The sequence below is a fragment of the Nomascus leucogenys genome, chromosome 11 (assembly GCF_006542625.1).
Source record: "Nomascus leucogenys isolate Asia chromosome 11, Asia_NLE_v1, whole genome shotgun sequence".
NCBI classification, from domain to species: domain Eukaryota; kingdom Metazoa; phylum Chordata; class Mammalia; order Primates; family Hylobatidae; genus Nomascus; species Nomascus leucogenys.
This window is the reverse complement of record NC_044391.1, coordinates 72232106-72304194: the sequence shown is the minus strand read 5'-3', so window position 1 is coordinate 72304194 and position 72089 is coordinate 72232106.

The window sequence follows — 72089 nt, the reverse complement described above, 5'->3', positions numbered from 1 at the left end:
AGGAAGTCAGTGTGAATCAGCCTTAGGTTCCCTGCCTTCAGACCATATTCTCCTGTCTCACTGGGGCCCCAGCCTGGCATGCCTGCTTGCAGGGCAGTCTTGGGTGCCCTGGGGGCCTGCACGATAGATTCTGCACTGGCAGGATTATGCCTGACCTGCAGAGAGCTCCAGTGGGGCAGCCCCTGTGCCCATGCACCAGCCCTCATTCTCCCTCCCAACACTGCAGTTTCCCCCAGGCCCATGGCAAGTCCCCACATTACTTTGCTGGCAAGTGTCTATGCCAGTGGGTTTTGCTTGCCTTGCCCTGCCAGGTAAGGGAATGTAGCCCACCCCCCTCCCCGCTGTCGACTGCCATTGCAGATGAAGCCTTGGCAGGCACAGAGCCAGCCAGCCCCACCCTTGTGCTAACACTGTGCAGAGAACAGTGACTCCTCCCCAACCCTGAGTGACACGCCTGGTTGCTGGGCACAGAGAAAGCATCCAGACTTGCGCCCTCCAGTGCTCCATCCCCAAGACAACATCACCTCCAGCATGACCCTGCACTCAATCACCAGCAGGGGTGTCCCACCCCCCTCCCAGCTGCATTGCCTCCACCACTGTGGTGAATGCCAGCAGGGAGGCAGGCACCCTGGCACCCACTAGCATTCTACCACAGCTGCTGCTACCACTGCTGCTGACCTGTGTGAACAAGGACAAATCCCATAGTCACTGCACTATTAAATGCTTTGGCTGACACTACCCATCAGATTTTAGTGACCAGCAGTCTGGGAATACCTCAGTGCCACCCCCTGCACCTCACCTCCCACCAGTACAGTGGATTCCTAACCTCGAGGAGCCAGAGAACAAAGTTGGTGCCCAATACAAGTCCCCCAGAGTTAGAGCACACAGTCTAGGAGTTGGGAGCTGAGCACTGACACCCTAAAATCTTCCAGAAATGAAGCCAGCCAGTTGAACCTACCTTATACCACAATCAAACCCTCAAGGTCATCAAATACAAGAAAAGAAAAAAAAAATCCAAAGGTCAGCAACCTCAAAGATTGTAGGAAGATAAGCCCACAGAGATGAGAAAGAATCAGTGCAAGAACCCTGACAACTCAAAAAGCCAGAGTGCCTACTTTCCTCCAAATGACTGCATCACCTCTCCAGCAAGGGTTCTGAATTAGGCTGAGGTGGCTGAAATGACAGAAAATCTAATTCAGAATAGGTACAGAAATGAAGATCATTGAGCTACAGAAGTAAGTGGAAACCCAATCCAAGGAAGCTAAAAATCATGATAAAACTACGTAGGAAATGATGGACAAAATAGTCAGTATAGAAAAGAATGAAATTGACCTGAGAGAGCTAAAAAACACACTACAAGAATTTCATAATGCACTCACAAGTATTAATAGCAGAATAAAATGAGCAGAGGAAAGAATCTCAGAACTTGAAGGCTGGCTTTCTGAAATAAGATGGTCAGACAAGAATGGAGAAAAAATAAAAAGGAACAAACAGAACCTCTGAGAAATAAGGGATTATATAGAGACCAAATCTATGACACATTGGTGTCCCTGAAAGCAATAAGAAGAATGGAACCAACTTGGAAAATGTATTTCATGATATCATCCATCAGAACTTCCCCAACATAGCTAGAGAGGCCAGCATTCAAATTCAGGAAATGCAGAGAACCCCAGTAAGATATTTTACAAGAAGCTCACCCCCAAGACACATAATCATCAGATTCTATAAGGTCAAAATGAAAGAAAAAATGTTAAATGCAGCTAGAGAGAAAGATCAAGTCACCTACAAAGGGAAGTCCATCAGCCTAACAGCAGAACTTTCAGCAGAAACCCTACAAGCCAGAAGAGATTGGGGGGCCAATATTCAACATTCTTAAAGAAAAGAAATTCCAACCTAGAATTTCATATCTGGCCAAACTAAGCTTCATAAGTGAAGGAGAAATATATTTTTCAGACAAGCAAGTGCTGAGGAAATTCATTACCACCTACCTCACAAGAGCTCCTGAAGGAAGCACTAAATATGAGGGGAAAATCCTATTACCATTACCAGCCACTACAAAAACACACCAAAGTACACAGACCAGTGACACTAAAGCAACCACATAAACAAGTCTGCAAAATAACCAGCTAACATCATGATGACAGAATCAAATCCACACATATCAATACTAACCTTGAATGTAAATGGGCTAAATGCCCCAATTAAGAGGCACAGAGTGGCAAGCTGGATAAAGAACAAAGAACAAAGACACATTGGTATGCTGTCTTCAAGAGACCCATCTCACATGCAGTGACACACATAGGCTCAAAATAAAGGGACTGAGAAAAATCTACCAGGCAAATGGAAAACAGAAAAAAGAGGTGGGGTGGTTAATATTAAGTGTCAACTCGCTTGCATTGAAGGATGCCTACATGGCTGGTAAAGTACTATTTTGGGGTGTGTCTATGAGGGTGTTGCCAAAGGAGACTGACATTTGAGTTAGTGGGCTGGGACAGAAGACCCACCCTCAATGTGGATGGAGACCATCCAATCAGCTGCCAGTGCCACTAGAACAAAGCAGGTGGGAAAAGGTGGGATAACATTGCTTTCTGAGTCTTCTGTCTTCCTTCTTTTTCCTGTATTGGATGTTTCCTTTTGTTCCTCCTGCTCTTGGACATCAGACTCCAAGTTCTTTGGCTGTTGGACTCAGGAATTTGCACCAGTAGTTCGACAGGGGCTCTAGGGCCTTCAGCCACAGACTGAAGGCTGCACTGTTGGCTTCACTGAATTTGAGGCTTTCAGACTCAGACTGAGCCACTACTGGCTTTTCTCTTCCCCAGCTTGCAGATGGCCTGTCATAAGCCTGCATCTTGTGTGAGCCACTTCTCCCTACTAAACTGCCTTTCATATATACATATATCCTATTAGTTCTGTCCCTCTGGAGAACACCAACTAATAAAACAGGCGTTGCAATCCTAGTTTCAAACAGACTTTAAACCAACAAAGATCAAAAAAGACAAAGAATGGCATTACATAATGGTAAAGGGTTCAATTCAACAAGAAGATCTAACTATCCTAAATACATATGCAATCACCACAGGAGCTCCCAGATTCACAGAGCAAGTTCTTAGAGACCTTCAAAGAGACTTAGACTCCCACACAATAATAGTGAGAGACTTTAACACCCCACAGACAACATTAGACAGATAATTGAGACAGAAAATTAACAAAGATATTCAGGACCAGCACTGGATCAAATGGACCTGATAGACATCTACACAGCTCTCCACTCAAAAACAGAATATACATTTTTCTCTTTGCCACATGGCACATACTCTAAAATTGATCACATGATCGAAAGTAAGACACTCCTCAGCAAATACAAAAGAACTGAAATCAAAACAATCTCAGACCACAGCATAATCAAATTGCAAACCAAGACTAAGAAATTCACTCAAAACCATACAATTACAGGGAAATTTGAATAACCTGCTCCTGAGTGACCACTGGATAAACAATGAAATAAAGGCAGAAATCAAGAAGTTCTTTGAAACTGATGAGAACAAAGATACAACATACCAGAATCTCTGAGACACAGTTAAAACAGTGTTAAGAGGGACATTTATAGCACTAAATGCCCACAACAAAAAGTTAGAAAGATATCAAGTTAATAAACTAATATCACAACTAAATGAACTAGAGAACCAAGAGTAAACAATCCCCAAAGCTAGCAGAAGACAAGAAATAATCGAAATCAGAGCTTAACTGAAGGATTGAGACACACAAAAAAATCATTCAAAATATCCAGGAACTGGTTTTCTGAAAAAATTAATAAAGTAGGCTGCTAGCTAGACTAATAAAAAAGATTAGAGAGAAGATTCAAATAAACACAATCAGAAATGTCAAGAGGGATATTACCACTGACCCCACAGGAAAACAAATAACCATCAGAGAATATTATGTGCATAAACTAGAAAATCTAGAAGAAACTGACAAATCCGTAGACACATACACCCTCCCAAGACTGAACCAGGAAGAAATTGAATCCCTGAATAGACCAATAACAAGCTCTGAAATCGAGTCAATAATAAGTAGCCTACCAAAAAAAGGCCAGGGGCTGGATGCAATGGCTCAAGCCTATAATCCCAGCACTTCGAGAGGCTGAGGCAAGTGGATCATTTGAAATCAGAGGCAAGTGGATCATTTGAAATCAGGAGTTTGAGACCAGCCTGGCCAATATGGTGAAACCCCCCTCTAACAAAAATATAAAGATTAGCTGGGTGTGGTGGCTCATGCCTGTAATTCCAGCTACTTGCCAGGCTGAGGCATAAGAATCGCTTGAACCCAGGAGGCAGAGGTTGCAGTCAGCCGAGATCACACCACTGCACCCCAGCCTGGGCAACAGAGTGAGGCTCTGTCTCAAAAAAAAAAAAAAAAAAAAACAAAACAAAAAAAAACTGAAGACCAGACAGATTCACAGCTGAATTCTACTAGATATGCAAAGAAGAGCTGTTACTATTCCTGCTGAATCTATTCCAAAAAATTGAGGAGGAGGGACTCCTCCCTAACTAATTCTATGAGGCCAGCGTCATTCAGACACTAAAACCTGGCAAAGACACAACAAAAAAAGAAAACTTCGGGCCAATATCCTTGATGAACATTGATGCAAAAATCCTCAACAAATACTGGCCAACCAAATCCAGCAGCACAATCAAGTTTATCCCTGGGATGCAAGGTTGGTTCAACACATGCAAATCAATAATTGTGATTTATCACATAAAGAGAACTAAAGATAAAAACCATATGATTATCTCAATAGATGCAGAAAAGGCTTTTAATGAAATTTAACACTGCTTCATATTAAAAACTCAGTAAACTAGGTTTTAAAGGAACATACCACAAAATAATAAGAGCCATATATCACAAACACACAGCAAATATCATACTGAATAGGCAAAAGCTGGAAGCATTCCCCTTGAAACTTGGCGGAAGACAAGAATGCCCTCTCTCTCCACTCCTATTCAACATAGTGTTGGACATCCTGGCCAGGGCAATCAGGCAAGAGAAAGAAAAAGAGCACATTTAAATAGGAAGAGAGGAAGTCAAACTATCCCTGTTTCCAGGTGACATGATCCTAAATCTAGAAAACCCCATAGTTTCAGCCCAAAAGCTCTTTAAGCTGATAAACAACTTCAGCAAAGTCTCAGGATACAAAATCAATATTCAAAAATCACTAGCACTCTAGGCCGGGCACGGTGCTCATGCCTGTAATCCCAGCACTTTGGGAGGCCGAGGCAGGCAGATCACAAGGTCAAGAGATTGAGACCATCCTGGCCAACATGGTGAAACCCTGTCTCTACTAAAAATTCAAAAATTAGTTGGGCGTGGTGGCGTATGCCTGTAATCCCAGCTATTCAGGAGGCTGAAGTAGAAGAATCACTTGAAGCCGGGATGCAGAGGTTGCAGTGAGCCAAGATTGTGCCATTGCACTCCAGCCTGGGCAACAAGAGCCAAACTCTGTCTCAAAAAAGGAAAAAAAAAAAATCACTAACACTCCTATACACCAGCAACAGTCAAGCCAAGAGCCAAATCAGGAATGCAGTCCTATTCACAATTCACACACACACACACACACACACACACACAAGGAATGCAGCTAACCAGGGAGGTAAAAGATCTCTACAAGGAGAGCTACAGAAACCACTCAAAGAAATCTGAGATGACAAAAACAATGCAAAAACATTCCATGCTCATGGATAGGAAGAATCAATATTGTTAAAATGGCTATACTACCCAAAACAATTTATAGATTCAATGCTATTTTTATTAAACTACCATTGACATTCTTCATGGAACTAGAAAAAAGTATTTTAAAATTCACAGGGAACCAAAAAAGAGCCCAAATAGCCAAGGCAATCCTAAGCAAAAAGAACAAAGCTGGCAGCATCACACCACCTGACTTCAAAATATACTACCAGGCTACAGTAAACAAAACAGCATGGTACTGGTACAAAACAGCCCAGAAATAATGCCACACACCTACAACTATCTGATCTTTGAAAAACCTGACAAAAACAAGCAATAAGGAAAGGATTCCCTATTCAATAAATGGTGCTGGGATAACTGGCTAGCCATATGCAGAAGATTGAAAATGGATCCCTTCGTTATACCATATACAAAAATTAACTGAAGATGCATTAAAGACTTAAATGTAAAAATCCCAAATTATAAAAACTCTGGAAGATAACACAGACAATACCATTTTGGACATAGAAACAGGCAAAGATTTCATGGTGAAGACACCAAAAGCAATTGCTACTAAAGCAAGAATTGACAGATGGGATCTAATTAAACTAAAGAGCTTCTGCACAGCAAAAGAAACTATCAACAGAGTGAACAGACAACCTACAGAATGGGGGAAACTTTTTGCAAACTGTGCATCTGACAAAGGTCTAATATCCGGCATCTATAAGGAATTTATACAAATTTACAAGAATAAAACAACTCCATTAAAAAGTGGGCAAAGGACGTGAACATACACTTTTCTTTTTTCTTTTTCTTTTTTTTTTTTTTTTTTTTGAGACAGAGTCTCGCTCTGTTGCCCAGGCTGGAGTGCAGTGGCACAATGTCGGCTCTCTGCAAGCTCCGCCTCCTGGGTTCATGCCATTCTCCTGCCTCAGCCTGTCCGAGTAGCTGGGACTACAGGCGCCCGCCACCACGCCCGGCTAATTTTTTGTATTTTTAGTAGAGACGGGGTTTCACCGTGGTCTCAATCTCCTGACCTCGTGATCCGCCCACCTCGGCCTCCCAACGTGCTGGGATTACAAGCATGAGCCACCGCGCCCGGCCGAACATACACTTTTCAAAAGAAGACATACATGCAGTCAACAAGCATATGACAAAAAGCTCAACATCACTGATCACTGGAGAAATGCAAATCAAAACCACAATGAGACACCATCTTACACCAGTCAGAATGGCTATTATTAACAAGTCAAAAAACAGCAGATGCTGGAGAGGTTGCAGAGAAAAGGGAACACTTATACACTGTTGGTGGGAGTGTAAGTTAGTTCAACCGTTGTAAAAAGCAGTGTGGTGATTCCTCAAAGACCTAAAAACAGAAATACCATTCAACCCAGCAATCCCAGTACTGGGTATATATCTAAAGGAATATAAATCATTATTTTATAAAGACACATGCATATGTATGTGCATTGCAGCACTATTCACAATAGCATTCTAACTAATGCTCATCAATGAAATCAACCTAAATGCTCATCAGTGGTAGACTGGATAAAGAAAATGTGATACATGTACACCATAGAATAGTGCACAGCCATAAAAAAGGATGAGATTATGTCCTTTGCAGGAACATGGATGGAGCTGGAGGCCGTTATCCTTAGCAAACCAATGCGGGTACAGAAAACCAAATACCACATGTTCTCACTTATAAGTGGGAGCTAAATGATGAAAACACATGGACACATAGAGGGAAACAACACACACTGGGGCCTATCGAGGGTGGATGATGGGAGGAAGAGAGCATCAGGAAAAATAACTAATGGGTACTAGTCTTAATACCCAAGTGACAAAATAATCTGTACAACAAACCCCCATGACAGAAGTTTATCTATGTAGCAAACCTGCACATGTACCCTGAATGTAAAACAAAGTTAAATACAACAAAAAAAGGAAAATAATAAAAATTGAAAAACATTATACAAGGCTAGACTCTAATAACAGATGTATTATAGTTTATTTTGAAACATTATTTTTCTCTCTCCAATTCTCCAATTTTATTAAAATTTTATTAAAAATCATAGTAGGACCAATTTGTTTGTAGAATAAGTTTTAGTCCTAGGGCTGGGCACAGTGGTTCACACCTTTAATCCCAGCACTTTGGAAAGCTGAGGTGGCTGGATCACATGAGTGAGTTCCAGACAAAACCCCATCTCTATTAAAAAAGTAAAAGAAGAGGAAGAGGAAGAAGAAGAAACAATTTAAAAAAAAGTTTTAGTTTAATCCGATTATACTTGGCTCAATTATTGCACAAATGCAACAAGAATAATCATTTGCCATATATGCTCTTTAAAAAAAAATTGGCTTTGCTGGAAACTTTTTCATTAGGAATCCAAGATTAGACCTTCATAAAAGCTTCAAGCCCAGCTAAGGATTTATCTGTGCCTGCAGATACCTGTGCGAACTGGGTGAATTCCTCTTTTCAAGGTCCCAAGAAAACTTGGGGTTCCTAGGCCTGTCCATGATGTTCTTTACTTACCACAAGTCAGGATTCTATAAAGGACAAAGTATGGGGCCAGTTTTTCCCAGGGGATTTTATTGGCTCTATAAGTCAGCCTCATTTTCTTAAGACAATTTTGAAAATGATATATTATTCCAGTTAATGCCTTGGTAAAACAACCAGTGTTTCCAATGATGAGAATATGGCATATGTTTTTAAGCATAATATGTCTACACACATGAAAGACATAGTATCTAAGTACAGATAGTGTTTCCTAATGTTAGTTTAGGTCCATGCTCTGCCAATTGCTTTATCTTTCCTCCTTATGTTCATCTCTGCAGCAGTAAAGATTTCCTAATTATCAAATTTCAAAACTTATTAATCTATACATGCAAATACCTTGCCATAAATTTGAAGTTTTTAGAGATTAAATATTTTTAATGTGATCCAACAAGGCTGCCTATAAAATGATAGTAGAATTGTGTTAATAGGCAAATAATCACTGAAAATTAAGTTTAATATTAAGTTAGAACATGGTATACCTTGTGCGTGCAGTTCAGAACTACAGAAAGTGGCTTTTGTTTTAAATTTCACAAAATGGAATTTGACGCAAGATATCAGAGAGGCTCAGCCTTGTAAAAAGAAAAAAAAAAAAAAAAAAAGACCACTGTCCATACTGACTGAGGCAGTCTTTCTCCCAGTGCTCCTGCACCTGAACACTTCTGTCATCTGCTCATCCCACCTCGACCTGAGCCCCACAACACCCTGGGAGCCTTCATCCCTCCCTTTCAGCAACCAAGAACTGGCAAGCAGTCACTGAAACCTTAATATTAAGTAAAATCCCAGGATCCCTCTGCTACGAGAGAGGAGGTTAAGACTTAAACATAGAAAGTCTCATACTAGCATCAGGTACTTTACATGCTTCTTTAATGATTGATTTAAAACCCCACTTGAAAATAGCTTCAGTATATAATATTGTAATGGAAATTTACATAACCAAAGAAAGAATCCCAAATAAGGCACATGACAAATTTCCCAACTAACTCACCTCCATCACTATACTTTTTGGCTCATAATCAAAATAATATTAAATCAATTGCATTTAAATGTGCATTAGATTTGCAACATGTTTTTCCATGTATCAGCTACTGTAAGTTTTACAGTGATCCTCAAGGTGGATTTAGTAGCCTGTTTTCTAGTAAGGAAAGAGATTCAGAGAGGGTAAACAAGCTGCCTGAAGTCATATCTATGAAAGTACAAAGCTGGGACTCGAGCAGGGAGTTCTGGTTCCATCCAGGGCTCCTTCCATCCTTCCCTCTGCTGCCACCTGTATGTTACATTAGTGTGAGTTATACAGCTCACAGGCCTAAAGCAGCAGGGTGAGAGGAAGGGAGGGCTGGGAGAAGCCAGCCCACCTTTTCTAAGGGTCCTTAGATCATCAGGATGTTGCCAAAGTTCCCAAACCACTCAGTCTGAGTCTTGCGGGATGACAGGAGGGGTAACTTCAAAGGCAAACACCATTCTGCCACCTCTCTGACCCCAAACTGCACCTTTCAAGAGTCTGAGGCAGAATACCAGTTTCAGAGGCTTTCTGAAAGACTCCAGGGCTCTTTGGTTTCCTCAAGCAAAAACTGAATGCTGCAACAGCAGGCCACTGGCCCTTGCTTGTATCCCACTCATTCACTCATTTATTCATTCGTTTGTTCATTCATTGTCCCTCTTCACTAAGATATAAGCTCCTTGAGGGCAGGAATTTTGTCTGTTTTTTTCACTGATAAATCTCAGTGCTAAATACAGTGCCTAGCACTTTGTAAGCACTGAATAAAAAAAAGTTTAATAATACCTAGATCCTATAAGCTTCCTCAATTTTGACTAAATTACATTTCACCACCACATGTGTTTACATGGCCATGCCAAAATTCTCAGAAGAAAAGGAAATGTGATGGCACGGAGGTGCCCAGAAGGAGGTTCTCTCTGTGCTAGGGGCCTTACTGAGATATGGGGAACCAGTAGCTTGGTACCAACAATCATCTTTCAAAATAGCCACTGAAAAAGGCGGAGGGTTGATTATAGTATAACTTAGTATTTGTTTTTTTTTTAAGTCCCTAGTCTATTGAGACAAAACTGTCAATTTTGATATTAAAGCAAATATGTATCATATTTTATAACTGAAATCCCTAAAGGAAACAAACTACAGATACTGATTACAACAGCTGGTCTAAATGCTTAGTAAACAACACGAAGTTCTCCATTGAAATATTGCACAGCTTTAAACAAATAAAATCCAAGTCTTGGGGATCCGGGAATGGAGTCTGGTGCTGCCCGCACACAGGAGTTGGCTCCTCAGTATCTCAATTTTCCCAGTAGCTGCAAAGGAAAGAAGGGAGGCAGGGAAAGAAGGAAGGAAGGACAGAAGGACAGAAGGATCGAAGGAAGGACAGAAGGAAGGATGGAGGGAAGGACAGACGGGAGGGAGGGAGGAAGGAAGGGAGGAGGGACAGAAGGAAGGACGACAGAAGGAAGGACGACAGAAGGAAGGACGGGAGGAAGGGAGGGAGGGAGGGAGGAAGGAAGGAAGGAAGGAAGGAAGGAAGGAAGGAAGGAAGGACGGACGGACAGGAGGAAGGAAGAAAGGAAAGGCGGACAGAAAGAAGGAAGCAAGGAGGGGGAAAAGGAGGTAGGGAAGGAAGGGCAGAGATGATGGGGCTGGGAAGGAGGTGCTGTAAGTGATGGGCACAGTAGTTTTGGTTTTTGTTTACCTAATATTTAAACACAAAAGAATCAATTCAGCTTTCAAAGGTGTTTGATAAGTACAAAATCTTGATATCAGAAGCTTTATATCAGTAATGTTTAGAAAATATACCATTCAGTATGATCCAGTTTTTAAGTACATAGTGTGGTGTAGTTTATTTACTTACTTAGAAAATGCTTTCAGCATTTCCCTTGTAGGCAAAGACCTAAGGTCCCCTCAGAGCAGACCTCTGTCACATCTGGTCACTTGAGGCAGTGGTGTTCTGGAGCTGGTTCAACTCACAGCAAGGCCACAACATAAAATTACTCTAAGTTCTTGCCCTGGCACAGACAACACAAAGTCCTTGAGGATTTGCAAGGGGCTATAGATGCCCCTGCTGTGCCATGCATCAGTCATTTCATGTTTTGGGAATCTATGACTGTAAACTCGACGCCGAAGCATGAAGCACCTCTGTAATACTTCAGAGGGTACCAAAGTCATGCGTTCCACAGCAGGATGGTCTTCAAGAGCAACACTGAGACGCAACAACAAGCAATGGATAGTAAAGGAACAATCATAGTTCTAGTGCTGCTCCGGCTTGGCATTTAAAAGCAGGACCAAACCACCCTAATTCAAGTAAGCCCCTGGAGTTTTTCAACAAATACAGGAGGTGAGCGGCATCTTGTAGAACGTAGTTCAAGAGGGAAAGACTGGGGTTATTGCTAACAAGGGAGTTCGGTTGCTCGAGTAATTACATGATACACAGAGAATATTTTATATGTATATATAGAAAAAACTATATTCAACTATTAAGAATGATTATCACTAGATGGTGGTATTGTGGATGAGTTTCTTATTTATGATTATTTGCTACAGTTATTTTTAAAAAGTAAAGCCTAAGCATATATATAATATCAAAAACATTCAAGTTCCTCCCAATGGCAGGAAGGGGGTTGCTCCCAGATCCAGAGGTTTTCCCCGTTAGGGCGAGAGGACCCTGCCCTTGAATCCAGAACATTCTCTTGCCTGTGCTCCAGGGCCTGTTCCACTCAAGGCTCACTAGAGAATGGCAGGTCTGGGGTTCAGCTGTGCACAGACCCCCGGGCTCAGAAAGGTGACAGCCTGAACATCACCAGGCTCAGTAGAATGGGGAAGAGAAACACAATCACAGACAAGATCCCCAGACAGATGCAGACAGCACCATGAAGGTCACCGACCCCAGCTGCTTCCAGCAAGTCCCTGGAACTGCATCAGGTGAGTATGACTGTAGCTGATCTTTTATCTGTTTCTCAAATTTCTTTAACGTTGTGCTTTTACAATTTAAAACAATCAAAAGCAAAAACAAGATTGGTCAACAGGTATACAGAAGATTTCCCCTGACTATTATTCAAAGTAGGGATTCTTCAGTGAAGGTGACTTTTGTGCCGATTTTTCTTGTTTTCCTTCCGAAGGGGAATTTTTTTGTGGGAATGAGGTGGGGGAGGACGACATTTCTCCTAACATCAAGTTGACTGTAGGGAGCCACGTCTCCAGCTCCTGAAAGCCATGAGGAATGTCTGACACCTGTGGCTCTGCCTCTCTGTCCCACTCCCCCATGCCAATGACTAGCTCCTTTGTGACAGAGGCAAGAGCAGGAACCACTGAACCACAGACTTTAATAACTCTCTCTACATGCTAGCATAGGATCAGTGAAATCTAAATTGAAATGTGTGGTTGAATGGCTTTCTGAAAATGTCCTGTACCTCTAAGTCTCTGCAGAAGTTAAAACCTCCTTCAGAGAAAGGGGGGAAAATGTACTCTTGTGGATGGCTATTGTCCACCTCTCCTTTTTCACAGTGATAACTCAGAGGAGAATGGATTTCTGTTGCTGATGGATAGGAAATGGGATTTGAGGAAATAGGATATGATACAGAAAGTGGAATCTGAGAGGCAAAGGCTTATATATTTCTCCTTTAATAGGGAGAGCAACTCTGTGGAGAAGAAGTGAACAGGGGAGTGAAGTGAGGAAGGAGAGAGAGGCAGTGGCAGGGTACACCTGAAACTGTATCAACTACATGGGTGTCCCATAGAAATTCAGAAATATGCTTCAAGGGGTATGTCTCTCTGTCACCTAATACCCCAGCAGTCAGGGGGAGTGCACCTGATGGCTCCACCTTAGGATACTCCTCTAACAAGCCATTTACAATCTGCCTCAGGACAATTCATCCAGAAGAGAAAGAACTTCCCCATCAGCTCCTGTCTATAAGACCCACTCTGGGTGTTGCTTGCCCTGTACTTCTGGGCATGTATGTGGGCACTAAGTGGGGCTCCCCAGCTTCCTGTGTCTCAGCATCAACAGGGAAGCCCCAGGACGGAAGGCAAGAGGTCTGAGGCACAGGCAGGAAGCTAGGTGCTGTCTGATGGTGAGGTTGGTTCCAGCCCATGCATAGCCAGTCACCACTGCAGCCCCTGGAACCGGAGACAGGAGCTGAAACAGGCATAAAAGGTGTCTGCTAGAGGAGAAGTATGAAAAAGTCACAGATGTAAATGGCAAATAAGATTAGTAGAGAGGTGTAAGGATTGGTGGAGAGTGAATTCTTTGTCATTATGAAGAAATATGTCTGACCCATGGTTGGGACCCATTGTGTGAAGCAATGTCCAGGGAGTTGGTGGTTTAATTCTAAGCCGCATGAAGGCAGTCAGCACTTTAGGAAGGAGGGTACAAAAATAAGAAATTTGTGGCAAGTCAAATATCCACATCCTGTTTCCATATAGAAATACCAATTTAGGCTCAGATTTGCCTCAATGGTCACTTAATACATAATGACCATATTAAAAAATCATCCACATTGAAAGGGTTTAAGATGAGTCTAATCAAGATGTACTTGTCAGGATTCTGTGATCTTACTGGCTGGATTGATTTTTAAAATTCAGCTTAGAGTTCATGTTTCACCCTCAAAGCAAATCTAAACCACAGCAGGGTGAAATGATCCCACCTCTCAAAACTTTACCAGGCTGGCTCTTTTCCAATCAGATTTATCCATTGGGCATTATAAATGTTGGGCATCATAATGGCAAGAAGAGTCAGAAACCAAGGAAAGAGGAGCTATGGTTCTTGACCTCAGAAAATTTACAATATCCAGTTCCTGAGATCAGAAAGTGCACAGAAAACAGTATAGACACATGAAACAAAGTGAAATAACACCAATTATATCAGGAAAGCACACACACACAAAAACACAGCACATGTGATTCATCTGGAAAGATTTCTTTAGAAAGTCTTTTGAGCAACATTTATCAAAAAGGAAGAGTATGTGGTTTTATAGAGTGAAGATGGGAGAAAACACTCCAGATGATGTAATATTACACTTAAACTCACCAGACAGGTGTAAGGTACATAGATGTGCTTTAGTCAAGGAATAAGCTGAAGCGGACATCCAGGCCACAGTGACTGAGTGGGATTGGTGTGCAGGCACACACCTCCACTTGTTATATAACCTGTTTAAGTTCATACTTGGCTCTGAGCCACTATTGTCTGTAGAAGGTATAACTGCCCTGCTGAAGCTGCACACTGGTGCCCAGAGAAAGATGGAGAGAACCAGAGCTGTCCATCTTGCAGACAAACAGAGGGGAGCCAGTGTTCAGCATGGCACGCACGCTGGTGTCCAGAGAGAGAGTAACACTACTGACCACTAAGGGAGAGCCAGTCGCCTTGAAGGCAGGCAGGGGGAAGCCAGGAGCCGGCTTGTGCCCAGAGGGAATGAATTAAGCTGCTAACACTGTAAGGGAAAGTTGGCCTTGCAGGCCAACCGTGCAGCTGTGCATGGGAGCCGGCTGCTGAGAGGAGCTGCAGAGCTGGAGCAGACAGCAGAGATAAAGATGGACAGTGTGGCTAAGTGCTGATGAAAGAGCTGCTGAATAAAACTACATTTCACCTGCCTATGGCCCCCCAAGTGTTCTTTCAGCTATCTGCCCATCCACCCACTTCCCTCAGACCTCAGACCTAGACCCTATGCTGAGTGTGACATTTGGTGTAGTCATGGCCCTGGACCTGACAATTGGCATAGTTGGCAGGATGAGGTGAGTGGGTCTTCAGCCCGCGAGGGCTCCTGGGTCAGCTTTGTGGCTGCAGCATGGGCTGTGGCACCCAGCAGCAGTGGTGCTGGTTGGATGGGCCCCAGTGGAAACATAGGAGGAAGTGGACGGGTCTTCCATGAGTGTGGAGAAGGCACTGAAGCACCTGGAAGTGCACAGCACTGAGAAAAAGCATGCCTTTGCTGGCAGAGTCAGATGGGCATTTGTGACTGTGCTGTGGGAAGTGCATGTCCAGTCCTTGCGGGACACAGTGCAGGGAGGAGGAAGAACCTTTGCTGCAGGCTTACCCAGTTATCCACCAGAAAACAGAGCATGAACAGCTGTTGGGCCCCAAGGGTGAATGCAGGGACCCCCTATCATGGTGGAACACATTACCTATGGTGCCTCTGTCCCCTCTAAGTTGCAGAGTCACGCAAGTAATGTTGGCAGTCACATACAGACTTAGTGCAAGTCATTCGGGAGAAGGACATTACTGCTCAATCCAGTCCTGCTCAAGTGTTCCAGTTCACAGATTGCCAGCTGCAGTCAGAGAGAAGTGTAAAGCCTTTTCTGTTTGATAAGAGACTGCCCAGCTTCTGGGGTCACCGGACGACCAGAGCCACATGTGGACTTGGCAATCCACCAGTCCCTGCACCTGGATAAGTTTCCAGGCAAGGCTGCGTAGATCTCTATGAAAGCTGGTCAGTGAAACTAAAACCTGTGTCTCTGTATCTTGGCATCAGCCATTTGGCTCTCCACTTGTGCATTATGTATGCCTCTCCCATGCTTGAAAACATTCTGGGTGGGCGGGGGGGGGTGGCGGGGGTGGATGTTTTGCACAGCTTGGCAGCTGTATCATCTGTCACGGACTTGCCAGACCACTTGACAACGGAACTGGGACAATCCACCGAGAGCCAGGAACAGCTTGCCTTCGTGGAAGGGTGGCGATGGACTTTCACAGTATTGCTGCAGAGCTGTATGTATAGCCCCACCATATGTCGTGGTCTTGTTAATGATGTTCTGTTAACGTCTGATTCCCTTGCAGAAGCAGCAATACCCCCCTTGCCTGGGATTGGATGGTGAGGCTGAGACAGCCAAGCAGGCTATTCAGTAGGCACAAACCCTATGGGTAGTTAACCAGGGGTGCCCATTTAAAGTGGATGTGCATGTAACCACAGATAGTTTTGGCCAAAGCCTATAGCAGTTCATGGAGCACTTGGAAGCACCAGTAGGCTTTTAGTCTCAGCTGTGGAGGGGAGCTGAGCTCTGGTGTTCATTAATAAAGAAGCAGTAGTAACTACATATGCTGCCCTTCAGGCTCATAAGAGCGTGGCAGAACAGGTTACAGTCATGCAGACGACTTACCAAACAGCAGGATGAGCGTGTTCACGGGTAACAACCCCCAGACTAGGATGGCACAGACATCTATTTAAGCAAAGTGGGGTCACTACTTGGAACAGTGGAGTACGCTGAGTACAAGTCCCTTAGCAGCAGAGTTACAAGATGTCTTGGGACCTGTAGTCCTAATGCAGGATAAGGCCATGGGGCCTGAGGCAGCCCTAGATCCTGAGCCATCACCATTTAAGGAAGGGCACCCTCCCATTCCTGATGGGACATGGTACACAGATGAGTCTAGCCAGGGTGCTACTGCTGCCTGGACTGTTGTCACAGTCCAACCTAGTACTGACACCATTTGGTTTGAAACCAGGTGTAGGCAAAGTAGCTAATAAGCTGAACTCAGGGCAGTGTGAATGGTAATCCTCAAGGAGGTGACACCCATGGTAATCTGTGCTGATTGCTGGGCAGTTTATCAGGCTTATTTATGTAATGGGCCTGTGTGCGCAGAGCCTATGTATAAGGCTTGTGTGTCAGGCCTGTGTGTCCAGGCTTATGTGTCAAGCCTGTGTATGTGTATTGGGCCCACATGCCCAAAGCTTATGTGTCAGGCTTATGTGTCAAGCCTATGTGTATGTATCAGGCCTATGTGCCCAAAGCTTATGTGTTGAACCTGTGTCCAGGGCCTGTGTGCCAAAGCTGTGTATCGGGCCTGCATGCCCAAAGCTATGTATCAAACCTGTGTGTCCAAAACCTATGTCTCCCTTGGCCTAGGGGGGTGGAATGTAAGGTACATGGATGTGCTTTGGTCAAGGAATAGGCCAAGGCAGACATCCAGGCCATAGTGACTCAGCAGGACTGGTGTGCAGGCGCACACCTCCACTTGTTATATAACCTGTTTGTATAAGTTCATACTTGGCCCTGAGCCACTATTGTCTGTAGAAGGTATAACTGCTCTGCTGATGCTATACGGGTGTGCTGGCACCCAGAGACAGATAAAGAGAACCAGAGCTGTCTGTCTTGCAGACGGACAGAGGGGAGCCAGAGTTCGACATGGCTTGACACGGCCCATGCACTGGTGCCCAGAGAGAGAGTAACACTGCTGACCACTGTAAGGGAGAGCTGGTTATCTTGAAGGCAGGCAGGGGGAAGCCAGGAACTGGCTTGTGCCTAGAGGGAAAGAGTTAAGCTGCTAACACTGTAAGGGAGAGCTGGCCTTGCAGGCCAGCCATGCAGCTGTGCTTGGGAGCAGGCTGCTGAGAGGAGCCACAGAGCCAGAGCAGAGAGCCAAGATAAAGATGGACAGTGTGAGTAAGCTGATGAGAGAGCTGCTGAATAAAACTACATTTCACCTGCCTATGGCCCTCTGAATATTCTTTCAGCTATCTGCCCATCCACCCACTTCCCTTGGACCTCAGCATGGGCTGTACCTTAACCCTGAGTATGACATTTGGCAGAATCATGGCCCTGGACCTGACATCAGGTGTTTTTTGTTTTGTTTTATTTTGTTTTCTGAGACAGAGTCTTGCTCTGTCATCTAGGCTGGAGTGCAGTGGCATAATCTTGGCTCACTGCAGACCCACCTCCTGGGTTCAAGCAAGTCTCACGTCTCAGCCTCCTGAGCAGCCGGGATTACAGGTATGCGCCACCATGACCAGCTAATTTTTGTATTTTCAGTAGAGATGGGGCTTCACTATGTTGGAAATACTGTTCTCAAACTCGTAAGCTCAAGTGATCCTCCTGCCTCTTAGCCTCCCAAAGTGCTGGGATTACAGGTGTGAGCCACTGTGCCCAGTCTACCACCAAACTGTTTGAAGACTAAGAAGTGCATATGTGGAGTAAAGAAAGAAATATCAGGAACATTGGATTTCTTACAAAAAATAATATGTGAGAGTATTTAAGCATGTATTAATTTTTAAATTAGACAAACAATTCATTTTTTAGTCTAAGGAAAACTAGAAATAAAAATAAAATAAAAGGGAAGGGAGGGAGGGAAGGAAAGGAGAGAGGGAAAGAAGTGAAACTCCTACAATCCCAGGACCCAGAAAAACCAAGCTGATTACCAAAGCTCTATAAGCCTTTCTATACATGTATATTCTGGGTTTTTATTTGGTGTGATTTCATTTTTTAAACAAAAATTATACTCTTTTATAATCATTTTTTACTAGAAATAAATTACGAATGTGTAGTAATCTTCAGTTGGGTTTGGAGAGGCATATGGAATTCTATTTTTAAAATCACCTGAAACTGTATCCACTATATGGGTATCCCATAGAAATTCAGAAAGATGCCTCAGAGGGTATGTCTCTCTGTAATCTTGTACCCCAGCCTTGAAATGCATTTTAAAGGGGGTTTCCCCACCTTTCCTTCCTAATCTCAGAATATGGCCTTGAAATGTAGTTTAAAACTCTTTGTTTCCTTCCCTTTCCCATCAGGCATTCCCATGCACAGTGCTTGCTTCTCTAATTATGTGCTTGCTTAGAAATTCCAGGAGCTAATTTTGAAACAAACCAGATGCAGAGATTCAGCTGTGGAATCCTCCTGCTTAGAAGTTACAATTAGTCCACCACCTCACCAGGCCCAAACCAAGATGATGCCCACTGGACCTCCAGATGGGTGATTACTCAACCATTAGAAAAAGACACAGAGACCTGTACCCTCCTGCACCACTCCCGCACATTTTCCATACCAAGTTTTCCTTCTTAAACCACTTCACTCAGTCCAAAAGCTGAGATCGTTCCTTTGAGGCTCAAGCCCAGCCATTCTCCCATCTGCTAACATTTGAATAAAAGCTGCTTTCCTTTTACCACACCTCACTTCTCGTGCTTTGACTTCCAAGTGGTGAGCAACTGAACTTGAGTCAATTACAAATTTGGTGCCCCATGTGAGGAGCTGTGTGTTTCCGGTAGCCTAGACTGTCTGCCTGGTTTCTCCTGGAGGAGGCAACAGCTGCTCAAAAGTGCCAGCAATTCACAGCTAGCTGACTCCATGGGTGGGGACTTCAGGGACCTCCCAGCAGCTGCCAAGGACACTTTTGCCCCTAGGATTTCCCTCCTGTCCCCATCACAGCATCAACTGCCCACAATGCTTTGCTGGTGCAAGGAAAGTGGCATTTGGGAAGCCGAGGCATTTGGACTATGTAAGTCGACTGGAGTGTGAATGGGGCTCCTCTGTCTCTTCCTTTTGGGCCTTTGTGCCATCTGGAACTAGCACAGGTCAATTGTGGTGCCATATGGGCCTTTGTGCCATCTGGACCTAGTACAGGAGATCCTTTTGCGGTGCCGTCTGGGTTTCAGACAAGACTTCAGGATTTTCTCCAGTTTCCTCTTTCAGGGATCAGTTCAGAGTGCTCCATCTGCCTTGGATCCATCTGTTTGTGTCTCTGTTTAGTGTTATCCCTCCCTCTGAGGGTGCTCTGGGATGGTCTTCATAGCACCAGGTTCATCTGATTGTCAGAAGGAGCAAGGTAGGCTGCTTCTCTCCTCACTAAGGGAGAAACACTTTCCAACACCCTGGCCCTGATTTTGTCATCCTCTTTGGGATTCCAGAATACTCTCTGTATCTGGGTTAAGCTTTGTAGGGGGAAAACGCATGTGAACTCTTTTCTAGACTATATGGGACTCCAGCTGGTTACATATTATAGGCTGTTTTTGTGTACATTTTAAACTGATGGGCAAATTATAGCAAGAAAAGTTCAGAGCTCAAATTCACAGCTCATTTAACCTGCAACTATAAAGTTAAGCAGAATCTTCTGAAGCTCTTTCTTTTCTTTTCTGCCTGCTTTGAATCTGCTGTTACTAAACTGCTGGTGCTGAGATAAGACTCATTATTTACTGTCTAACTGAAATGTAAACGTTTGAAATTTCTTTAAAACTGAAAAGAAAAGGCCAGGGTGGGAGGATTGCTTGAGCCCAAGAGTTCAAGACCAGCCTGGACAACATAAGGAGACCCCATCACTACAAAATAAAAAAATTAGCAGAGAGTGGTGGTGCATGCCTTTGGTCCCAGCTACTTAGGGGGCTGAGGTGGGAGGATCTCTTGAGCCCAGGAGGTTGAGGCTACAGTGAGCCGTGAACACACCACTGCACTCCAGCCTATGAGACAGAGTGAGACCCCATCTAAAACAGAACAAAACAAACAAAAAATCACTAATGTTGCATGGATGGTGTCAAGCTACAAAAGAAAAAAACTATTAAAAATGAGTTAAAAAAATGCTTTTTAAAAAAAATACCGAACTGTCCTAAAGATACTCTACCCAAATTTCGATCTACAGCTTTCCTTACATTACCCAATAGGGCAAACAAAATTTAGCCATGTAAACAGATTTCATTTTTGACAGAAAAATAATTCTTATCCAGTGATCTTATATAAAATCTTAAGTTTATATTGCTATCTTACAGCTAGAATTCCAAGGTGAAACTATTCGATCTTTGTGGATATGTATTCATGTTTAGATATATTTATGTGATGTACATGTATTATGTTTTGTGTTGTGTCTTGCATGCTAGCAAATGGCTCATAATAAATACTCATAAATTAAGTCAAAATGCATTTCAAGTTCACATGAATTTATCAATCTTTAATAAATAAACTGGCTTTAAAGTCATTGGTAAAATAAAAATATCTTCAGAATCATCAGCATACATTTTTGTTTAGGTAGATAAGTTTTATATTTGCCTGTTGGATATTTTAAGGTGTCAGGGTTTGGCACAAAGGTTGTGAAACTATAAACCTAGACAAAAACAGAGTAATCTTTGTGTAACTTTTTTAAACAAAGACTAATTTAATATTGTTGGTTCAATAAAACCAGCTAAATATTCTAAGTTATCAGCAAAACACTCGTGTGTTTAACGTTCTTACTTAGATGAACACCTGATGTTCGCAGACTTTAAAAAATGGTTAATGAGGAAATAACTTTAAATTATGACTAGCTTTGTGTAATATCTCAGTTTTCAGAAGTAAACTATTAAAAATGAAAGGGTTGAATACATGTAAATAGGATAAATGCTTGTAGGTGAACTTTTTGTGCAATTAAAAATTTAATTGTTTAAAATTCAATAGTAAATGCACATTGGATGTCTGAGATATTTACAATTAAGAAAGAATTATGATATGGGGAAACATTTCTAAAAATTATGGCATGATTTTATCTATGAAATCCTGACATCTGAAAAATAGTACAAGATTTCTTGCTTCCTGCATTCCCTTTGAAAACTGGCACAAGACAGGGATGCCCTCTCTCACCAATCCTATTCAACACAGTGTTGGAAGTTCTGGCCAGGGCAATCAGGCAGGAGAAGGAAATAAAGGGTATTTAATTAGGAAAAGAGGAAGTCAAATTGTCCCTGTTTGCAGATGACATGATTGTATATCTAGGAAACCCCATCTTCTCAGCCCAAAATCTCCTTAAGCTGATAGGCAACTTCAGCAAAGTCTCAGGACACAAAATCAATGTGCAAAAATCACAAGTATTCTTACACACCAATAACAGACAGAGAGCCAAATCATGAGTGAACTCCCATTCACAATTGCTTCAAAGAGAATAAAATACCTAGGAATTCAACTTACAAGGGACGTGAAGGAACCCTTCAAGGAGAACTACAAACCACTGTTCAATGAAATAAAAGAGGATACAAACAAATGGAAGAACATTCCATGCTCATGGGTAGGAAGAATCAATATCATGAAAATCGCCATACTGCCCAAGGTAATTTATAGATTCAATGCCATCCCCATCAAACTACCAATGACTTTCTTCACAGAATTGGAAAAAACTACTTTAAAGTTCATATGGAACCAAAAAGGAGCCCTCATTGCCAGGTCAATCCTAAGCCAAAAGAACAAAGCTGGAGGCATTATGCTACCTGACTTCAAACTATACTACAAGGCTACAGTAACCAAAACAGCATGATACTGGTACCAAAACAGAGATATAGACCAATGGAACAGAACAGAGCCCTCAGAAATAATGCCACATATCTACAACTATCTCATCTTTGACAAACCTGACAAAAACAAGCAATGGGGAAAGGATTCCCTATTTAATAAATGGTGCTGGGAAAACTGGCTAGCCATATGTAGAAAGCTGAAACTGGATCCCTTCCTTACACCTTATACAAAAATTAATTCAAGATGGATTAAAGACTTACATGTTAGACCTAAAACCATAAAAACCCTAGAAGAAAACCTAGGCATTACCATTCAGGACATAGGCATGGACAAGGACTTCATGTCTAAAACACCAAAAGCAATGGCAACAAAAGTCAAAATTGACAAATGGGATCTAATTAAACTAAAGAGCTTCTGCACAGCAAAAGAAACTACCATCAGAGTGAACAGGCAACCTACAGAATGGGAAAAAATTTTTGCAATCTACTCATCTGACAAAGGGCTAATATCCAGAATCTACAATGAACTCAAACAAATTTACAAGAAAATAACAAACAACCCCATCAAAAAGTGGGCAAAGGATATGAACAGACACTTCTCAAAAGAAGACATTTATGCAGCCAAAAGACACATGAAAAAATGCTCATCATCACTGGCCATCAGAGAAACGCAAATCAAAACCACAATGAGATACCATCTCACACCAGTTAGAATGGCGATCCTTAAAAAGTCAGGAAACAACGGGTGCTGGAGAGGATGTGGAGAAATAGGAACACTTTTACACTGTTGGTGGGACTGTAAACTAGTTCAACCATTGTGGAAGTCAGTGTGGTGATTCCTCAGGGATCTAGAACTAGAAATACCATTTGACCCAGCCATCCCATTACTGGGTATATACCCAAAGGACTATAAATCATGCTGCTATAAAGACACATGCACACGTATGTTTATTGCGGCACTATTCACAATAGCAAAGACTTGGAACCAAGCCAAATGTCCAACAATGATACACTGGATTAAGAAAATGTGGCACATATATACCATGGAATACTATGCAGCCATAAAAAAGGATGAGTTCATGTCCTTTGTAGGGACATGGATGAAGCTGGAAACCATCATTCTCAGCAAACTATCACAAGTAAAAAAACCAAACACTGCATGTTCTCACTCATAGGTGGGAATTGAACAATGAGAACACATGGACACAGGAAGGGGAACATCACACACCGGGGCCTGTTGTGGGGTGGGGGGAGAGGGCAGGGATATCATTAGGAGATAAACCTAATGTTAAATGAAGAGTTACTGGGTGCAGCACACCAACATGGCACACGTATACATATGTAACAAACCTGCATGTTGTGCACATGTACCCTAAAACTTAAAGTATAATAAAAATAAAATAAAATTAAATTTAAAAAGATTTCTTCCTTCCTAAATGTTCACTAAAATTTAAGTTTACTAAGAATAAAAATTTTTGTTAATATGTAATTCTATAAATAATCTTATTTTAAAAATAGCTTTATATATTTGAAGGTTATTTAAAAATTATTTACAAAAAAGTTTTAAAAGCCAGTAAATAGAAATATTTAAAATTATAAATATAAAATTATATTTTAATTTAAAAATTTCCAAAAACAATTTTATGTGAAAAAATATTATAAGGTAAATTTTTGTCCTTAAATAAAATGACTGACTTTTAAAAGAGGGAAGTATAAGACAAATCAAAAAATCCAAGCATGTCATAGATGGTCTACATAAATAGTGATAAGATTCATAAAGAGAAATTTATAAAAGAAATTTTGTATATGATTAAGCTAACTATAATTAAAAGGGAATTATTTATAGTAATCTTTCTAAAGATTGGTACTCTATGTTTAAACAGGATTTTGTCAAGGTATGAATTTACTCTTAATGAAATTTTAAGAGGTTTTGCTTTTTAATTCTGTAAACTGTTTCTTTTGAAAACTTCTCAGATTCATATCTCAGAAGTTAAACTTTTGTTGTGTCTTGCTGCTTTCATCTTTTTCTCCCCTTGAAAAAGCCTGAGATAACTTCTTCAGCTTTTTTTAATCAGCTCTAACATTTTTCCTTCTGGTTCTAACTGCACATTAGCATTATGCCTGATGCTAAAATGTTTTATAGTAAAGATCTAAGAAAGCAATGTTTTCCTCCAGTATAACTTGATTCTGTACTCTTGGCTTTTCTTGATGTCTAAATGTTTCAGTGCATGTAATCAAGAAACTTCTCATGCAGTTATTAAGAGTCATGTATTTCCCTGCTATACTCATAACTTTGAATACACACTTCCTGTGTCTGATTAAATTCAAGCACTTTTTTCATCAGTTTGGCTTCCAGGTAATCTCAATGGGCTTCTCATAAGAAAAAGCAGTCACACTGCAAAAGGTTTTTCTTTGCCTTTTTGGTAACTAGCTTAAGAAACAACATTTTATATTTAATTAAGATAATTCCTATGATGTCTTTATTAGGTTTTTGATTGCTTAGAAAAACAGATTTAAAAGGGTTAAGGTTTTTACATCCACATAACCTTCTATATTTCCTTTAAAGTCTTTTGATAATCACTTTGGTTAAATGAGTAACTATTGTTTTACAATGACCTACGGTTCTGTTTTGATCAAATGTTTTGTATCCTTTAACATCTTTGACAAATGCTCTCAAAATCACATCTTAAATCTCTGACTTATTGCTGGGGTTTATCAAAGCTATAAAAATTAATCACCACTGGCCAGGCATGGTGGCTTACTCCTGTATTCCCAGCACTTTGGGAGGCCAAGGAAGGAGGATCACTTGAGCCCAGGATTTTGAGACCATCCTGGGCAACAAAGTGAGATCCTGTCTCTACAAAACAAAGTACAAAAATTAGCTGGGTGTGGTGGCCTGTGCCTATAGTCCTAGCTATTTGAGAGGCTGAGGCAGAAGGACGGCTTGAGTCCCAGAGGTCAAGGCTGTGGTGAACCACGATTGCATTACTGCACTCCAGCCTGGGTGACAGAGCAAGACCCTGCCTCAAAAAGAAAAAAAAAATTAATCAATGAAAGGTTGTAAAATCTTTTTAAAGCTTCTAGTCAGGTCATGGACTTCAGTATCCCCACCTACAGCCCCTTGAAAAGGTTGTTATCCGGTACTATTAACTAATCCTTGTGCTGATAAGTTACAGGGTTTTTGACTTCTGAGTACAAATATCTCATCTAAAGAAGGCACAATATTCTTGCCAGTATCTGACATCAAACTCAAGTTAACCAAAGCCTCATCTTTAGACTCAGGCAAAGGTGACAAAGTAAGCTGCCTTCGTGAGACACAGGGACAGACCTATATCCAAAAACATTAATATTTATTTAATAATTTTGCCTCTAAATTAATATAATTTATTCTATACCTTGATACTAAATAATTTGTTTAGCTACCTGTGAGCTTCCTTTCCTGTCATTCTCAGAACTTAGCAAGGGTTATGACCTTTTTGTTTGAAATGTTGCCAATTCTTTTTTTTTTTGAGATGGAATCTCACTCTGTCGCCCATGCTGGAGTGCAGTGGCGCGATCTCAGCTCACTGCAAGCTCCGCCTCCCGGGTTCACGCCATTCTCCTGCCTCAGCCTCCCGAGTAGCTGGGACTACAGGCGCCTGCCACCACGCCCAGCTAATTTTTTGTGTTTTTAGTACAGACGAGGTTTCACTGTGTTAGCCAGGATGGTCTTGATCTCCTGACCTTGTGATCCACCTGCCTCAGCCTCCTGAAGTGCTGGGATTATAGCCGTGAGCCACCGCACCCAGCCAAATGTTGCTAATTCTTTATATTTTGTTTTACCTCCAGAATTTGGAACTATTCAATCCCTCTAGGCCCAGGGACTATTAAAGACATGGGCATATGAGATTGTAAGGACTGGGTTTTGAGGAATGCAATTAATTCAGACCTTCCAAATCAAGCGTGGACATACAGATGCCTAAACAGCTAAACAAAATGCTTGTGTTTTATATAACTAATTGCTACAAGCAAAGATTATGGTAGCTCAGTGCATAAAATTTATAGATAAGCCAATTTTATAATCTTGTTTTTTATCTTTTGTCTTTGGCTCTTATGTTGCTTAAAAGAGGTCTTAAGGGTTAGTATGTGCCTGCCTGCGTCCATTCCCATTTGGTCCAAAATGTTTAATTGGCTATGTCTTTTGACTCTAAGTCCCTTGGCCGTAGGAGTCCCACCAAGGGACATGATGAACAGCAGGTAGCCATACCACCCTGGCATCAATATGGGACAAAATAAAAGAATGGCCATCTATACTGCCTCTGGCATATCTTGACCAAATAAAAGGGGAAATACAAACAAACAAGAAGTTCTAAGCCCTCCAACATACTAAATGGAATCCCTTCTTGGCCAAAGGAGATCCCCCCAAAAACCTGAAAAACTAATTTAGGTTTTTACAGAAAGCAGGGGGCTGGACACACCTCATTATACCCTCCCCACTTTGGAATTCAGATGCAACTGACCAACATTAACGTTAAAATATAGATCATAAAACTGACAAAACAGACTCTTTGTAACAATAAGATACCAAATTATAAACAGGACCCGGGACCATGCCACACAACAGTGAAGTCGCACACTCCTACACTTCAAAAGTTTGTTCTAGCTGCCACAAGGTGTTTCTTTTTCATGAGCAGCCAAATGAGTACTGGATTCAAGATAAGCTAACTGACCCCTACTCCCTGTTCACCAGGCATAACTCAGCTTTAATTAGACAAGAGACTGATTTCAGTACATTTCTCCTGATAAAAAGGTCACTAACCATGGACAAATGTTGGGGGCTGGTATACAGAAATTGCATACTCCATGTGTCTTTTTGTACATACAAGGTCTAATTATAGTACATTTATATTTTAAGTCTCCATCCCAAAATAAACATGGGTCATTTATTACATACATATTTGTTCAATACACATGTGTGAGGACCAACTTTATGAATATTCATAGCCCCTCCTATAACCTGTTAAATATGTATATTTCACCAACCTGTTGTCATATCCCCACAGGAACTCCAGGTACAACTGACAATGGGAACTTTGCACTATAATTAAGACTAAATGCGGTGTATACTTCCCGCACAACTCTGGAAATACACCCTCAGCCCTACAAGAGGTGCACAAGCAAACTAGTGCTATGTCTAATCCTGTCATATTCTTAAATCAAGGGTTCTCCTCATAATTTGGATCAGGCCCCTCCTAGTAAAAGAAGTTGCTCATAATTTCAGCCATGATTTTAAAAATAAGTTTATTCTTCTACTGTGGACTATATTGCTATTACACACTCACCACTCACACTCCAACAAATATCTTCTGTATTTTTCAGAAGTTTTCAAAAATTTTTCAAGGTCAGAGACTCAGAAAAGTTTTCAATTACAAGTAGACAGGTTTTCTTCTGTTGCCCCCTAGCTGTGCCCCTTTTTCAGCAGGAAGTAGTCAAATTGACATCTCCCACTTTCCATAAAAACGGAATATAATTTCACAGCGGGGAGGTGTAACCAAGTATCTAAGCCTCAAATTACATGTTAAGGTTTTTTTCCCTTTCCTTCCTAATCTCAAAATATAGCCTTGAAATGTACTTTAAAACTCTTCGCTTCCCTCCTTTCCCACCAGGCACTCCTGTGTACAGTGCTTGCTTATCTAATTATGTGCTTGCTTAGAAATTCTAGGGGCTAATTTTAAAGCAAATCAGACAGACTCAACTGCAGAATCCTCCCTCTTAGGGGAGTTATGAACAATGAATTCACCACCACCAGGCCAAAGTCAAGATGAGCCAACCAGACCTCCAGATGGGCAATTCCTCAAGATGACCATCAGGAAAAGGCACACAGACCTGTACCCTCCTGCATCACTCATCCGTGTTTCTCATACTAAGTTTTCCTTCATTCAGCCCAAACAGCAGACATGATTCCTTTGAGGCTTGTACCCAATCATTCTCCCATCTGCTAGCATTTGAATAAAAGCTGCCTTCTTTTTACCACACCTCGCTTCTTGTGCTTTGACTTCTGAGTGGTAAACAGCCAAACTTGAGTCAGCTACCTCTCTATAGCCCCAAATCCAGTTTTACCACCAAAACGAGCTACGTGACTGGTGGGAGTGTCATAACCCTGGAGTGTACCATGGAGTGGAAGGTTAAGAACAAACCTGCATGTGCGTTGTTTTTTGTGTTTGTTTGTTTTTGAGACAGAGCCTGGCTTTGTCACCCAGGCTGGAGTACAGTGGCACGATCTCAGCTCACTGCAACCTCCGCCTCCTGGGTTCAAACAATTCTCCTTCCTCAGCCTCCCGAGTAGCTGGGACTACAGGTGCGCAATACCACGTCCAGCTAATTTTTGTATTTTTAGTAGAGATGGGGTTTTGCCATGTTGGCCAGGCTGGTCTCGAACTCCTGACCTCAGGTGATCTTCCACCTCGGCCTCCCAAAGTGCTAGGATTACAGGTGTGAGCCACTGCACCCAGCCTGCATGTGTGATCTTTATTGAAAAACATACTGTAAAATAAAAACTGACCATGAAGATACGGAGCATATGTTTGCTACAACTGTTTATAAGATGACAGCTTTCTAACTGGGCTCAACTGGTTTTCCATCTTGAGATTGTACATACTGCTCCCCTCCCTCACCTCCACCCACTTATTTTGCACTGTCTGGAAAGAGAAGTTAAAATTCATAAGGCATTTTAACGCAGTGAACAGCACAGGGTTTTCCCTACCCATACTCTGTACCTGTCAGATACTGCAGGACAGAAGAATTCTAACCAAATTCCCTTTGTCATAATTTAAAAATACTTAGGAATATATTTAATGAAACTTTCTGACCTTTGATTTCTAGATGTAAATATGCTTATCCAGGAGTCTCTTGGGAGTGGAAAATTTTATGTTATGACCTATATAATTACGAAACTCTTTCTTTCCTTCGGCACATTGCATTTTTTCTGACAGTTGTAACAGGAGTCATTCAATAGACAAGAACTTGACAGGAAAAATCAATTGAGCTTAACATTATTTGAAAACAATTAGACTATTTTCAAAAAGCATTTTTTATTTTCCATTTTGATTTAAAATAAACTTATACACTAATAGATCATATGCACCTGTCGAAGAATCTTGAAATTAAAATCAAGAATTCCCCACAAAGCCTAAATAGATTTCCCTTGTATCACAGAATAGATGAGTATCAGAAAAGTTGCTATGAAACAACTCCTCCTTTCTCATATTCACTATAAAATAGGAGATGTGTCCATTGGAGAGAAAAAACTTAGGTTTTATGAAATCAAGATGGCATCCAAATCCAGCCATGCTGGGTAGTGCAGACTCCAGAGGGGTTAGACCTCATTGGAGTCATCCTGTCCATTTGCCCACTGAATACTGCAGAACCATCCTGACACCAGAGCTCTTCCCTCAGTCCTTTCATCTTTTTGTTGTCCTACTCCACAGGAATTTCTGCACAGTAGAAGAACCCCTGACTCTGAAATTCTGCTCCTTTCTTTCTTTACTTGAAGAAATTAAAATGCTCTGACATGCCTTTGCTCATCTTTGCCGACTTACTCCTACACATGCTTCGAAAATCAGGTCAGATGCCTTCTCTTCCAGAAACCCTTCTCTGACAAACCATTCTCCTATTGTTCCACCAAATTGATTCAATAATACATATGCTGACAGATTATTCCATCCAGTTTTTTTTTTTGTTTGTTTTTTTGTTTTTTTGAGATGGAGTCTCACTCTGCCACTCAGGCTGGAGTACAGTAGCGCAATCTCAGCTCACTGCAACCTCCGCCTCCCAGGATCAAGCGATTCTCCTGCCTCAGCCTCCCGAGTAGCTGGGATTATAGGCACGCACCACTATGCCTGGCTCATTTTTGTATTTTTAGTAGAGATGGGGTTTCACTGTGTTGGCCAGGCTGGATACTTCTTAATGTAAAGATTTTAGAGTCTGTAAAATAAATCGCTATTTAATAAACTAAATATTTAACACTCCATATGTTGATTTTACTAAACCCAGTACAAGTATGTCCAAAATAGACTCTATAGTGATTTTAAAATTCTCATTCACTGTGAAAGAATGAAAATCAGGCCCAAATATTCATTTCCCTTCTTCTATATTACTATAGTAGTATTAAAAGTTTTCATCTGGACACACAGCCTCCCAGAATACATTTCCCAGGCTCCTGTGCAGCAAGGTGTAGCTACATAACTCAGTCCTGGCCCAACTGTATGTGAGCAGAAGCCAGCAGTGCAAATACCAAGCTGTGTTCTTAACGGGAAAGGGTGAATGCTCAATGTTATCAAATGGTACCAAATATCCTCAATAAATGTTAACTTAAAAAAAAAAAAAGTAGGTATGACTAGAACCCAGACGGTAACCTGAAGAGTTATCAGAGAGTAAGTAGGCTGGAAGGGATAGTCTATGAGTAAATCAAAGATTTTGGGATTTCATCCTAAAGCCTAAGGGAAACTCCAAAAAAAAATTTAAGCAAGAGGCTGACATGGGTCAGATAGATTTCTCCCTCAGAGTGCTCAATCTGGCAGCAGAGTAGCACATGGATCAAAAGAGTCAGGCCCTCTCTCCAAATGGACTGCAGTAACTTTGCACAAAAACATTCCACACATTGCACCCCCTAGATAAATATGTTTTGTGAAATCTAGAGGTGAAAATGGGGTAGACCAAGTAGTGTAAACAGATTATCTACCTGATAATGACAATTCATAACTGTCTGATGGGGGCTCACTGCCTTGTCTCTCTGTAGGAAGGAAAGCATATTATTGCTTTTGTCATTATAAATCTATAATAACCTAAGTTGCTACAAAAAAAAGTCCTTGGTCATAAGACCAAGAATATCATTTTCCACATAGGATTAAGCTATTACAGAAGGGTGCCCCATGAACAGGTATAAATTCACTAAAGCTCTTCTCAAGATGAAATCTGACCTATCTTAGTCTGCTTTTTCCACGCGAGTGTATCAGGAAAATCCTCAGGACTTTGCCCATTTGTTGACATCCTTTGGAAGACCCAAGAGTATTGAACAGAACACTGGGAGTAGATGCTGCTGGGGGGATCCTCCAGAAAATCTCCACCTGGAGTTGGACTGACTAGCCCTTTCCATGACATGATCTTCATTCTTTCAGGAATGGGGGGAGCCAGTAAAATTGTGATCCTTTTGCTTAAGGAATACCAAGTAAAGCTTGGATACTCCCCTGTAAAATGTCTGCATATCTGTGCTGAGGGAAAATAAATAATGTATGCAAATCCTTGCTGGAAGGTTAGGGGAGGGCTTTCCTTCCCAAATAAAGTAAAATAAAAATCACTATGAACCAAGAGTTCATTTCTTCACAGGTAGTGAGTATAAGCAAATTCACCAAAAGTCTGAAAGCTCCCCTGGGGAAGACAAAAGGCACTAGAATACCACCTCCATTTTCTGAAAGGGTAGCCAGTCGGGTCGGCAGAGCCTTAGCTATAAAGGTATAAATGACTACTTGGTTGTCTGCCCAAATCACCAAGGGAGCAAAACCAGCCTTCAAGGCCTCACCCTCTTCAGACAATTAAGTCTCATCTTCAAGCAGGGAATGGAAATGGGGCTGGTAATATCTGAATATTCTTGAGATACTACATTTGATATGCAAAACCCTTTGGCCTGTCTTTGTCTCTTGATGTCCAACAATGTATGGGTTCCATTGTGATTAAATGGAAAATCTTAAGTAGCTCTAGTTCCTGGTGGGGGGTGGGGTATGAGGAAGTGTAGGGAGCAGCTGCTCTCCACATCCTAGGTCCAGGGACTAGGACAAGGCTAGATCTGGAAACTCTCTACTGGGGTCACCACTCCTAAGAGTGTTGTGGCCAAGGGAAAATAGTAAACAGCAGCAACCATCCTGAAGAACCTCAATCCAGAGGGCAAGACACAGCATCTGCACAGTGGAAGGTATATCTGAGGCCAGAAAAAAAAGTAACCAGAAAATGCCTAAAGCTAACTGAAGTCAACAGGGATGTGGAAGGATGAAATGGAGGAGAAGAGGTCTAGACAGAGACAGGGTTGTACTTGGATGTCAAGTAGGAATGGTCCAAGAATATACTCTAAAGATTATGAATTGTCATGAGATGCTGCATCTTGACAAAGATGAGAATGTAATTGGTTTGCTTCTGTGGGGTCACAAACAGGGCCTCACAGAAGCAGCCTTCCACCCATATCTACTGGCAGATGCTTGGGTACACAATAAGTGCCCTGAACCAAATCCCTGTCTCATGTAGAGAAGTCCCAGCACTAAGCAGGGCTCCTCTCCCACTCCATGGCAGCCTGGGCCTTGAGGAATCTTTGGGTCTGACATCACTGGCTGAAGCAGTGGGAGCAGAGGTCTCACTCACTCAGTGTAAAATCCCTATACAGGACTGTCTCAGTCTCTTCTCCTGTTATAACAAAATAACTTAGACTAGGTAATTTATACATAATAGAAACTTATTTCTCACAACTCTGGAGGCCAGAAAGTCCAAGATCAAAGTGACAGCAGATTCAGTGTCTGGTAAAGGTTCCCTTTCTGCTTTTAGCCTGTAATCCCAGCACTCTGGTAGGCCGAGGCTGGTGGATCACCTGAGGTCAGAAGTTTGAGACCAGCCTGGCTAACGTGGTGAAACCCTGTCTCTACTAAAAATACAAAAATTAGCCGGGCGTTGTGGCGGATGCCTGTAATCCCAGCTACTTGGTAGGCTGAGGCAGGAGAATCGCTTGAACCTAGGAGGCGGAGGTTGCAGTGAGCTGAGATCACACCATTGCACTCCAGCCTGGGCGACAAGAGCAAAACTCCATCTAAAAAAAATAAATAAATAAAAAATAAAAAAGCCACAATCTCCCCATGTCCTCACATAGAAGAAAGGCATTAGCTCTGTGTCCTCAAGTGGCAAAAAGACAAAAAATTGGATGAACTCATTCCCTCAAGCCTTTTGTAAGGGCATGAATCCCATTAATGAGGGCAGAGTCCTCGTGACCTAATCATTTCCCAAAGGCCCCATCTCTTAATATTATCCCCTTGGGGGTTAAGTTCCAAATATGAATTTTGGAGAGACACCAACCTTCAGACATAGCAAGGACCCTAAGAGGCCTCTTAAAAGAAAGAGGCCTTAATGCTCAGTCTAGTAGAATAACAGTGTTACCTATTTTTAAAATGTAGCCAAAACAACATGATACTGAATGGCAAGGAGCCTTCTTACTATTTGGGCATTCAATAAAAATCTGTGCATGTGCCCCAAATTCTCTTTGGATTATACATTTAAAAAATAACAATCAGGCACAGAAGAAAATTACATGAAACAAACCAGGAGACACACACAACCTTAGAATTCTGTCTCTGAAGAGGGTACATTCACCTATTGTAGGTCCACCTCCAATCTCCTAGTCCCCTCCTATCTGAAAGTCTAACTTTTCATATGGGAATTCACAGTTAAGACTCTGAATTACTGGAGACTGGGTCTTGTCTGCTTATTAGCAGGGGCAACCTCCTGTTGTGTCACAGGCATGGCTAACGTCCCATTACGGCTTCTCCATTACTTAGCTCTAATTATTCTAAATTAGTGTTTTCCCATGGCACATCAAAATGGAGGAGCAAAGCCTCTTCTCTCTCTTTGAACATTTCATCTATTCCTCAACCTTGAAACATTCCGGAGACAGGTAGCCCAGCTACCCAGGATGCTAATTGCTTCTGACAAAACAGACCGTTAGAAGAGTAGCCTTTCAGAGGTGAGGAACAATGAAAATGAGACAAATTCTGTTGATTCCAACACCCTTTTGTCATGAGCTTACCAAACCTTTCAATGATTTCTGCATTTGAAAAGCAGAAATTGTTTATTTGCAGACTGGAGGAAGCTTCAAGATTATTGTTCAGTGTCAACAACTAGAACAGAAAAAATGCCCAAAATATGCAGATGTAAATTCATCCCATCTCAGAGTTATCTCTGAGGAATTCATGATTTATTATACAATACTGCCTCTGTATTAAAGTTAATTACGTATACGCATTATCTCTTCTACTAGATTGGGAAAGTCTGAGAGGGCAGAGAAAATACTCCTTGTTTCTTTACTTCTAGGAACAAGCTGAAGAATATAACCATGCATACACACACTTACACGTATATCCAAAGCCTAGCACAGAACCTTTCCTATTATTGTAATAACTTTAGTTGAGTAGCACTCTTAACTATCAAAAACAAAAACAAATAATGTTTTCAAAGATTTAACAAAAGCAAGATGTACAATTGTCAATACAGATTGTATTGCCAATTCTCAAATATAGCTATATAGATATTGATGCATACAAAGGAGATAGGTATATAACACCAGAATGCTAATTATACTCATTCTGAGGGGTAGAATCGGTTTTTTTAATTCACAAAAATTTGAAGTCTTTAAAAAATGAACATGTCTCATTTTTACGGTCAGGAAAATATTTTTAAAAATATTTCTGTAATAAGGTTGTATATCTAAATTGTTAAATGGACTCAGGCATAATTTCCAAGTTGCTGAAAGCATCTAAGTTTGCAGTGAGTGCTTAAGAGTTTACAAAGGAGAAAAGGGAGAATAAGATGGAGATTATTACATTCTGTGTTTCCCGAGTCTCCAAGATTTGCTGCCCTCTGAACGTGACCGAATAGACTGTATGGGAAAGACTTTCCATTTCCACAATCATCACAAAGCCCCTGGGGCCCACAGCTACAGATGATTCTGGGTTCCTGTCAGCAGATCCCCCAAAGCCCTGCTACTGGGAAGGTGATGAACTGGGAGAAGAACTGTAGGCATGTACAACCTGGGACTAGCACATATGGAGCCTCTATGCAAATTACAGAAAATTATGCAAATTACAGATGAGATTCACAAGGCCCCTTCCTTGCCAGGCTGTGACTTTCTCCTCCGTCCTGCACTCTGGCATCTTTGGACATGGCACAAACTGCCATCCTCTGCTTCAGAGCAGATAATAGGTAAATATATAAGTAATATCACTAGATCTTTGTCAAATCTCCTCCATAGGGGTTCTACCATTTTGCCTTCCCACCAGCAATGTAAGAGAGTTTCATTTTCCCCAGTCCTGTCAACAGTGATCTAACTTTTGAATTTTTGCTAGTTTTACATCTCAGCAGAGTAGTTTTTATTATTTTTTTCTTGTCTTGAGTTTTGTTTTTAGCCATCTTAGGGGGTGGCTGTTTTGTCTCCCTCATCACTAACGCTTGGAGGAGGTGTCCTTTTCATTCATCGTTGCCACTTTGAGGCCAATGTGCCCCTCTCTCCTGAATCCCCAGCTCCAAATCTCATGTATAATCAGTCTCCATTATCTACTAACCCATAGCAAACCCCAAGTCTTTCCCTCTCACCTCTGTGAGTACAGCTTCTCTCAGTGTAATTTTGCCTTGCATTTCTCATATTTTGAATTAAACTAAGCATTTTATTTATTAGTGTAAGCTATTTGCAATTCTTTTTCTGTGAATTCTTCATTCGTATCTCTTGTCCATTTTTAAAATCAACCTGTTTATTTTCAAAGGGTGAATTACCCAGAGGAGAATTTTGCAATAGCAAAGCAGAGAACATCAATTAGAAATTCTGAAAGCTAAAAAATAATTTTTTCCCTATATTTAAACATCAGCAAATATTTTCTGCCATTCTCAATACTCATCCCTAGAATTTGTCATTAGCTGGAAAGAAAAGCAAACTTGAGCAACCAAAGTAGAAGTTAGCGATGCTAATTCTTTTAAACATAAGAATATTTTCCGGATCAATCAGATTTTTAAGACATGCTGAAATTAACTTATGCATAATGTCTTCTCAGATTTAATAGTTAATAATTTTGTTAAAACAGATCTTATTATGAAAGATTTTAATTAAAGTAAAATCATTTACTTCATCTTAAAATGTTTGATATTTTCTTTTATTAATAAAAAATAAAATTATATGCTAGCTATTGTAGCAATTAGTTTTTAGTGATATTTACCTTTCTCTTTTATTAGATTGAAAAGGTTTGATTATAACGTCCAAAGAAATAAATGAATAATTTATTATAACGTTCAAATGAAATAAATAAATAATTATTTCAAATGATTATGCTAAATTCAAATATAATTACTCTTCAAGACAGAATACCAGGGTTTCTATGTGCTCCCACATTTAATTACAGGAGTACCAGGCCTTTATCAAATAAGTAGCTTCTACAGTAAAATAGCTTACAATATTAGCTACAAATTGTACTGTATTATTATAAATTTTTAAAATAGCATATTAAATTTGTTTTTATAATTTACTGTATTTGTTAGGGTTCTATCCAAGAAACAGAACCACTAAGATGCGATTTGTTACAGGAATTGGACCTCCTGCAATTATGGAAGCTGGCTAACAGTTTCTGCGGGCTCTTCTCTTCCAGTCTGATGCTGGAGAGGCAATCAAGAGGGAAAGGCAGGTGGAAAGTGAGGGACAGCAAGAACAAGCTGGAACCCACAAGCACATCCGGAGCTCACAAAGCCAGCTAAAACCTGTATCAGTTCCTGCTGCCTCTGACCTTAATGGTATGGGTGTCCTGGAGAAGCCAGGTTCTTTTGTCGTGTAGCTAAACACACATACATGCCCAGGAGTCAGAAAAACTAAAGAAGGATCCAGGGAAAAGTGCTGCAATTGTACATCCAGCTGCTGCCTCTCACTAGCAGGTGAGCTGGCAGGTAAATGACAACCCACATGAACTACAAACTGGCTGCTGCTTCACTTTCAGCCTCCAAATCCCCCAAGACTCTCTCTTGTGGTGCACATGAACAGAAACATAGGAAAGGGAAGTCTAGGCACTGTATTTCAGTCTAGCCGATTTGACATATATCGAAGCCACAGCAGTCTACCTCTTGTCAAATTGGCACCCATATGTATGGTAGATGCATATATTAGTTCATTTTCACACTGCTAAAAAGAACTACTTGAAACTGGGTAATTTACAAAGAAAAGAGATTTAATTGACTCACAGTTCCACATGGCTGGGGAGGCCTCAGGAAACTTACAATCACGGTGGAAGGCAAAGGAGAAGCAAGCCCTTTCTTCACAAGGCAGGAGGGGGTGGGCGGGAAGTGCCACACTTTTAAACCATCAGATCTCATGAGACCTCTATCGTGAGAACAGCAAGGGGGAAGGCCGCTCCCATAATCCAATCACTTCCCATAAGTAGCCTCCTTCAACATATGGGGATTACAATTCGACATGAGATTTGGGTGAGGACACAGAGCCAAACCTTATCAGTGCACTTGACGGCATAGACCCTGAGAATGACCCTGTATGATAGGTGCATCTGAATATCTGTTTGGAATTCTGAGCTAAGGAATTCAGGAATGGCCAATCAGGAGATTCATTCTTATCTATAAGGAACACCTGAGCCCCTGGATGGTCCTGTGGAACACCTGCTGTACGGGAGAATCAAGGCCTCTTCTTCTGGGTTAACAGTATGGTTGTCAGGTGGAGATTGTTAGGGGGAATGCTAAGTGAAAATGCTATATAAGCTACATGCTTTCTACAAGCGGCTGCAGTTCTCTTGCCTATCCTGTCGCCACTGGTCTGCTCTATATGTACGTTTCCCCACTAATAAAGCCCTATGTCTCATTTGCTGGCTCTGGGTCTCTTCATGAGCCTCTTGAACCTGGTGTCATCTCTATTGAAGGTAATAGGGGTCCAGCATGGCACCATACACATGTCCTTAAGCCATACATCTCCAAAGAAAGACAAAAGCAAAGCCATACTTTGCTTACATACCTGACACACAACCAAAACACACAAATCCAGGAGTGGAGGCAAAGTCCTTTTGTTTTTCTTGGGTAATGTTCCTTTTTCTCATGGCAGATTCACACTCCCCCTTTGCTATCCTGTAACTTAAGTACTAAGAAATTTAAATACTTTGAACACATTTTATGTTAGATGACAAAAGGATAATAAGGGAGAAAAAACTCAAACGTATTCTGTTAATATTTTGCAACTGGGCATGTGCTTATAGTTCTCACCTTTCATAGCTGAGTTGCCCTCAGCACATGCCTCAGCTAATCCTGGCTCCTTACCAGGTGGAGTAGATAAACCAATTCTATCAGGTCCAGGTAATTTAAATAATAACATTGCTGCTTTTGTAATCTGGCTTGCAGTTTATTTCCCAGTGTTTTTTATAATATCCCTTGAAATGTGTAGAGTTCAAAGAGTTGAGTACCATCACGTTGGCAAAACTCCTTCCACTTCCATCTACTTCTATATGTGAGTAAATATGCTTGTTTCTTATATCAACAAAAATAAAAATGAGAAAGTAATTTTTCAGCCTTGTCTCATTCTATAAATAATATTCACCCAGATAACTAAATGAGCTGAAAAAATTATATAACTAAAAATTTATTTCCAGTACAAGGTTAATGTTTTAGTATGTGTTTATCAAGATTTGTAGTATATTTGTTATTTTGATCAATTGTACACAAAACCTATCTAAATTATGATTTTAACAGAGCCTTATGGTCACAGGAAATAAAACTAAAACTTTTATTTACACACATACATTTGTTGCAGAAAATACAATAAGACAATCAAAAGACTTCCAAGCCTAAAAATGTATTAAGTTAGAATAAAATTCTGTGGGGGTAGTGGAATGAAAATATGAGTTCAAGGAGAAAAAGAAAATAAATGTCCTAGTTTGAATATTATAGAAGAGCATTTATATTAAAGAAAAACTTCTTCATGTGCTTTTAAAATAAGGATAGCCAGCATAAAATCATTGTGGTATTTACATTCTATTGGATATATTTAAAAGATCAATATATCAGGTGTTTTTTGTTTGTTTGTTTTTATTTTTTATAGAGATGGGGTTTCACCATGTTGCCCACAAGGTCTTGAACTCCTGGACTCACGCAGTCCACCCACCTCAGCATCCCAAAGTGTTGGGATTACAGGCATGAGCCACTGCACTGGTCCCAATATAGCAGTTTTAATTTACAATGTTAATAACTACTACATGCCAGAAATTACATCCTTTACTATTATACTATATAAATCTGCAACAAAAATTTTAGATGTCAACTGAAAGGTGTTCAATAGGTACACAGTTTTCCAAAAATGTTTGCTTAGGTGTAGCCAAGCAAAAAGTAACAATGTCAATTGACACTTTCTGAGCTCTTACTGCTCACCATTGTATTAAGCTTTTCTCATAATTTAATACTTTGGTGACAACTGTGAGGTAGATCCAGCCAGGCTATGGAAGTGGGGCTTGACACAGGGAGAAGTGGTGTTCTGCTCTCTCTCCTATTCCTGACTTGGGAGTAGGGTTTCCTGACTTGGGAGATCTGGCACCTGGCGACCTAGTCCAGCCCCCAGCTCCTATCCTTAGCAGTCCTGCCCAGAGCCTCTTGCTTCTGGGGTCCCCCTCACCTAGTGGGCAGCTCTCTGAACCTTCTAGGAACTCTCACATCCGTATCTCACCAATCAGTGGTGTCTGCTCCACCGCCATCCCCTCTCAGTTCCATCATCTCTCTCCAGTTCTCCCTGCCCTGCTCATGTAGGTGGAGGGCAGTTCAACAAGTCAATTGCTTAAGTCCATGTCCAATCAGGGAAATACAACTGCAATGGGCTGAACAATGGCCCCTCAAGATGCCCAGGTCCTAATCTCTGAAACCTGTGAATATGTTACCTTACATGGTAAAAAAAGGTTTTACAGATGTGTTAAATTAAGGATTTTGAGATTGGGAGATTATCTGGGTAGGCCCAGTGTAACCACACGGGTCATTAGAGAGGGAAGAAAGAGGGTCAAAGTTAGGAGAAGGCCATGTGACCTTCCCTTAACTTTGGAGTTGGGTAGGAAGAGCTACAGCACTCTCACCCCCATCAGCTGATGGCTCTCAACTCCAACACTGCTTTCTCTGCTGACCCCCCATGACTGCCCCCATCCTCATCCCTTCTGCAAGCTGCCTTTGGCCCATACAGATGGGGAAGAGTATGGGGGTGGCGGCTGGGATTGGCTAAGCCAATCCACATTTTACTGGGCCCAGAGGAAGGTGACTGGTCTCAATTTTTAGAGGCTCCTCGGCATCTTTCTCTGTAGAACGTGAGGAATATAAGACTCCTTTGTCTTCAGCTTTGGGACCTGGATACCAATTCCTAGGCCAAGGAAAAGCCCCACTCAATATTCTGTTACTCCGATCCGGAAGCACGAGGGGGCAATACGTTTTTCCTGAGAAATGTGTTATTCTACAGGGTTAGATCTGACTCCTCTCACTCCATATCTGGGTACCTTTTATAGTAATTTAAGACTCTTCTTTATGAGAAAATATTACTCATTTCTTTGTAATCCAATTCTAATGAATCAACAATAAAGTCTACCCCCTTTTTTTCATGCATCCAGTACCTTGCCTTCATCTTACTTCCAATCCACAACAATTAAATCCGACAATTAGAACCAAGATCACTGAAAGCTATTCAATGCATATGCTTGGTGAAATTCAGTGTATTACTAAAGGGGCCTTCCAGGGCTCCCCACTCACCCTCTGCCCTTTGCTGAGTGGTGTTATCACTTAGGATGCATTCACCTGCAAGTAATAAGGAAAAAAACCCTGCCAAACAGTAGCATCCACCAATAGGGAAGTGATTAAATAAATAGAGGTGGCTGGGCACGGTGGCTCACACCTATAATCCCAGCACTGTGGGAGGCTGAGGCGGGTGGACCACCTGAGGTCAGGCATTCAAGACCAGCCTGGCCAACATGGTGAAACCCCATCTCTACTAAAAATACAAAAATTAGCGAGGCATGGTGGCGCATGCCTGTAATCCCAGCTACTTGGGAGGCTGAGGCAGGCGAATCACTTGAACCCAGGAGGTGGAGGTTGCAGTGAGTTGAGATCGTGCCACTGCACTCCAGCCCGGGCGACAGAGCAGGACTCCATCTCAAAAATAAATAAATAAATTAAATAAAATAGAAGTACATCCACATAATGGAAAATTACTTAGCTGATAAAAGGCATGGGGATGTTACATACTGATGTGGAAACATCTCTAAGACATAATGTTAGGTGAGAAAAATAAGTTGTAGAACAGTATACATAATGTTGCTATTTCTGTAAGAAAGGGAAAAGGTGCTTATTTGCTAATATTTACCCATAAAACACTGAAAGACCACAAAAGCAACTCTTATAGTTGCCAGTAAAAAAGGAGGAAGACAGTGAAGACAGGATGAATGAGGACGGGTATAGGAATAAAAGCTCTCAACAAATACCCTACATTGTTTTCATTTGTAGCCCGGCGAATGCATTACCTATCAATGTTTTTCATCTTTTGAAAAATTTGGTTATGTAAGATGTCACTACTTGGAATATTTGTGTAAAGGGTCTATGAAAATTCTCCGTACTGTTTTTTGGAACGTTTTTATAAGTAAAATTATTTCCAAATAAAAAGTTTGAAAAGATTTTTTAAAATAAAACTTAGAGATAGTATTAGAAGGGGAACAAATAAAAGACATAAAAATAATCTAAATATCAAATATTTACTTAATGAGAGAGGAAATAGTAAAGGGGATGTGGGGACAGGACAATAGAAAGGGAAGTGGCTAAGAGAATCAGAAAAGGACTAATTAAAAAATAATAATAAAGAAAAGAAAAGCTGGCATCCTAGACCCATTTTCAAGGGTCCCGTGGACTTCTCCCCAGATTTTTATTAATATAAAGACTCCACTACTACAGACAAATCAGTGGTTCTTGACACCATCCTGGGACAGGATGCCTTCCAAGCACTGCTTCCTGCTGGATGCTTTTCCTCCCTCCCCCATGCTCCCCACACTGCAGGGGCACAGGCACAGAAGGTAAATCCAGAGCGTTTGCACAGGATTTGATTTGTGCCCTTTCAGTTGAAAGCACTAACCACAAGCTGCAGCGACTGGCAGTATTCACACACTTCCCTCCACGGGAGAAAGCATGCAAATTAAATCCTCACACTGCAGGTCAACAAAAATAAAAGACTTTACTGTGGGTAATGTGTTTACCAACCCCAATTCCTGGAAACCAGAGCCTCAGAGTCTAGTTACCACAGTGCGGGAGAAATTGCTGGTAGGTTTGTTGAGGGAAGCCTGAGGTGCAACTCGCCCAAAGCAAGCAATCTCCTGCTTGCTTTCAGGCTGCCGCCTCAACATTCTCAAAAAGTTCTCCATGTTCACAGAGATTGTGCAACCTGAGGTCCTAATCTAAAAGAGTCTAACGGAGTCCCCAGGAGGGTTGCTGTGAAAATAATGTCAGCATCCAGGTGGTAGGAACAACAGTTTTTAAAAGTTTACCACTCTGACACCTTGTATGCTGGTCTATTTCTTTAGCCTTAACACTCCAAGCAATCATGCAGTTTTAATTTGGGGTCAGGTTTTCCAAAGCAAATTTGTTAAGGTTCTATTTTCTTCTTCAAGAATAGGGTGAGAAAGGTGGATTGTGTGAGCAGGACCTGTAGAGACTGCACAAATTCTACACTAATAATAACTTTCATTTGTGCAACAATGCAATGGCATACTAGTATTTATTGAGCATTTATTAAGTGCTTTGCATACTTGATATTTTTAAATCTTCATCGCAATTGTATAAAGTATTTTTATCCCTAACTCAATTAGGAAAAAGCTGAGATTTAAAGATTTTAGGTCATTTGCCTAAGACCACTCAGCTACAGTATTTCATCAAATCTAAGATGCCACCATTATTTCATATACCATTAAAAAAGAAAAACATGCTGCTGATTAAACTGTGATGTACTATCAAGTGCAACACAACTCCCAAGTCAGAGACATTAAATGTGAAAAAGTATGGGTCTTAGGTTCTGATGTGCAGTTGTGAGTGGTAGAACTACTCTGCTGTTTACAGTGCATTTCCACAGTAATTGTCCAATTTCTTCCTCAGAAAAACCTTGTAAGTTATAAAGCAGGCGTAATTATCCCATTTTTAGGTGAGGAAATAGGTTCAGAGTAGTAAGCAATTTGCCCAAAGTCACAGAGCTTACATGCACTCATGACTCAAACACGGAAATTCTGGCACCTAAGACAGCAATTCCTATAGCATGCAGCCTCCCCTAACCTTAAGAAATGTCTTAGGTGGCTGGGGCATGGTGGCTCACACTTGTAATCTTAACACTTTGGGAGGCCGGGATGAGGAGGGAGGGATGCTTGAGGCCAGTTCAAGACCAGCCTGGTCAACATCATCTCTTATTAAATAAAGAAATGTCTGGGCACTATGGCTCATGCCTGTAATCCCAGCAGTTTGGGAGGCTGAGGCCAGTGGATCATTTGAGGTCAGAAGTTCGAGACCAGCCTGACCAACACGGTGAAACCCTGTTTCTACTACAAATACAAAAATCAGCAGGGCGTGGTGGCCCATGCCTATAGTCCCAGCTACTCCGAAGGCTGAGGCAGAAGAATCGCTTGAACCTGGGAGCCGGAGGTTGCAGTGAGCCGAGATTGTGCTACTCCACTCCACTCCAGCCTGTGTGACAGTGCGAGAAGAAGAAGGAGGCAGAGGAAGAGGAAGAAGAGGAGGAGGAGGAGGAGGAGGAGGAGAAGGAGAAGGAGAAGAAAAAAGAGAAGAGAAAAGAGAAGAAAAGAAGAAGAAGAAGGAGAAGGAGAAGAAAAGAAGGAGAGGAAGAAGGAGAAGGAGAAGGAGAAAGAAGAAGAAGAAGAGGAAGAGGAAGAGGAAGAGGAAGAAGAAGAAGAAGAAGAAGAAGAAGAAGAAGAAGAAGAAGAAGAAGAAGAGAAAAGAATATTTAAAAATGCCTTGCTGGCCAGGCATGGGGGTGCATGCCTGTAATCCCAGCACTTTGGGAGGCCGAGGCAGGTGGATCACTTGAGGTCAGGAGTTCGAGATCAGCCTGGGCAACATGACAAACCCCGTCTCTATCAAAATACAGAAATTAGCTGGGCATGGTTGCACACCCCTCTAATCCCAGCTACTTGGGTGGCTGAGGCACAAGAATCGCTTGAACCTGGGAGGTAGAGGTTGGAGTGTCCCGAGATGGCGCCACTGCACTCCAGCCTGGGTGACAGAGCAAGACTTCATATCAAAATAAATAAATAAATAAATAAAAATAAAAATGCCTTACTATTCTTATTTATCAATGGGATTGTTTGAACAAGTATAGAGGACAAGCAGCAGGAGATCTCTTATTGTTGCAACCGTGACAATATTATCCTGCTGAGCTCTTTGGTTGTGAGTGAAATGCTGCCTCTTATTCAGTTTAATTCATGAAACGCTTACTGAATGTATGCTATGAGCTAACAGACGCTGTGTCAGGCAGGAGACTGGGGCTACTTTAGTTCACAAATTTTACTATGAAAACCTTCAAGCATACAGAAAAATTGAAAGAATAATACAGGGAAACCTCAGATACCTCCATCTGTGTTGCAGTTACTAACCTTTTGCCATGTTTGCTCTCACCATATGTACGTTGGTAAACTCAGTGAGCATAAATTGCAGACGTTATAACACTTTACCTTCAATATTTATCTTCTAAGAACAAAAATAATTTTTACATAGGCATAATACCACTACACTTGTGAATGTCAGTTTTGTGTGTCAGCTTGGCTACACTACAGTCCTGTTATTCAAACACTAATTTAGGTGGACTTTAATCACGTCTAATCTGTAGGGGTAATTTAAGTCCATAGTCACTTGATTTTAAGGGAGATTATTCTAGATAATCTGAGTGGGCCCGATTCACTCAGTTGAAAGGCGTAAGAATAGAGCTAAGACTTCCTGAAAGAACAAGAAATTCCACCTGTGGACAGCAGCTTCACCCTGTGCCCAAGAGTTCCAGCCTACCCTTCATGACAGCCGGCCCTATGGATTTCACACTTGCCTAGCCAACCCCCATAATCACATATACCAATTCCTTGTAATATATTTCCTTATTCTCCTACTTGTTCTGTTTCTCTGATTAAAACCTGATTGATACAATACCTATGAAAATTAACATTATGCCAATAGTATCTTCCTTTATTGATTATTTTTAATCTGAGGTCATGGGATGGGCTTCAAGGATTGGAAAAAGCCTGAAACTGTATACAGCATTTGAAATGTTTGTCCATTTTGTCAATTTTCCTGGAGGAAAATCTAGCTTTCATCAAATCCTCAGAATGTGCATTACCTCCTAAATGATCAAGAGCCACTGCATTAAATACATCTTCCTAGTTCCATGAACTTGACAACAGTGATAACAGAAAAAGGCCAACTGACTTTAAGGGAGGACTGGGTGAATCCCTGGGACAGGAATCTGATGGTGGTGGGGGAAACAGCCAGCCACCCTGTAGTGGTTCCAGAATTTCATTCTTGTTAGTTCATAGTGACACAGGTATTTACAATATATTGCCAATCTCTTAAAGACAAGGACAGACGAAATAAGTCTGTGCGAGTTTCATTGTTAGTGGCTCCAAGCACAAAGCCACTTAAATTTAGCCATCCTTATGGAGGTAAAGAAGTACAGTAAGGTTTTGCATTTAATCCTGATGACCTCATATTTTAAATAAATATTTGGCATCAAAGGCTGAAGAAGAATCCTTTGGCCAATGTCCTTCTTGCCAAGATTAAAATGTAAAAGGCTGTGAAATGCCTGTTATCCAGAGTGGGAAGAAGGAGAGTAGCTGTTGGCTGACCAAGTTAGAAGGTGCCAATTAATATTAGTCAAGACTTCAGAGAGAAGAGAAACCTTTTTAAAGTCTTTTTTTTTTTTAACAAAAATAGTACATTCTCAAGGAATGATATTTTTTCCTATTTTGAGTTTTATTAAATCTCTGTAAGAGATCAGCTTTATAAATGTACGCATTCCTCCTATTTACAAAAATCTTACTTGTAAGCAGCCATATTGTATTCCCTTCTTGTCACACATCAGGTACTCACTGCCCATGACAAGGCAGAAAAGGGCAAAGCAGAATCCTGCTGGAAGTGTTCCTCTCTCTTAGTGGGGATCGGGGGGCAAGTGTCCTTCTCTGTGTTGGCTAAACTCAGCCCAGCCCCTGAGCTAATCCTTGTCTGAGCAGGAATAGCCAGCAGCTCCAGGAACATTGTCATATGGGGCCTGGAGTTGGTCACAGGGGCATAAAGCTAATGTCCAGTATCACCAGGATTTGCCCTGTGCCCAGGGGTAACCTCCTAGCTGTTTTCTTCTTCCAGTGAGCTGGCCAGTTCCACAGCTCAGCTTCTGCCTTTTGTTTCCTTACTTATGACTTGATTTCCTACCTGTGACTACAACCTTCTTCCAAATACCTAAGTTAATTCCACAAAAAGTGGTAGTAGAGTGTTTGAACTAAGAAGGAAACCCCATTCCAGAATTTGACATGCATTTATTTACACCAGTCTTCATGTTCAGCATTAGGGAAGAGTTAGTGAGTTTCCTGAATTCTCAGATCGAAGGTTTAATGTTATAGAGGTTCATTTGTACCGCTCTAATGTACGGCCCTGGTCTCTGCCACAAGATGGTGTCTTGCTGCATCCTTCAGAGTCGACAAATGCTGTGTCCTCACATGGTAGAAGGGCAGAGGGCAAAAAAGGGGCCTAGCATTCTCTCCAGCTTGTTTACAAGGTCACGAATCCCATGAGGGCAGAGGCCTGATGACTTAATCATCTCCTAAAGGCCCCACGTATTTTTTTTTTATGGGTATACAGTAAGTACATACATTTATGTGGGGTATGTGTGATGTTTTGATACAGACATATAATATGTAATAATCACATAAGGGTAATTTGGGTATCCATCACCCCAAGCATTTATCATTTCTTTGTGTTAGGAACATTTCAATTACACTCTCTTAGTTATTTTAAATATACAATACATTATTATCAAGTGTACTCATCCTGTTGTGCTCTCAAACATAAGGCCCTACCTCTTACCACTGTCACATTGGAGATCAAGTTTCAACATGAATTTTAAAGAGAACACACACATTCAAACTACAGCAGGGGCTGATGGAAAAAATGTTAAGACTGCTAAGAGGAATTAAAAGATCCTTCAGGATCAAGATGCCTCAGTGCCATCTCTTCCTGCTTTGCCACTAAATAAGCCGAGAGTTGTAACTCAACAATAAAAAGAGAAATAAATAAGAGAAATTTAAAAGATGGTTAAAAGTTATAAAAAGACAAAAAACTATAATAAATTGGACCAGGGAAACAAAAATAAAAGCTACGAGAGAGAACGAGATGAAATAAATATAAGCAAGCTAATGCTAGGAACTGAATGTGTTTCTCTCAAATTCATGTGTTGAAAACCCAATTACCACTGTGATAATACTAGGAAGTGGGGCCTTTGGGAGTTGAATTGATCATGAGGGCAGAGCATTCATGAGTGGGATCAGTATCATAAAAAAGGCCCAGAGAGCTGGCTTTGCACTTCTACCATCTATGAAGCAGAAAGCAGGCTCTCATCAACACTGAATCTGCTGGCACCTTGATCTTGGACTTCCAGCCTCCAGAACGGCGAGAAATACATTTCTGTTATTTATAAGCCAGCTAGTCTAGGGTACTTTGTGACAGAAGCCCAAAGGGACTAAGACAACTAAGAAAAATGTGGACATGAGCTAAAAGTGAGTAGCACAAAATTTTAAAAACAAGTCATGATTATGAAGACACAAACAGGGTAAGAGGGCTGATATATTTAAAAGATAATACCATAAAAGAACCTACATAAATAGCTTAAGTAAAATTGGGCCTCAATGCTCCCACCTTAGAGTCACAGTGTGGAATTTTATCCAGAAGAAACCCAAGTTTGCTTCTAGATAAAATAAGAAAAAAAAACAAAAGTCTTTGCAATGGGTCTTGTGAGAAGGCAAGATCAGGGGAATTATAGTGCATGCACAGCAGAACCATTCTCTAAAAGCCCTCCTTGGATGTATGTCCTCACCGGAGTCCTGCTTCTGAGCAGCTGTCAGAGATTTCATCACCTTCTTCTCCATGTGGTTCCCTGCCCACCATGCTGCTCTCCCAGTCCTCCCTCTCCGAGGTGTACTGCTCATGCCCTGACTCCTTCCAAAAGCCATACAGCCTTACAAGTGACTGTCTTCCCCCTGGGACCTGTCTTATATCTCCTATTCTGGTGACTTTTCTCCAAGGATGCAATACTCCCTCAATCTGGAATTCTAGTGAGTTAAATTCCCTTTATAAAATGTAAATGACATCATAAAAAATATAGTATTTAAGAGGCGAAGAGTAAGGAAATTACCCCTAAAGAATATTTTAAAGTGAAATGGCAGAGTAGTGGAGGTTAAAGCTTTAACACTAGCCATCTAGGTCCTGGCACCTCTGGCTGGCTATCTACAGGCTGTGCCAAGCTCAGACTTAGGGAAATATGGAGACAGACAGAAGGAGAGGCCTGAGAGTTGTAATTGGTCATTATCTCAATACGAACTGACCAGGCAAAGCAACTACTAAAAAACGAAAAATTTAAAAAGATGATGTGTAGTTACACTCATATGGCAAATAGGGATCATCACCTGTACCAGCACCAATTGACCAGTCGTGGCTACTTGGAGTGCAGTGTGGAGCATCATGAGGTCACATGTGAACTCAGCAAAAGGAGCGCCAGGATCAATTAGCAATGCCAGCTGTGGGTGTAGGAGTGCGGAGAGGCACAGGGCTTGCAGTGCCTCCTGGCCCTGGGCCTGGAAGCTGGCTCTCAGGAGGAAAGCAGTGTCTTACTGGATATAGTCAGGTTCAGAAAGTCATAAGCGGAAAGGCTTGCAGGAGCCAAGCATGTACCATGAAATAACAAAGCAGCCCCAGGGGAAGCGGTTGCCTCTGTGTGTAGAGGGCACGTGGCTAGTAGAATATCTTTGGCAGAAAGTGATAGAAAAACCCAAGTCAACTGGTTTGAATAATATAGAACTGCATTATTTTACCTAATAAATCTTTGAGAGGCAGGATGAGCCAGATGTGCTTGGTGAAGGTTCCAGCTCTATTTCCTACTCTTCTTTCAATTTTCCCCTCCTCCATGTGAACAGCCCATCACTACCGTCTGACAGTAACTGATTTAGGAACATAGGCTTAAACCATCAGTAGCTGGTATTCCCAGGGCTGGTCTAGGGATGGGCATATGATCCAATTTGGCCTAATCAGACTTCAGGGAATGCCTTATTTCATGGGTGGAGGAGAGGTTTTCTTTTCCTTCCTGTGGATGTAAACAAGAAAGCTTACCGCCCCAGTCACTGCTGACCATCATCTTGCAACCACAGGGGTAAGTCAGCTTGAGGACGCTCCACGTGGAGGACAGGAAAGCTGAAAGAGGAGTGGGAAACAGAGCTAGACCCCTCACTGAAGCACATCTGGCTCCCCCTGTCTCTCCAAGTGCAACATGTGCTATGATCAAGATGTGTTCCATCTGGATGCTCTAGGAAAAGATTTGTTTTATTTCCTTTCCCAGCTTCTAAAGGCCCTCTGCATTCCTTAGCTTGTGGCCTCTTCCTCCATCTTCAGAGCCAGCAATGTTGCAACTCTGAACATACTTTCACAATCACATCTCCTTCTGACTACAACTGGGAAAGGATTTCTTCTCTTAAAGATCCATGTGATTAGATTGGACTGACACCAATAATGAATACTGTCCCTATCTCAAAGCCCTTAACCAAATCACATCTGCAAAGTTCCTTTGCCAGTAAGATAATGTATTCACAAATTTCAGAGACTTAGGACTTGGACAGCTTTGGGCGGGTGTTATTCTGCCTACCATACCACCTCATAGTTCCTTCAGGCCCAGATCCACATTTTGTGGTTGTATATTTCCAAACTCTAGATAGAGGTCAGGAAAGTCAGGAAAAAAGCATTTCCACAAGAATAAAAAGAAAAAACTAAGTGGATTCAGCAATGTGTTCCATTTGATGGGTAACAATCTCTCCCTGGATTAAATAATAACTACTGAAAAGGTCCTACAGGCTAATGTTAGCTAAAAGAGGGCTGAACAAAGCCCAAATTAAACTGCGTAAATTCCCTGAGGTCTCTGGAGAGTTTGCTGTATAAAAGGAAGGTCACAGGTGATATTGTATTTCTTATAACCCCAAGGACACAATAACTTTTATGTCAAACTGGAAATGAAATAAAATGCTGGCTTCTGAAAATTTGTCAGATCAAGGAGAACATCTTGACTGGACAATGAGAAAATATATAACTCTTCAGTCACCTCCTCGGTCCTTTTAACTCTGGGGATTGCCATTGAATAGCTAACTCAGTCATGGAGATTAACTTATCCAGTCAAAAGGAAATTGTCTGCCTAAGGATGAACACAGAGGATCTGGCTACACCTAAAAACTCTTGCTCTCTTAGCTTGGCTACTCAATTGAAAAGGAAAGGGAAGTGTGAAAACATCAAATAGAAGAAACAGTAATGAGTTTTGCCAGCTACCTTTTTTTTCAATAGTGAGCAGTGCCGGGAATGAACATAAGGAATTAGGGCTCAGCAGACCTGGATTGTAGCCCCGCTGGGACATTAACTAGTTGTTAAGACTTTGGTCAAAGGCCTTAACCTTCTGGGGACCATGTTTCCTTGTCCTTTTTTTAAAAATTTTAAAAATATTGACATGCATTTTTTAAGATGCATTAAAGAAAAAATTCATAATACTTCCACCACATAACACACACATACGCACACACACACACACACACATCCCTACCTCCTCTTATTCCACCCTCCAAGGGTGGAGCGTCTAGTGAGTATCCCCTCAATACCCTTCTCCATGCACGCATGCAAGCAGATATTCCTACATAAAGAGTTTGAATTTTTTGTTCTTACAAAAACTGAATCATACTATGTTCAAGACTCCACAATTGCTTTTTTTTTCATTCAGCGTACTATGGTGATCCTCTAGAACAATTCATATAGATCTAATTCATTCCTACACACTAATTTAAATTGGAACTATGAATATACCAAATTACATTTATACCTAAATATACCCTATTGAAGTACAGTTCAGTGGTATCTCAATTTTGTTTTGTTTTGCTACTAAAAAATGTGCAACAAGCATCTCGATTATGTATTTCTATGTTCTACAGCTTTCATATCTGAAAAATATACTCCTCAAAATGAGATTTGGGGCAAAAATATTTTTAAAAATTTTAATAAATATTACTATACTATCTCCCCAAGAGCAGTAATAATTTTCAGTCCAACCTTCAGTATATGAGGAGGCCTGTTTTCCCTCTCCCCATTAGCACTGTATGTCATTAATCTTTTTCGTTTTTGCCACTTGATAAGGAAAAAATGGTATTTTGTGTTGTTTAATTTGCAATTTTGAATGCTAGTAAGGTTGTTCACCTCATTTCTTAGTAGACTTTAGTTGGTAATTTAGGTTTTTACTCTAGACAGACACTATTCTTTTTTTTTTTTGAGACGGAGTCTTCGCTCTTTCGCCCAGGCTGGAGTGCAGTGGCGCAATCTCGGCTCACTGCAAGCTCTGCCTCCTGGGTTCACACCATTCTCCTGCCTCAGCCTCCCATGTAGCTGGGACTACAGGTGCCCGCCACCACGCCTGGCTAATTTTTGTATTTTTAGTAGAGACGGGGTTTCACCTTGTTAGCCAGGATGGTCTCGATCTCTTGACCTCGTGATCCGCCCGCCTCGGCCTCCCAAAGTGCTGGGATTACAGGCATGAGCCACCGCGCCCGGTAACAGACACTATTCTTATGAGAAAAATGGAGGCATATTTTGGACTAAATCTCTAGCAGAATCACTGTAACTGTTATCTGGGATACCAGTTTAGTCAGAAACCAATCAGTGCCTGAAAGCAGTCTGTAGCTTGGCTGTTGTATAATAACACCTCAACCCCATTTTAAGGAAGATCTTCAAAAAACTTCTGAAGAAGTCTAAATTGCAAATGATGACCACCACCACAGAGGCAGGAGTAATGGATGCCAAGTTCAACATAAACTTGTCTTTGACACCAAGGCATTGCCAAACCAGGAATGATGGCAAAGCTAATAGTGACTTCCTGAAGCACTTGGTTGAGAAGCATTCTGAGGCTGATCAGGGCTCAGCAGAAAAAGAGATGGAGTAGCAATGTGCGTTGGGGGTGTACAAAGATAAAGGAGCAATATCTCAGATGAGAGCCCTGATACTGTCCCCAGTTGGAATTAATACTGGGCTCAAAGGTGCCTGGAGCTCTTTGATCTGGGTAGGAGGGAAGATTCATTCCCCATCCCTGCCATCACCTCCTCCTGAGACCACACAGGACCAGGGGCGTCCTCCTCTCTCTTCCCCAGCCCTCCCATTCTTTGACTCTGTTTCATTTTATCCAGAATTCATCTGAATAAAAACGTTATTGAAAGTGGAGAGAATACAGAAATTTTCCACACCCTAAATCCACTAGGAATGGCCAGACAGGGCTGGTAAGGGAGAAAATAAATGACATTTGAAAATCTACAGACAAGAGAAATTGTAGGCAAAATGACAGATATAAAATCTCTGGCTCTCTTCAGAGAATTAGCATTCAAATCACAAAAGACAAAACAAAACAAACAAAACACTCTCAGTGCCAAAGCTTAGAATGTCTGCATTTCAGCTCTATCCAGGAATGGTGCACATTTTCTCTCCCAAAATGTGAGTTGGCCAGGCACTTCTCCGCCCCCGCGTGCCTCCCCGTGACTGCGCTTCCTTTATCAGGACGTCGCCTGACCCCTAGTGGTGGCACCGCCTGCAGCTGCACCAGATGAGCTTGTCAAAATTCTAATTTGCTGACAGGTAGCAGCATTTCCTTAGAAAAACTGTTTGTACATTAGCACAGTAGAAAATGGGTCTCTGACTTTAAGAAGATCTTCAAAAAGGTAAACTGCAGAGAAATTAACAGAGATGCCTAAACACCAAAGAACACAGCAATCTTTGTCACATGACAGCAATACATGACATTTTTCCTGGATCAGTAACAGCCTCGACCTCCCAGGCTCGAATGATCCTCCTGCCTCTGCCTCCTGAGTAGCTGAGACTACAGGTGTGCGCCTCCACCACAAATAGCTAATTTTTAAATTTTTTATCTTTTTTGTACAGACAGAGGTCTCCCTATATTGCCCAGGCTGGTCTTGAACTCCTGGGCTCAAGCAATCCTCCTGCCTCAGCCTCCCAAAGTGCTGGGATTACAGATATGAACCACTGCACCCAGCCAGGCCTATCTTTAAAAATGAGTAAAGATCCTCCGGTCCTGCTCAAATTTTTCTTTCTTTATTATTATTTTTTTATTTAAAAAAAAAAAAAGGAGTAAAGAATTGCATCCAAGATAAGGAAGTCTCCACGTGTCCACACATTCATCCAAACCCACCTTTCTCAAGACTTCATGAAGCAGAAAAGCCTAGAAACCAGACATTCACAGTCTTATAAAGTTCATGTGCCTTAAACTGATGCCACGAAAATTAGTTCTAAATGATGGCCAAAGGCAATGGGGAAAAAATGCATTTGTGAAATATTTTAGTCTATTTCATGAAGCATTAAGCAATGTATGAAAAGAAGCTGAAACTGAGACAAATGATCTCAAATGAGCCACAACCTTGGTCTATCCAGAATTTGCCTGCAAACCCCACCCTGCCCTTGTCAGAATGACTCAGACTTGGGTGGACTGAGCTTCCAAGGGGCAAGTCTCAGAAGCCACAGTTGAAGGAACCTAGGGTTGGCAAGGTTTCCCAGTCCCCCTCCCACATCCCCCCAAACTGGTCTCAGGTCCAGATTGCTCTCAAAAGTAGAGTGACTCCCACTTTTTTTTTTTTTTTTTTTTTTGAGATGGAGTCTCTCTCTGTTGCCAGGCTGGAATGCAATGGCACAATCTTGGCTCACTGCAACCTCCCCCTCCCGGGTTTAAGCAATTCTCCTGCCTCAGCTTCCTGAGTAGCTGGGACTACAGGCGCGCCACCACGCCCAGCTAATTTTTGTATTTTTAGTAGAGATGGCGTTTCACCATGTTGGCCAGGATGGTCTCAATCTCTTGACCTCGTGATCTGCCTGCCTCGGCCTGCCAGGCATGCGCCACGGCTCCCGGCCGACCCCTACTTTTAAAAGGGGCAAAAGATCTGAACAGACACCTCACCAAAGTATACAGATGAGAAATAAATACAGTGGTCCCACCTCAACTACGGAACATATGTTCCAAGACCCCCAGCGGATATCTGAAGCCATGGATAGTATGGAACCCTATATATACTACGTTTTTTCTATCTAATAATCAACACAGCTCCAAAGTGACTAATGGGCGGGTGGTATATACAATGTGAAGACACTGGACAAAGGGATGATTCACATCTTGGGTGGGACAGAGCAGGACAGAATGAGATTTTGTCACGCTACTCAGGACAACACGCAATTTAAAACTTATGAATTGTTTATTTCTGGAAATTTCACTTCATATTTTCAGACTTTGGCCAACTATGGGTAACTGAGGCTGCAGAAAGTGAAACTGTGGATAAGGGGGAGACTAATGCTTATGAAAAGATGTTCCACATCATTTGCCATTAGGGAATTGCAATGTAATAAATAAAAGTTGTATTGGTCAACTTTATTGGACAATCAATATTCATGAGCCTATACTGATATAAATAAATGATTGAATAAATAAATAAATTTGGAAGAATAGACAAATCTCCCATTCAGAATAAATTCCAAATAATTTATTATGTAGATACTTCTCATTAGAGAAGTAGAGCACAGCTTCCCACTCCTTAAGTGTGGGCCGTAACATAGTGACTTCCTTTCAAAGCGTATAGTGTAAAAAAGGCAGGGGACAGTGAAGGGGAGAGTAACATTAGGCGGGGCACGGTGGCTCACGCCTGTAATCCCAACACTTTGGGAGGCCGAGGTGGGTGGATAGCTTGAGCTCAGGAGTTTAAGACCAGCCTGGGCAACACAGAGAAACCTTGTCTCTACCAAAAATACAAAAATTAGCCGGGCATAGTGGCGTATGCCTGTGGTCCCAGCTACTCGGGAGGCTGAGATAGGAGGATTGCTGGAGCCCAGGAAGTCAAGGCTGCAGTGAGTCAAGATCGTGCCACTGCACTCCAGCCTGGGTGACAGACTGATACCCTGTCTCAAAAAAAAGTAACGTTGCAATGGAGAAACCTAACAAACATTAATCAGCCATGTGATCAAGGTTAACATTAGCAGTGATAAGCATGGTGATACCTTACTCTGTGGTCTTCCTCTCCAAAACCAATAACCCCAGTCTAATCATGAGAAAAACATCAGACAAATTCCAATTGAGGGACATTCTGCAAAATACCTGACCAGTTCTACTCAAAACTGTCAGGGTCATCAAAAACAAGGAAGGTCTAAGACACTGTCATGGCCAAGAGGAGCCTAAGGAAACATTACAACTAATTAAAATGTGGTATCCTTGATGGAATCCTGGAAGAGAAAAAGGGCATTGCATAAAAACTAAGAAAACCTGAATAAAGTATGGACATAAGTTAATAATAATGTGTTAATATTGGTTTATTAATTGTGACAAATGTACCACACTAATGTAAGATACTAATAATAGGAGAAGCTAGGTGTGGAGTACATGGGAACTCTCTATTTTATCTTTGCAATTTTTCTGTAAATCAGAAACTATTCTACAATTAAAAGATTATTCAAAAGGTAGGATGAGTAACTTCCTGATTTGCCCAGGATGTTCTGGGTTTTGGCACTGACAGTCTGGCATCCCAGGAAACCCTTCGGTCAAGGCAAAACAGGATGGTTGGTCATCCCATGACATTTAGTCCCCCTCTACCAACAGAGATCCCTAGGAGACACTAAGAATGTATTAATAAACTATCCTAGCTTTCCCTTTCTGTGGTTTTTGATTATTTGTTGCCTAATTTATTTCAGGCCTAGAGCATTTGCCATTGCCATTTCCTATAACTGACCTAAAAACAGCTAAGCAGAAAAAGTGGGTATTTCACTGTAGTGGAAATATCCATGAGGAGAAAAGAAAGCTTTCTCAGACCTAATCAAGACAGCACCTCAACATTTTCCATATGAATAGTCCTGTAGCTCGACAAAGCATGAGTAATTCACAGAAACATGGTAATGACAGCTTTGATGCGTCCCTACAGCATGAGGCATTACAGGATTTCAGCAATGAATCACCTGCATACACAAAACAAGTCAGCTCTACTATCTGACATCCGATGGGAAACTGAGGCACAGTAAGGCCAAAGCTGACTTGGGGATGGTTCAACTGGACAACTGCCCAGGACACTGATCCATATGCTAAACTGCCACAAAAGTACTAAAATGTTGGTGGAAACATAAGGTAGGGAAAAAAATAATTTTTCATACTCCTCCTAGGGAGGTCAATGAACATGGCTGAAAGGAATACAAATGTTACTCACCTGTAAATCTTTCCTAGACAGAAACGAAGATACACATGAGAGAACAACCATCCCACGGATGGTGTGGCAGTGGCTTGTCTAACAAATGCCTAGTTGGACTTATACACAAATGTTCTTAGGAACTACCTTTCAAACTTAGACTATCTGTAAATAAGGAAGCATCTCTAATTGATAAGCCACCAGGTTGAGAGGGTGTGGAGACACCCACTCCCCATCTCCCAGCCAGGCAGCAAACTCTAGAGGTGATCCTGTGAAGTGCCTTCTCAAGAAGTGTGAGTCCAATTAACCCAAGTCCTTTAACTATACTGAGATGGCTATGAAGGTCTGGGACTACAGGGTCCTTCTACTCTGCCCCTCCTGCACACAGAACTCAACGCTTCCTCCAAATAAACCCAAAATAAATTTCAAACACACATAGCTTTGAAGGATAGACAAATTATTCACCTGCCAGAGGCATCCACTAGTTAGATCCTTCCAGGCCAGGGAGGGCACTGTGTTGAGGGCAAAGTGCTAAGGCTTTAAGGATCCTGGGCTTAAATCCAGCCTGGGGTACTTATACATTATTTAACTTTCAGTAGAATCTTGACATCTGGGTTCCCAAATTTCCCATCTGTAAAAATAAAAACAATTTTATTCATCAGATTCTTTTCTATTGTGTTTGTTAAGCAATTGCAATGGTCTGGCTGATAGTTGGATGTGCATTCCCTCCATAGCTTGCATTACTCAAGGAGATTGACAGCATATTCCTCCAATCTGTAGCAAGATGTCCCTGCTGACCAGCACCCTCCTACTCTCTGCAGACCTCTCCTTATTCTGAGAGAGAAAGGAAGCAGCCAGAAGGCAGCTCCACCAGCCCCTGTTGTCACATTAACCAGCCTCCCTGCACATGTACCTGGTCTTCCACATGCCCTCCTTCTGGACAAGGTCCATCTCTCTTGATCAGTGCTATGGGGCCCTCAACTCTGACCTTCTCAGGAATGGGGATCCACTGATTATCCCCTCCCAGTGAAACAGTGAATCTGCCCCTTGCCCATCAGACTATAGGCTTGCCCAAGGGTCTCATGTTAAAAAAAATAAAATAAAATTCTTCCTCAGCCCCTCTCTGGCTTCTGCTCTGTATATCAATCTTTCTACCTAGCTAAACTTCATGTAAGCCATGTCTATCCCACCATTGCCAATTTTTCACCTCCTGTCCTTCAACCCCAGCAGTCTGACTTCCAAACTACTACTCCCCTGAAAGTGCTCTCCAAGGTGACTGCTGTCTTAGTCTGCTTGGCCTACTGTAACAAAATACCATAGACTTAAATAACAGACATTAATTTTTCACAATTCTGGAGGCTGGAAAGTCCAACGTCAAGGTGTTGGCCTATTCAGTGTCTGGTGAGGTCTCTCTTCCTGGCTTGCAGACAGCTGCCTTCTCCCTGTGTCCTCAACATGGCAGAGAGAGAACTCTGGCCTCTCTTTCTCTTCTTATAAGGACACTAATCCCATCATGGGGACTCTGCCCTCATGACCTTATCTAAACCGAATTATCTCCCAAAAGCCCCACCTCCAAATACGATCACATTGGGGGTTAGGGCTTTGACATATAAATTTAGTGGGGGTTGGGGGGTGGCATAAACAATCAGTTCATAGCACTGGCCTTGCTCTCCCTGGCCTCTCAGCCTCTGACACCCTTGATTACTCCCTTCCCTGGGTTCCCATGGCCTGGGGGATCTGGATTTCCCCCTACCTCTCTGACTGGCCCTGAAATGATGGCCCCTCTCAGAATTCAGTCCTAGGCTCTCCTTTCTTTTCTACCCAGGCACTGTAGATGATCCCATCCTCTCTCAATTATGTCTATACACCAAGGATGTCAAAGTTCTAACTTCAGGCCCTCCTGCAGACCCCTGTATCCTACTGTCTATGAGTATCTCCACTTAAGGAGAATTAGTTAGAATTAGTTAAATTAATAGGCAAGCTATTAATTTGTCTGAGGCATTATATTAGTTTGCTAGGGCTATCATAACACAATACCAGTGTCTGGGTGGTTTACGTAACAGAAATTTATTTTCTCACATTTCAGAGGCTAGAAATCCAAGATCAAGGTGTTGACAGGTTTGGTTTCTTCTGAGGCCTCTCTCCTTGGCTTGCAGATGGCTGCCTTCTGGATATGTGCTCAATGGTCTTTCTTTCAAACTCCTCCCTGGTTTGCAAGAACCAGGATAGGGAGAGACTGGTGACGAAATTTAATTGAGAAGCCACATCTAGGCCTTGGAGAGAGTAAGAGCTGGGCGCAGCTTCAAGCTGAGGGCCACCCACCACCCCCATCGTGGTAAGAACCTTGCTTCCACTCCCTGACAAATCCAAGTCTAAAATATCTCACTGTCTAGGTTGGCTTCGTATTAGATACCTCTGGGAATTAATTTATGTGCCAACAATGGCACTCAGGATTTACATACAAAACCCATCTCGTAGCTGTGGAAAACTAGTCAGACAGGCCTGTGTCCAAATCCCAGCACTGCTGTTCATGGGCTTGGAGATGTTTATCAAGCGATTGTTCTTCTGCACCTCAGTTGCTTTGTCTATAAAGCAGACACAGAGCAGATGGCCCAAATCCTCTACAGTTGTATGGGGCAAGGACAATTCATGCTTTCCAAAGGTGGTTCCTCCAGGTGCTGAAGGGCCCGGCCATTGCTCTCGCGTCCCTCCGGGCTCTCTGCTGTTCCCTGCCTAGGAGTGGCCATGCTCATGGCTAAGAAAGTACCAGCGACCACCCACAAGGGTCGGGGGATCGGTTCTGCTCGTACTACATGTACACCCAGCTCCTGGCCACCTCTCGGTGCTTCAAGCAGAACCCGATAGAGCTCATGTTCTCCTGAATCCTGCGGGTGTTCCACCAGGGGGACCCTGCCCTGTCCCTGAACTCTGGAGAGCTGGTGCTGCTGGGCAACCTGACCCACGACGCCGTCTTCAACAACCACTGCAAGGCCCTCCTGGGCAACGGCTGCCTGACGATGCTGGCCGGGCTGCTGACGGCCTGCGCCAGAACTGAGTGTCTTCCTTTCCCTTCAAGGCCACCGAGCTGCCTTTCCGGCCCTGGACCACCACGGAGGTGGGCATCCAGCTGGCGTGCGAGCTGGGCATGCTCAACTGGAGCTCCTGCCAGCCACCCTCGGCCCCTCCAGCGCCCTCTTTCTCCTCGTCCTCTGCTCCTGAGCCAGTGCCGCCCGAGGACATGCTCTTCACCCAGAGGCGGCGCCCTCGGAGCTGCGTCTCCTGCTGGCCAGCCTGCTGGTGAAGGGCGTAACGGTGATGGAGGCCGTTGTGGAGATCCAGGCCTCCCCGACGGCGGCCTGCTAGGGCGCCAGGGCAAGCGGGGCCGCGCCAAGCTCACGCTGGGGCCCAACCCGACGCGCAGGGACCTCAAGAGCCGGCTGCTGAGGCGCGGTGTGCCCAGGGAGAAGGTGGACAAACAGCCCGCTAAGGTCCTCCTGGAGCTCTGCGTGACGGAGGCCAAGCGCAGCCGCGGCCACCTGGCCTACAGGCTGCGAGAGGGGCAGCCACCGCTGCCCCCTAGTCTGACCAGGCCTGCGCGGAGGAGCCGCCCACGCGTCACACCTAGCCCTGGGCCTGGCCCTTGGAGGACAGATGCGGCCTGGCCCCGCGTTCCGGGTTTGGGACAGGGAAGCTGGATTCTAGGAGAGCTGCTTCTGGTTTGAACTGGGGGCGTCAGGGAGCCGGGGACTTGATAGGCGAGACCAAAAGCCTTGGCCAGTGCATTCCAGGTGTATCCCTCCAGCTTCCTGAGGGCAAGCCACACCCTGATGCCGTGTTCGAGGGCCCCAGAAGAGAGGGGTGTCCTTGCCTCCAACCACCCACGGGTGTTACTGGCCAAAGTTCATGAAGGGAGCAGGCCACTGAGTGGCCACTTGCCATGAGTCCCTGCGGGGAGTGAGCCCTCAGGCACCATGTACTGTTACATTTTAGCCCAGGCAGCATGGTGGGCAGGCACAGTGGATGCTCACCCCGCAGCCACATGGGTCCCCAAAGACCGAGCGGGGAGACCCCCATGGCCCATGACATGAAAGCATCTTGAAGTTTTTACTCTAAATTTTAAGTTTTTTTTAAAATGCTGTATTTTTACTTACTGCTTTAAGCATATGTGACACTTTGATTTTACTCCTCTCTTTGTAAGGGTGTTTCTCGTAAGGCTTTTTTTTTTTTTTTTTTGGCAATGCTTTCCCCTTTAAAAGCATGCTGTTTGCTGGTTTGGGGACAGCCTTCTGATGGGTCTGGTTTCTTTAGCCGCTGTGATGGTTAATATTGAGTGTCAACTTGATTAGATTGAAGGATGCAGAGTATTGTTCCTGGATGTGTCTGTGAGGGTGTTGTCAAAGATTAACATTTGAGTCAGTGGATTAGGAAAGGCAAACCCAGCCTCAATCTGGGTGGGCACCATCTAATTGGCTGCCAGTGCGGCTAGGATAAAGCAGGCAGAGGAACGTGGAAGTTCCGCTAAATGGGCCTACATCTTTCTCTTGTACTGGATGCTTCCTGCCCTCGAATATCAGACTCCAAGTTCTTCAGCTTTTGGACTCTTGGACCTTCGACCACGGACTGAAGGCTGCACTGTTGGCTTCCCTATTTTTGAGGTTTTGGGACTTGGACTGGCTTCCTTGCTCCTCAGCTTGCAGACGGCCTACAGTGGGACTTCATCTTGTGATCATGTGAATCAATACTCCTTAATAAACTCCCCTTTATGTATACATCTATTCCGTTAGTTCTGTCCCTCTAGATAACCCTGACTAATACAGCTGCCATCGGTGTGTGGCTTCTGGTCAGTCTGAATTCTGGGTTTAGGTTTAGGATGTGCTGGGGCCAGGATCACAGGTCACAATTTTGTGAGGACAGAAAGAACCCTGGCAGTAATGGCTTCACAAAAGAGGTTTTAGGCACACAGGCCCCTGTTAAACAGTTGACACGTTAAAAAAAAAAAAGTCACATCTAGATCTTTGTCAGTCACCAAAAATAGGAGGTCCATGTGCTACACACCTGAAGAAAACTGGGCAGTCCACCTTTCTCTCGCTTTGTTTCTCCTCCTCCATTTAGTTTAGAAGAAGCAACTCTTTCATATGTTTCATTTGTATGCTCGGTGCCTGTAACACCAAAGAATAAATATGACTAGGGCAGAACTATATGTTTATAAGTGAGGAAAACTTCAGTGGTCTGCCAGTGCATTTGCCTTATAGGTAAAGCTGGCTTAGCTACAGATTTGCAAAAGTTATGTAGAAAGAAAATGAAGACAACATGGAGGAGTTCCACTCAACACAAGTGCCATTGTGCAGTTTGCCAGGTATGGTGCAGTGCTGTGGATAAAAAGGTGAATAAACAGTCTGCTCTTCAGGAGCTCAGTCTACTGCAGTCTCTTCAGGAGGTCTGTGTTCAACCTTGGCTACCCTCTAGAGTCACTGAGGAGCTAAAAAATAAAAACACTGGGCTGGGAGCGGTGGCTCACTCCTGTAATTCTAGAATTTTGGGAGGCCGAGGCGAGTGAATCACCTGTAGTCAGGAGTTCAACACCAGACTGGCCAACATGGCATAACCCCGTCTCTACTAAAAATATAAAACTTAGCTGGGTGTGGTGGCACGCACCTGTAATCCCAGCTACTCAGGAGGCTGAGGCAGGAGAATTGCTTTAACCTGGGAGGTGGAGGTTGCAGTGAGCCGAGATTGCACCATTGCACTCCAGCCTGGGCAACAAGAGTGAAACTCCATCTCAAAAAACAAAAAACAAAACACTGATGTGCTGTTGGTGAGAATATAAAATGATGTAACTACTATGGAAAACAATATGGTGGTTCCTCAAAAAAAAATAAATAAATAAAGAGAGAATTATCACATGATCTAGCAATTCCAATTCTGGATACATACCCAAAAGAATTGAAAGCATGGTCTCAAAGAGATATTTGTACACCCATGCTCCTACAGCACTATTCACAATAACCAAAGGGTGAGAGCATCCCAAGTAGCCATCAATGGATGAAGGGATAAACAATGTGGTATATGCATACAATGGAATATTGATCAGCCTTAAAAAGAAAACAAATTCTAGCACGTGCTACAATGCAAATGAACTTTGAGGTCATTATGCTAAGTGAAATAGTCAAAACAACAAAAATACTGTGTGATTCCACTTATATGAGGTACTTAGAGTAGTCAGAATAGTTATGGAGACATAAAGTAGAATAGTGGTTACCAAGGCTTGGGATAGGGGAAAATGGGGAGTTATTGTTTAATGGGTACAGAGTTTCAGTTCTGTAAGATGAAAAGCATTCTGGAGAAGGATGGTGATCGTAGCATCACAATGTCAATGTGATTAATGCTACTTAAAAATTGTTAAGATGGTAAATTTTGTGTTCTATATATTTTTTAAATATAAAATCTTAACTTTTTAAATAAATAATTAAACACACACACATACACACACATCCAAACACACTCTAATACCCGGGTCCCACTCCCAAGAGAGTCTGATTTAATTGGCCTCAGTGTAGTGTGCGTATGGGGATTTTTAAAACCTTCCAAGAGATTCTAATGTGCAGCCTAGTTTTAGAACCACTGCTGTAGACTGTAAAAATCATGTATCTATCTACAGAGAAAGAACTAAATCTGGAGTTAGAATACCTGAGTTCTTCATCACTTAAAGCCATATGAGTACTTAAAACTTTGCTGAGTCTCAGTTTAGCCCTATATGTATAAATTGACATAGTATGTCCACCCCATGATGGTGTTGCTAGGATCCATTGGAGTTCTATATGAAAGGATTTTATACTTTAGCAATTATAAGCCATAATTAGGTGAAAGTAAATAACAAGTACAAGAGAATGCTTTACTCACTGCCATTTTGATGCCTTTATTTGACTCCCCAAGGTGAAATTAATCCTTTTCTCCTTTCCTCAAAAGTCCCATAGAACTTTGGTACCATCGTCATCATTGGTAGCACCAACCCTGAATCAAAGTTGTCTGTATATCTGTCAGCCACCACACAGATCTTGGTTCCAGCAAACATTGACATGACTGATTCATCACCCCAGGCCCCAGTGCCTAGCACACAGTGGGCATTCAATAAACATTTGCTAAATCTGGTTGAATTGCATTATTAAACAGCATGGAAACCTGATGCATTCAGTATGTTTCAAACAATATGCCCCTGTTACCAGCAGTCTCACTACCCCAAAGACCAGCTTTATTTCTATAAATAATAAGATGCATATGCACAGAGCAAGAATGGTGGCCCAAAAAACAAAGAGATGCTGTAATACCTACATGGGGTCACAGTTCAAACAAAGACCCTACTGTTTCTGACACCCAAGCCACTCAACCACACCCTTCTACTTTGGTGCAGATATTGGCGCTGTTATTATGAACCTGAGGGGTTGGCCAACGTGAGACTAAAACAATGGCACATTTTTATATAATGTAAAGATTCTCGAGTCTTTAGGTGATATTAAAGCAATGAGCCAGGCCAGTGCTCCCAACACACAAGTCCATCCACTGTTGAAATACAAGGACGGAGAGACAAAAGCCACCACTTCTTCCTATCATTTAATTATCCCTCTCTTAATCAGGGCATTGATTCAAGAATATAAGCAGCTCAGAAGGAGCTAACCCAGATGTATAAGAAACACAGATATTGTGTAATTTCATGTGGCCCTCCATAAACTCCAGCCAGGAAAAGTAATTTGGGAAGAGATGAGGGAAAGAAATTACTATTTCTTGAGTGACTGTTATATGGTAGGCCCTTTATTATCTCATTACTTTCTCACAACACCTGTATCAGACAGTAATGTGTTCAGCTACAAATAATGGAAACACTGACTTGAAGTGACTTGCAAAAAAAGAACTTATTTTTCTCACATATAAAAAAAAGAGTCTGCCCGGACATGGTGGCTCACACCTGTAATCCCAGCACTTTGAAAGGCCAAGGTGGGTGGATCACCTGAGGTCAGGAGTTTGAGTCTAGTCAGGCCAACATGGCAAAACCCCGTCTCTAACAAAAAATACAAAAATTAGCGGGGCGTGGTGGCATGCGCCTATACTCCCAGCAACTCGAAAGGCTGAGGCAGGAGGATTGCTTGAATCCAGAAGATCAAGGTGGCAACAAGCCGTGATTATGCCACTGCACTCCAACCTGGGCAATAGAGTGAGACCATGTCTCAAAAAAATAAATAAATAAATAAAATTTAAAAGTCTGGAGGTAGGAGCTGCTAGCATTGGCTCTGGAACTCTTTTGGCCTTTTCCTTATGTCTATTGCCTCTTAGTCACAAGATAGGAGTGCTAGCTCCAGACATCACAGTCATGTAAGGCAAGGAAAAGGGGAAGGGGCTGTACCACTGCACATGTTCTCCCTTCTCTTTTTTTAATGAAGAAAGCAAATGCTCTCCCAGAAAGGCACTTCCACTGATTTCTGCTTATGTTTCTCTTAAACGGAGTTCTCTAGAGGCTAAAATGGGAATTCTTGTGCAAGTGACTTATTGAGGGATGCTTTCTGTAAAACTTTTAAGGGAGTAAAGAGAGAAGTGCAGGGCAGAGGACAGAAGCCAGGCAAAGATGTGGGTTCAGCCAAACTCTTAGCTCAGCCTGATCCCACGGCAGAGTGATCCTATATTGAGGCAATGGGTTCTGGCAAATCCCCATGCCAGTCAGTCCTTGGCTGCAGGCTGTGTAGGTGTGTTGCATAGCCTCCTAGTCATTTCCAAGCAAGGAGACTCCCTCTGCTGAGGGCAATTCATAACAGCTGAGGGATAAGCATACCATCCCAGTAAAGAAGATCTAAACAGGACACGAACAGCATCTTTTATAATCTCATGGTCCAAAACTAGGTCAGGTGGCTGCCTCTGGGTACAACAATGTTGGGAAAGTAAATATTTGGCTTTTCAACCTCTACAGTGGAATGTGAATGACTCTCAATGTTGACTGGATGTCCAATGAACAGTGTCTTCCAAAACCACTCCCAAGATAGGCTTCTTATTTGTTAAGGAGGAAAATCTTTCCCCTACCTTGAATGTTTTCTTTCCCATAAATGGAGTTCCACTAGAACAGTAGTTATCAAACTTTTTGATCTCAGGACCTAAACTCTTAAACATTATTGATGATCCCAAAGAAGCTTCTGTTTATCTGGGTTTTATCTATGGCTATTTACCACATTAGAAGTTAAAATGGAAAAATTTTAAGTATTTATTGGTTAATTCATTTTAAAATAAGAAATCCATTAAATATTAACATATTTTTATAAAAATAAATATATTTTCCAAAATTGAAAAAAGAGCACAGTTGTCTTACATTTTTACAACTTTAATGTCTGGCTTAATCAAAACAGATTTTCATAGCTGCTTCCACATTCATTTTGTTTTGCAAAATACTGTTTTGACTGAAGTACATGAAGCAAATCCAGCCTCACACAAATATATTGTTGGAAAAGGGAGGAATGTTCTAAAACTTTCAGGTAATTATGGATATTATGGTTTAATACCACACCAAAACTCAACAAGTGACAGTTTCTTAAAGGTTAATTGCAATATTGATATGAAACCATGTCAATGGTTACATTTAAATCCTCTAATCTATCTTGCAAACTGAACAGCTCTTTGTAACATCATGCATTGAATATCTGGAAAGTTTTGGTTCACTGACTCAAGCAGATCTTCCAATGTTACCATATTTCATTATACAGTATTCAAAAACTGCATTCATTAATATTACCACGAATATCATCAGGAACATCTTTAAGGACTGGAAAGCTGTCAAGCCTATGGTGGTGGATACAAGTTTTATAAAATTCTAATTTTTGCTTGTAAGCACAAATTTTATCATTAGTAACAGATACTGTCAGTTGTTTACCTTGAAGTGACAGTCACTTTGTTAAAGACAATGTCAGCCAAATGCCCAAGTTTGAATAATTATGGTTTGTTGGTCAATCATTCTTTCAAGTAAAATGGTATCCTGGAGAGAAAATCTAGTTCAGTTCACAAGTTAAACAACGGCACTAGTGCGTTTTTCCTCTGAACAATCACTATCTTTCATAATGCAGAAGAAAGACATTCAGCAGTGAAATAAAATTAAGTGTTCATCAAGGATATTCCTCAATAAAACTCTGGTTTTTTGCTTTTTTCCTGAGTGTATGGCAGTAAAGAAAACAATGACTAGCCCTTTTTGTTGTCTCTGCCTGGGTTCACACCAAGGCACAAGCAGTTTTACCTGTCTTTGTTTTTGTACCAGCAATGCAAATGTAAACACAATGAAAAAGGCAAATTTAACATGTTAGCATTATTATAAAAATTCTTTTGACCTTGCTGAAAAGAGGTGAAAGGGTCTTGGGGACCCCTCCAGTAGTCTCAGTACTTTTAAGAACACTTTAAGAACTTTTGGGCTGGGCACAGTGGCTCAGGCCTGTAATCCCAGCACTTTGGGAGGCTGAAGCAGACAGATCATGAGGTCAGGAGTTCGAGTCCAGCCTGCCCAACATAGTGGAACCCCATCTCTACTAAAAACACAATAATTAGCCGGGTGTGGTGGCATGTGCCTGTAGTCCAAGCTACTTGGGAGGCTGAGGCAGGAGAATCACTTGAACCTGGGAGGCAGAGGTTGCAGTGAGCTAAGACCACGCCATTGCACTCCAGCCTGGGTGACAGAGTAAGACTCTGTCTCAAAAAAAAAAAAAAAAAAAAAAGTGGAGCCAAGATGGCCGAATAGGAACAGCTCTGGTCTACAGCTCCCAGCGTGAGCGACTCAGAAAATGGGTGATTTCTGCATTTCCATCTGAGGTACCGGGTTCATCTCACAAGACAGTGCCAGACAGTGGGTGCAGGACAGTGGGTGCAGCGCACCGTGCGCGAGCCGAAGCAGGGTGAGGCATTGCCTCACTCGGGAAGCCCAAGGGGTCAGGGAGCTCCCTTTCCTAGTCAAAGAAAGGGGTGACAGACGGCACCTGGAAAATCAGGTCACTCCCACCCTAATACTGCGCTTTTCCAACAGGCTTAAAAAACGGCACACCAGGAGATTATATCCCGCACCTGGCTCAGAGGGTCCTACGCCCACGGAGTCTCACTGATTGCTAGCACAGCAGTCTGAGATCAAACTGCAAGGCAGCAGTGAGGTTGGGGGAGGGGCACCTGCCATTGCCCAGGCTTGATTAGGTAAACAAAGCAGCTGGGAAGCTCGAACTGGGTGGAGCCCAGCACAGCTCAAGGAGGCCTGCCTGCCTCTGTAGGCTCCACCTCTGGGGGCAGGGCACAGACATGCAAAAAGACAGCAGTAACCTCTGCAGACTTAAATGTCCCTTTCTGACAGCTTTGAAGAGAGTAGTGGTTCTCCCAGCACACAGCTGGAGATTTGAGAACGGGCAGACTGCCTCCCCAAGTGGTCCCTGACCCCCGAGCAGCCTAACTGGGAGGCACCCCCCAGTAGGGGCAGACTGACACCTGACATGGCCGGGTACTCCTCTGAGACAAAACTTCCAGAGGAACGATCAGGCAGCAGCATTTGCAGGTCACCAATATCCACTGTTCTACAGCCACCGCTGCTGATACCCAGGCAAACAGGGTCTGGAGTGGACCTCTAGCAAACTCCAACAGACCTGCAGCTGAGGGTCCTGTCTGGTAGAAGGAAAACTAACAAACAGAAAGGACATCCACACCAAAAACCCATCCGTAAATCACTATCATCAAAGACCAAAAGTAGATAAAACCACAAAGATGGGGAAAAAACAGAGCAGAAAAACTGGAAACTCTAAAAAGCAGAGTGCCTCTCCTCCTCCAAAGGAATGCAGCTCCTCACCAGCAACGGAACAAAGCTGGACAGAGAATGACTTTGACGAGTTGAGAGAAGAAGGCTTCAGACAATCAAACTACTCTGAGCTACAGGAGGAAATTCAAACCAATGGCAAAGAAGTTAAAAACTTTGAAAAAAATTAGACGAATGGATAACTAGAATAACCAATGCAGAGAAGTCCTTAAAGGAGCTGATGGAGCCAAAAGCCAAGGCTCAAGAACTACGTGAAGAATGCAGAAGCCTCAGGAGCCGATGCGATCAACTGGAAGAAAGGGTATCAGTGATGGAAGATGAAATGAATGAAATGAAGTGAGAAGGGAAGTTTAGAGAAAAAAGAATAAAAAAAATGAACAAAGCCTCCAAGAAATATGGGACTATGTGAAAAGACCAAATCTACGTCTGATTGGTGTACCTGAAAGTGACGGGGAGAATAGAACCAAGTTGGAAAACACTCTACAGGATATTATCCAGGAGACTTCCCCAATCTAGCAAGGCAGGCCAACATTCAGATTCAGGAAATACAGAGAACGCCACAAAGATACTCCTTGAGAAGAGCAACTCCAAGACACATAATTGTCAGATTCACCAAAGTTGAAATGAAGGAAAAAATGTTAAGGGCAGCCAGAGAGAAAGGTCGGGTTACCCACAAAGGGAAGCCCATCAGACTAACAGCTGATCTCTCGGCAGAAACTCTACAAGACAGAAGAGAGTGGGGGCCGATATTCAACATTCTTAAAGAAAAGAATTTTCAACCCAGAATTTCATATCCAGCCAAACTAAGCTTCATAAATAGAGGAGAAATAAAATACTTTACAGACAAGCAAATGCTGAGTGATTTTGTTACCACCAGGCCTGCCCTAAAAGAGCTCCTGAAGGAAGCACTAAACATGGAAAGGAACAGCTGGTACCAGCCACTGCAAAAAACATGCCAAAATGTAAAGACCATCAAGGCTAGGAAGAAACTGCATCAACTAATGAGCAAAATAACCAGCTAACATCATAATGACAGGACCAAATTCACACATAATAATATTAACTTTAAATGTAAATGGGCTAAATGCTCCAATTATAAGACACACACTGGCAAATTGGATAAAAAGTCAACACCCATCAGTGTGCTGTATTCAGGAAACCCATCTCATGTGCAGAGACACACATAGGCTCAAAATAAAGGGATGGAGGAAGATCTACCAAGCAAATGGAAAACAAAAAAAGGCAGGGGTTGCAGTCCTAGTCTCTAATAAAACAGACTTTAAACCAACAAAGATCAAAAGAGACAAAGAAGGCCATTATATAATGGTAAAGGGATCAATTCAACAAGAAGAGCTAACTATCATAAATATATATGCACCCAATATAGGAGCACCCAGATTCATAAAGCAAGTCCTTAGGTACCTACAAAGAGACTTAGACTCCCACACAATAATAATGGGAGACTAACACACCACTGTCCACATTAGACAGATCAATGAGACAGAAAGTTAACAAGGATACCCAGGAATTGAACTCAGCTCTACACCAAGTGGACCTAATAGACATCTACAGAACTCTCCACCCCAAATCAACAGAATATACATTTTTTTCAGCACCACACCACACCTATTCCAAAATTGACCACATACTTGGAAATAAAGCACTCCTCAGCAAATGTAAAAGAACAGAAATTATAACAAACTGTCTCTCAGACCACAGTACACTCAAACTAGAACTCAGGATTAAGAAATTCACTCAAAACTGCTCAACTACATGGAAACTGAACAACCTGCTCCTGAGTGACTACTGGGTACATAACGAAATGAAGACAGAAATAAAGATGTCCTTTGAAACCAACAAGAACAAAGACACAACATACCAGAATCTCTGGGACACATTCAAAGCAGTGTGTAGAGGGAAATTTATAGCACTAAATGCCCACAAGAGAAAGCAGGAAAGATCCAAAATTGACACCCTAATATCACAATTAAAAGAACTAGAAAAGCAAGAGCAAACACATGCAAAAGCTAGCAGAAGGCAAGAAATAACTAAAATCAGAGCAGAACTGAAGAAAATAGAGACACAAAAAACCCTTCAAAAAATTAATGAATCCAGGAGCTGGTTTTTTGAAAAGATCAACAAGATTGATAGACCGCTAGCCAGACTGATAAAGAAGAAAAGAGAGAAGAATCAAATAGATGCAATAAAAAATGATAAAGGGGATATCACCACTGATCCCACAGAAATACAAACTACCATCAGAGAATACTACAAACACCTCTATGCAAATAAACTAGAAAATCTAGAAGAAATGGATAAATTCCTCAACACATACACCCTCCCAAGACTAAACCAGGAAGAAGTTGAATCTCTGAAAAAACCAATAACAGGCTCTGAAATTGTGGCAATAATCAATAGCTTACCAACCAAAAAAAGCCCAGGACCAGATGGACTCACAGCCGAATTCTACCAGAGGTATAAGGAGGAACTGTTACGATTCCTTCTGAAACTATTCCAATCAATAGAAAAAGAGGGAATCCTCCCTAACTCATTTTATGAGGCCAGCATCATCCTGATACCAAAGTCTGGCAGAGACACAACCAAAAAAGAGAATTTTAGACCAATATCCTTGATGAACATTGATGCAAAAATCCTCAATAAAATACTGGCAAACCAAATCCAGCAGCATATCAAAAAGCTTATCCACCATGATCAAGTGGGCTTCATCCCTGGGATGCAAGGCTGGTTCAACATATGCAAATCAATAAATGTAATCCAGCATATAAACAGAACCAAAGACAAAAACCACATGATTATCTCAATAGATGCAGAAAAGGCCTTTGACAAAATTCAACAATGCTTCATGCTAAAAACTCTCAATAAATTAGGTATTGATGGGACGTATCTCAAAATAATAAGAGCTATCTATGACAAACCCACAGCTAATATCATACTGAATGGGCAAAAACTGGAAGCATTCCCTTTGAAAACTGGCACAAGACAGGGATGCCCTCTCTCACCAATCCTATTCAACCTAGTGTTGGATGTTCTGGCCAGGACAATCAGGCAGGAGAAGGAAATAAAGGGTATTCAATTAGGAAAAGAGGAAGTCAAATTGTCCCTGTTTGCAGATGACATGATTGTATATCTAGAAAACCCCATTGTCTCAGCCCAAAATCTCCTTAAGCTGATAAGCAACTTCAGCTTATACACCAATAACAGGCAAACAGAGAGCCAAATCATGAGTCAACTCCCATTCACAATTGCTTCAAAGAGAATAAAATACCTAGGAATCCAACTTACAAGGGATGTGAAGGACCTCTTCAAGGGGAACTACAAACCACTGCTCAGTGAAATGAAAGAGGATACAAACAAATGGAAGAACATTCCATGCTCATGGGTAGGAAGAATCAATATGGTGAAAATGGCCATACTGCCCAAGGTAATTTATAGTTTCAATGCCATCCCCATCAAGCTACCAATGACTTTCTTCTCAGAATTGGAAAAAACTACTTTAAAGTTCATATGGAACCAAAAAAGAGCCTGCATTGCCAAGTCAATCCTAAGCCAAAAGAACAAAGCTGGAGGCATCACGCTACCTGACTTCAAACTATACTACAAGGCTACAGTAACCAAAACAGCATGATACCAGTACCAAAACAGAGATATAGATCAATGGAACAGAACAGAGCCCTCAGAAATAATGCCACATATCTACAACCATCTGATCTTTGACAAACCTGACAAAAAC